Source organism: Erinaceus europaeus, chromosome 22, assembly GCF_950295315.1.
Source record: "Erinaceus europaeus chromosome 22, mEriEur2.1, whole genome shotgun sequence".
NCBI classification, from domain to species: Eukaryota; Metazoa; Chordata; class Mammalia; order Eulipotyphla; family Erinaceidae; genus Erinaceus; species Erinaceus europaeus.
The window spans coordinates 12,975,234-13,047,322 of NC_080183.1; positions in this window are offsets into that span (position 1 = coordinate 12,975,234).

Here is a 72,089-nt window from a genome sequence, read left to right on the forward strand (position 1 = left end):
AGAGGGCTTCACACGTTCCCCTTTCTATGTGAATACCTGCCACTGACCTCCCTTTGCTCCCTGACAGACAGAGCCTGTGATCCAGTCATCGCACTTGACATAGGTGTTGTGTTTTCCTGCTGTTTAAGGTCTTCCTTCAAAGACATCTCATTCTCTCTCTCTTTCTTTCTCTCTCTCCTTCCCATGGCACTAATGAACTCTTACATACCCTTAAGGCCTAGACAATTTATTTACCACCAACTCCAACTCACATTCACCATGAATCCTTTAACATAAACCCCAAGAAGAGTTACATTCATCTGCAGCCCATTAACTGGTATCTGTTCACATTTTATTGCATATATTAGAATTAGTGCATACTACTTCTTAACCTTAGTTATGAATTCTTCAGATAAAATATGGGATAGAATCTTTATTAACTGCCAAATATTTGTATAATAGTATAATAGTTTAGACCTATTGGAGTTCATCAGTAGTGGTTTTCTTTAGCTTTCTTTCCCATAAATCTGAACTAGATGTATATTAGTCCTTTTAAGTGGTCATTATCTTCTGATCTTATCAAAAATATCTCTAATAAATGCAACTCTTATACCAGTATCTCCTTTTCTTAAGCTCTTAAGGCACTGAAGACCTAGAAAGTAACTTTACTCTATTGGGCACCATTGAAAAATATGCAGAGCTCTAGTAAAGCAATTCAATAGACAGAAAAGAAAAATCTCTTTTGGAGTTTTAATAAAGCACTGACTGAGGTTACTGTACAATGACAGATTGTGAGATTGACCTCTCAACTGTCCTCCTAGGAAATAAACACATTACTTACAAAAGCTGGCTTTTAGGGGGGGAAATATATAACAATAGCTGTAACTATGGAAACCTTCAATCTCCCAGTTTTGAATTAAAAAAAAAAATCCCATTTCAAAAGGATTTGTTTCATCATCCCTAACAAAAGGTGCTGCTCAGAAAAAGAGAGAGAGAGAGAGAGAGAGAGAGAGAGAGAGAGAGAAATGACAGCTCGTAAGTTATGAGACTGAGGACTGATGCAGACCTGTCAGTCAACCCCTGCTCCCATCTAGAAGAAACAGGAGTAACAAATCCCTGGGTCCAGGAAGCCACCTCTGGGAATGGCACTTCAGACAGCTAGCCTGTTTTGCACTGGTCTTCTTAAAATACACTTCATCTCACATATTGGAAAAAGTTAACAAATACCAGTAACAAAGATCCCTACTCTCATGTCACTATTTCAGCAGGGAGGAAGGAGAAAGAGCTGCAGTGCTGTGCAAAGTCCTGTTCTGAAACAATCTGCATTCCGAATGGGAGCAGAAAGTTATGGGGGAAGCTATATCTTTTGCAGCCTGTTCCCAAGCTAAATTTGGGAGACAAGGAGAATCGGCATAAATTATAAAGCCTACACCAAACATCTTACGAAGAGTTTTAAACAGAAGCCTTTTTTTTTTTTTTAATGTTCCCAAATCACTATTTGACACCTTGGCTTTTCTGTGTTAACAACATTCTGCTCTGGTCTTTTTAATTACTGAATTTCTCTACATTAGAATCAGATCATAGATATTTTTCTAACATTTAAAAATAGACCAGAAGATTGAGCAGAGGAAATTTCAAAATAGAGCTTTTATATACTTAGTATATTTAGTCTTTTAAACTTTTTTTTCCAGATTTTTCCCTTTTGTCCTGCTTCTTATCTCTCCCATTTTTTCTCTCTCTTCCTATGTATACTAGTAAATGTGTAAAATGTATGCATAATATATATATATATACATATATATCTCCATTTCTAGAAATGTGAAAGCATGACAGGATTTATATTCTCTCTATATATGTTTATATTTATATTCTATATATTCTAGACATGTATATTAAAATGTTTCATCTTTTTCTCTTATTTGACTCTTAGTTTTTATATTAAGAGAACTGATTCTCTTGATATAAAAACAGAGTCAAATTAGAGAAAAAGATGAAACAGATTAAGGAGTAAGGGAAAGCAGAGGGAGAGGAGGAGAAAGAGAGGGCGAAAGGGGAAATATACAAGGCTGACATAATGGTAAATTCTTTTAGAAAATGTGTTATGCATTTTTACTTTAATGAGAGAGATACCATAGCACTGCTCAGCACTAGTCTGTGGTAGTGGCAGGGATCGAACTTGGGACCTCAGAGCTTCCAGCATGGAATTATTTTGCATAAACATGATTCTGTGATAGAGTAGACTCTAGAATAATGAATATGAGTAACACAGATTTTCTGCAGTCATGAAGCATATTCTAGCAGATACTTCAAATGAACTCAGAATGATTTATTTATTCGGTAAAATATATAGATCTTACTCAAGGACAATGGGGCTTATTTATCCCATGATTCCTAGCACCTCCTGGCAAGCCCTGCCTCCCCACCTCCAATGAATAAGGGCATTTAATTTGCAAAGCATTTTCATATAGATACTTTGCAGCTCACACACAGAACTCTCGCCTCTCCTTCTCATCCCCATCTCTTTGCCTTGCTGCGATGTTGTCCTGCTTTTTGGGGGGTATCTTAATTATAAAATTGGAATCAATTTATTACCTACCAGAAGTAAAGCATAAATAACTACAATTCATTTATTAGGAAATGGGTCAATCCTAGGGAGATAGTTCAGCCTGCTGGAGCACCAGTTTGCCTACCTGAATTCCTAGAGGACTCAGCTTCAATTCCTGGCATAAGCCTTTGCCAAAGCAGAGCTGCGGGTGTCTCTCAACCCAGTCGATCATTCCTTAGTTGAAGTTGGATTTGGTTTACACCAGAGCCTCTGTACCTTCTACTGAAGTCTGAGTAAAATCAGACCTTTCTGGGAGTCAGGTGGTAAGCACAGCGGGGGTTAAGTGTACATGGCACCAAGTGTAAGGACTGGAGTAAGGATCCCAGTTCCCACCTGCAGGGGGTCCTTTCACAGGTGGTGAAGTGGGTCTGCAGGTGTTAACTTAGGGAAATAATCAGACCTTTGACAATTTCTGCTATTTCAATAGGGCATATGAAAAAAAAAAAAAGTGGATTTTTAAAGTTCATAAAGAATGTGACTGACATTACTCACAGTGCAAATGGTGACTGAGAAAAATGTTTGTAGGGGCTGGGTGGTGGTGCACCTGGTTGAGCGGCACAAGTCAAAATGCGCAAGGACCCTGGGACAAGCCCCCCAGTCCCCACCTGCAGGGGGAAAACTTTGCAAGTGGTGAAGCAGTGTTGCAGGTCTCTCTCTGTTTCTCTCCATCTCTACCACCCCCTTCCCTCTCAATTTCTGGCTGTCTCTATCCAATAAATATATTTTAAAATTTTTAAGTTAAACAAAAAAAAGAAAGCTGTTTGTAAAAAAAGGTTATGCCAATTTTGTTTTGATTATTAACGTGGCTACAGACAGACTATGACCCACATAGTCAATGACTGCCACCTCTCCAGATTCAAAGGAGGTCTCGAAACTTTACATCAGGCTCAACCTGACGCTGTTGTCTGGCTACGGAAGAAGGGCAAATGCTAGAAGAAGAAGAAGTGCACTGTTAACATTAATGTTGGCCCCTTGTTCTAAGATCTTTTTTTTTTCTGAACAAAATCAGAATTTTTATTTATTTTTAACAAACCTTCTAAGTGTACGGAAATGCCTTTTACCAAAGAGAATCACTTTTCAGCCTTGGTATAGATGATGCTAGCAACATAACCTAGAGCATCAGGTTTGCAAGTCCTGTGCTCAGTACTGAACTATTTGATTCAGATCTTTTTCAAGTAAATTTTGTCATGTTTTTAAATGATAGCTCACACAACCCAACACTGTAATTACCAAATCAACCCTATCCCTGTGGACTCCAGAGGATGTCTCATTATTCAGGTTGTGAATATGAATGTGGGAAGCATATTTCAAAGTTCTCCTGGATGATAAATGGGGAGAATGACTAAAGACTTTCCTGTCATTTAATGCAAACTGATTAGCTCACTGCTGCATCTTCTGCTGGGGACAACAGTGTAGTCAGATAACACACATAACATACCTGTTCTGTAAACTAATAGAGAATCTATCTCTGGGGCTGTCAATTACTGTTCACTTCTGCTAAATTCATTGTAGAAACGATCTCAGTCCAGAGCCTGGATTATTTTCTAAATAAACAGAAATGCTATTCTCAACAGGAACCACTCTGATTGTGATATTTATAGTGTCACTTCTGTGCTATACAGCTCTGGAATTTTAGTAAGGTCACATATAACAAGCAAACAAAGAAAAATATATATGATGCTCTTTTTTTTTCTTCCTTTTTTTTTTTAATTTTTGCCTCCAGGGTTATTGCTAGGACTCTGTGCTGGCACTGCGAATCCACTGCTCCTGGAGGCTATTTTCCCCCACTTCTGTTGCCCTTGTTGTTATTCTTATTGTTACTGTTGTTATGAATGCCATTGTTGTAGGATAGGACAGAGAGAAATGGAGAGAGGAGGGGAAGACAGAGAGGGGGAGAGAAAGATAGACACCTGCAGACCTGCTTCACCGCCTGTAAAGCGACTCTGCTGCAGGTGGGGAGCCGGGGAGTTGAACTGGGATCCTTACGCTGGTCCTTGCGCTTGGTGCCACGTGCGCTTAACCCGCTGCGCTACTGCCCGACTCCCCACACACATATATTTTCAACTACATGGCACAGTAAATGGTTGTTGTCAAATAAGTTAGTTGGATTTTTATAGTCTGCACACAAAAATAATTAACTGATACAATCTCAATGTATGTTCATTGAAAATTTTTAATGATTTTTTTATTCTAATGCTTTATAGCCTCTCCCTCTGGTATTACTAGAGCATTGCTCTGGCTTATGGTGGTTGGGGGATTGAACCTGGGACTTCGGAGCCTCAAGCATAAGAGTCTCTTTGCCTATTCATTATGCTGTCCACCCCCACCTCACTGAAACTTTTTTTTTCCCTCCTCCAGGGTTATTGCTGGGCTCGGTGCCTGCACCATGAATCCACCGCTCCTGGAAGCCATTTTTCCCCCCTTTTGTTGCCCTTGTTATAGCTTCGTTGTGGCTATTATTATTGCCCTTGTTGACGCAATTCGTTGTTGGATAGGACAGAGAGAAATGGAGATAGGAGGGGAAGACAGAGAAGGGGAGAGAAAGACAGACACCTGCAGACCTGCTTTACCGCCTGTGAAGCGACTCCCCTGCAGGTGGGGAGCCGGGGGCTCGAACCGGGATCCTTACGCCGGTCCCTGCGCTTTGCGCCACATGCGCTTAACCCACTGCGCCACCGCCCGACCCCCTCACTGAAACATTTAAAAGATCTCTCAGGTCTGTAAATTTTACTATGGCATGATATATTAATTTTACTACCTGCTAGCCATGTAGATTTAAAATAAGCTACTTGAAAACAGACTTTCATTTTCCTTCTTAAAAAGAGCATCACAATATCTACAGAATTGTTAGGATTATGTGATGAAATGTGTGACTTATTAGAAACTATATGAAATACTTGGTAGCTTATGTAAGCAGTAAAGGAAGAATCTGAGCTTGGCTATTCATGAAAGCCAAATAATGGCAAACCCTGGCAAGGCTCCTTCAATTATTGGCCAGCAGACTGGAGTCCTTGCCAGTTTCTGCCAGTAATCCTGCCCCTTAGTGCGGGCATCTGGAAGTCATTCATTCAACAAATACTTACTGCGTATTGACTGTGTGCCACTTATCGTGCAAGATGCTAGACATATTGTGAGGAGCACAATGGACATATGATCTGTTTTCATGAGATCTATTCTAATGGTGGTAATAGGCAACAAACAAAATGTACAGAATGTACTAGGTGGTGGTGAGAATAATGCAATTAAATTTATTAGAGAGCATGAATGTGTCACTGTGTGTGTGTGGGGGGGGGGTATGTGTGACTCAGTTTTAACTTAACCAAGCAAGTGCAAACTTCCCTGAGGGATTTGCAAAAGGCGTGAAAGGATGGAAGGGTGGGCCCTGCAAATACTGAATGAGGATTGTGTGAGGGCACAGGACACAGAAAAGAGGGGGCAAGGCCAGGCCCAGCGATCTCAGGGTGGTCCCGTTGGCAACAAAATGGGACCAGGTGAAAGATGAGATGAGTTAGGAGATAATGAGGTTGTAAAGGTTGTAGTCATAATGGCGACTCACTGAAAAACACAATGTGACCATGCCTTTAACATCTGACTCAAATTAATCACATTTTCTTTGTTTCACTGCCTAAGATATTGTACGTACTTCTAATTAAGATCTTTGCATATTGTTACTAATTCACTAATTAATCTATTTTACCAGGGATTAGAGGCTTAAGGTAATTATGGTTGTTGGTACATATGCAAAATTTCTGTTTTCTGTAATACACTTTCACTCCTAAGCTAGTTCCTCCTCCACCATCGTGAACCAGAATCTGAAAGTTCTCTCACTTCGGTGCAATAGAGCAAACCCAGTCCAAGTTCTACTTTCTGTTTCCCCTTCTCTTCTTATTTCTCAGTGTCTATTCATCCTTCTCTTTCTGGATTATCTCACTTAACATGATTCCTGCAAGCCCCATGCAAGCAAGCTGACGTGAGAAGGTAAATTCAACATTCTTAACAGCGTTCCGCTGTGTATATACAACTTTCCCAGCGATTCATCTTCTGTTGGACACCTAGGTTGCCTCCAGATTTTGGTTATTAATATGAACATTGGTATATACACACACCTTTTTGGATGGGTGTTTTTGATTCTTTAGGATATATCCCCAGGAAAGGAACTGCCAGGTTATAAGGTAGGTCCATATTACTGTGCAAATGCTTTTCAATTTGCTGTAATCCCATTGGTTTATTTATTTATTTTTTTTATATATTTCTGTTTTCCTTTAAGTGGGACTTGTGTCACTAAAGATGCCTATAAAAATTAGATGGGGAAAAAAAAAGTTCTGACACTATTTCCCTGTAAGTGTTGGATAGTTCCTAGTCTAACAAACACTTCCTTGATTTATTTATAGGTGACTTTTGTGTGACGTGAAATGTAGTGGTTCAGTTTCATTCTTCTGCATGTTTCAACCCAATTTTCCCAACACCATTTGTTGAAGAGACTTTCCTTTCTCCATATTGTATTAATTTTGAAAAATCATCAAATTGAAAAAAATACAGAATTGTTCAACTCTACCATTATTACCACTAATCCCCATTACTTTCCAGGAGATTATTTTTAAGTCTTCCTTTGTACAATATTCATGTCTTTGAATGATTGTCTGAAGCAATGCATGAATAATTTATCAACTTACTAAGTTAACCTTTGACTTGCTGCTATATAAAATGAAGTTCAGTACATATTTTCTGCTCTCATTTCCTCCTCCATGAACATGTAAATCACTATTTTACCCTTTTATAACTTTGTTATAAAGTTAATGCCAATAGTATGCATCTTTGCTTAACCTTCAATGACTGAAGACATTTTCTTTAAAAAAAAAAATTTATATTTATTTATTTATTGGATAGAGATAGCCAGAAATTGAGTGGGAAAAGGGAGATGGAGGGGGAGTAAGACAGAGAAACACCTATAGCCCTGCTTCACCACTCACAGAGCTTTCCTGGGGGCTCAAACCTGGGTCCTTGAGTACCATAACTTGTGCACTAACCATCACCCTGTCCCTGAAATTATTTCTTGATACTCCAATTTGTAAATTTGGATTAATTTAGCTAAATCTTATCATATCCAACTCTCTCCAGCCAATAGCATCTTTTAGATTCAAAACTGTACTATCATCATTTTTGGTCATTATTAAAAAAAAAATCTCTCATGTCAGGCCAAATGATATTGCATCCACTGATTCCAACCTAATCAATGCAACCAGTACCGCCTCAGCATACTTCACTTCAGGTTGTGTCCAGAGACGTCAGGCACAGAATGCCGACCCTTGACCCTCATCACTCCGGTGAGACCTTTCCTTTCATAGGATTCTCTAACTCCATTCCAGGAGGCTCACTTCCTAACAAAGTCTCAAAACCTAGATATAGGTCAGGTCCCATAAGATAGAGCATATATGTTGACATGTATCTATAAATTACGGCAAAATATATACCTGAAAGCAAAAATACACAATAGTCTTTAGCAAGTCAGTATCAAGTTCATAATGAAATAGTGTCCACTTAGACTTAGTTACCCTCCTCACCTACTTCCTATTACAGTTCACTCAGATAAGAAAAAAAAAAAGAAGTTAAAAAAATACAAAGAAAAAAAATTGAAGCTGGTAACATTTACAAGCATTTCTGTGACTATTACTAATTCTGACATTGACAAACCAAACTACTCTATTCCTCACTGACATAGATGACTGCATTGACTTTCATCTAAGGACTGTAAGATAGCAGTTCATAGCTGCAGTTGTGATACTGGAGGCAGACAAATTAAGACTAAGATATTTGCTATCGGAGCCTTTGTAGGAGAGTTTTTCCATCGTGTATTAGAGCTCCCCGTAACACTGACCTTGCAGCGTATGTTAGTGAGGGCGCATAACAGTAATGGATACTGGGTTCCTTATTTCTTGTAACATAGAGGTAAGATATGAAATTAGTCAGACTGCTAGTTGCTATACTGGTTGGAACTTGGTCCTTGGTTGTTTTGCCAACCTTTGAGATTTCTTGGGATATTACATGATAGTTTCACTGCCCAATGCTTTCTATATTTAATAGTAGATTCAAATTCCTGTTTTCCAATTATACCATTTAAAGAAACATTCCAAGACTCACCGTCTCTTTAGAAATTAATCGATGAGGCTTACAGTCAAATATATATATATATATATATATACACACTTTCCCCACATTTGGGAGCTACTCTCTTCCCTGATCCAGCTTTCTAGTTCTTTTTCCAGCCATGACATCATCTCCCCAGACAATAACCTGGGTCCACCTGCATATCAGATGTCAGGCTCAGACAAAAACTAATAAAAGTCATGGGCCCTTTGGAATAGACCTAAAATAGCCCTACTAGCTTTTTCCAAAAAGGAGACCCCAAATCTTCATCTGCAATATTCGTGCCTTTAGTTCATGATTAGTCAACAATCTGTTCGGCTTTATATGTTAACTCTTTTTTTCCAGTCACCAGGTTCCAGATGCTACCATGATGCCAGCTGGACTTCCCTGGGCAGACGACCCCACCAATGTGTCTGGAGCCCTGCTTCCCCAGAGTTCTGCCCTACTAGGGAAAGAGAGAGACAGGCTGGGAGTATGGATTGGCCTGCCAACGCCATATTCAGTGGGGAAGCAATTACAGAAGTCAAACCTTCCACCTTCTGCCACCTTCTGCATCCCATAATGACCCTGGGTCTATACTCCCAGAGGGTTAAAGAATAGGAAAGCTATCAGGGGAGGAGATGGAATACAGAGTTCTGGTGGTGGGAACTGTGTGGAGTTGTACCCCTCTTATCCTATCGTCTTGTCAGTGTTTCCATTTTATAAATAAAAATTAAAAAAAGAAAAGAAATTCACAGCTCTGCAAGTTTTTAGATAATTGGTGTGCTCAGTTACCAAACTTATGAGCAGTTACTAGATTTACTACAGCAAACGTCCTTAAGAGTTGTGATTTGTACATTATTTAAAATAAGGGTAGATCAGGAAGACCTGACGAGTGTTTTATAAAGAAATATTTTCATCGTCATGAATACGGGGCAAAAAACTAAAAGAAAAACAACTTTCTTTTGTGTAATGGTCTTCAACTTTGGGGCCAGAGTGGGTTTAATGTTATCAATTGCCCATCTGTTTGATTACAACCACAGCTACTTTATGTTTAACTAATTAAATTTTAAGTGTCTGAAGTTGCACCATTAGTGTGTAGCTATAGCAATATTTAAACAATTGACTTTGATAACTGAAGCAAAGAAATCTAGTTCCGAACAAATGCTGAGGCCTAGGGTATAAAAGGTCAACTGAAACATAACTCACTTCAGTCATTCCCCCCATCAGAGGCTTAGCTGGGGCATAGTCCATAGTTGACAGCACTGGTAAACGGTGGGAAACCAGAGCTAGACTTCTTTAATGTATTTGTCATTATGGGCAAGATGAAAAGGAGTTGGCAATAGTATTTCAAACTGTCAGGTTACATTGAATCTTCTGCCCAGTATTATTTACCCAGAAGGCTTGAAAACATCACTTCAAAGGAATACGTGTACCCCCCCCCCCATGTTCATAAGCTGTGTTATTCCCAATGGCCAAAATGTAGAAGCAACCTCAATTTCCATAGACAGACGACTGGATAAAGAAGTTACATGAGGCACAAAGCGCAAGGACCGGCCAAAGGATCCCGGTTCGAGTCCCTGGCTCCCCACCTGCAGGAGCGTCACTTCACAGGCGGTGACGCAGGTCTGCAGGTGTCTATCTTTCTCTCCTCTCTCTGTCTCCCCTCCTCTCTCCATTTCTCTCTGTCCTATCCAACAACAATGCCATCAATAACAACAACAATAATAACTACAATAATAAAACAACAAAGGGCAACAAAAATGTGATAAGTAAATAAATTACCCACAATTAATCATAAATAAAAATTTTTTAAAAAAAGAAGTTATGTGACATAGGCCCAATGGAGTACTACTTGGCAATTTACAAAAGATGATAACATGTTCTTTGTAACAAAATGAATACAACTGGAGGTGACAATGTAAGCAAGGAAGTAGAAAAACAACTACTGGATAGTTCCACTAATAGGTGGAAAATGTGGAAGTGAATCATGGGCTTGCAAAAATGAATTAGAACTTCAATAAATAAATCAGCAAGCCTTCTCTAAGGCTTTGGAGGACTATGCTGGTCGTCCCTGAAGGTGTTGAGGCACAGAACTTTGATGGTGGGCCTGATGTGGAACGATCCCCCTTTATCTTGTGAGTTTGTGAATTCTTAATAAAAATCAGTAAGAGCAATCTTCCTGGGAGTTGGGCGGTAGTGCAGCAGGTTACATGCAAGTGGTGTAAAGCGCAAGGACCAGCGTAAGGATCCTGGTTCAAGCCCCAGGCTCCCCACCTGCAGGGGGTCGCTTCACAGGCAGTGAAGCAGGTCTGCAGGTGTCTATCTTTCTCTCCCCCCTCTGTCTTCCCCTCCTCTCTCCGTTTCTCTCTGTTCTAGCCAACAACAAAGACATCAGTAGCAACAACAATAATAACTACAGCAATTTCAAAAAAGGAGAATAAATATTAAAAAAAAATAGTAATCTTCCCAATGTAATTTTTTAACACATACTTGAAATATGTATGCTGTCTTCTCTCACTAATCCTACCTCCTGTTTATTTGCTGTCTATTGTCTATGCAGTGCTTACAAGTTCGGCCATAAACTGCTGACTAACTTTACTTACATTTGTCTCTACTTAATAGCTGTGAAGACTAGAGATACACTCCTTAATCCCTCTATAGCTTCAATCCCTGTACACACTAATGATTTAGGAGGATTAGGTGAGTTTTCATAGGGGAAAGTTCAGAAAAGTTTACCATAACCGTTATCATTACTTTCACTTTCATCTATATAGCGTCCCTATTTAGAAAGGGAGTGTGACCTCAGGAACAAAGAAGTAAGTAGAATATATGAATGCACTGAGGCGACAGTAAGAATCAAAAAATAAGATGAAATGATGACACAGATTCTTTTTTGTTCTTTGCACTCCAGCTCATTGGCTCCTCTGTGAATTCACAGATCAAGGAGGAAGGACAGGTTCTCAACATCCTCCATAATTGTTTCATTTAAATTCTGGTTTTTGATACCTTACCTGATACATTCAATATTATCAGGGTGTTGGTGAGCTGAGACCCACGTTTGGTTAGCAACAGAATGAGGTGCTATGAAAGTGTAGACAGGTTTTATTTTTTATTTTTATTTTATTTTGGGTGAGAGTAGCTTCTAGCATTCTTCAAATTCTACTCAGCTACACTCCAAAAGAAAATCAGCCATGTATCTCTTCATCAGAAGAAAGGACCAAAAGCACATCAGAGTAAGTTCTAAGGGATATTTTGACTGAAGACTTACTTAGAATTCAGGAAGTAAGTGAAAAGCATTTGGATGAATTTTAAGGGATAATTGCTATCAAATAATTTATGGGTGCAGAGTGATACCTAAGGAGAAAATACCACCAATTATAACCGAGTAAATTAAAACCAAATAGTCTGAATGCCTGGCATCATGTTTAAGATTAATTGGATCATAACAGAAAGTGCACATTTATGAAGATCAAGTACTAGGAGAAAAGTCATAAACTTTGAAAACATATCAGTGTCTCTTCATCCCTGCAGATGCTTTTTTATTTATTGTCAATGTAAACAGATGATAATGACATTGCAAAGGCTTTGAAAGGGGAGGCAAGAGAGGGAGGGAGGCAGAGAGGAGGGGAAGGGTAGGAGGAGGAAAGCATTTCCCTGAAGATGGAGAAAAACAAATTGCAAGAAAGAAATCTAGCTTGCATTTACAGAAAGGATATTTTCTGGTCTGAAGCAAAACTAGAATGTTTATTTTCTCTACATTAAGACCAAAAACCTATTCCGAAATTACAGTCACAGGCATGGGACAGCATGAGGAGTCAATGAAAAAAGGTTGTATCATTGCATCGATATATTACCCAGCCATGTTACATTTGCTTGGCTGAGGAGCACAATTTCCTTTGAATTGTGCTATTTAGAATAAAACAACATTGCCTTAATGAGATTTTGCCATAAAATAATGATCTAAGGAACAAATAAAAACACTATTTAGCTCTTGTTTTGAACTCTGGAGTATTTTCTTATTACTTCTCCCATGAATATTGTATTTGACCAGATGGTGAGCCCCATCATTCTTCATCTCACTGAATTATGGAGAAACTATTTTATTCTCAAATAGGGGTTCTGTCAGAGGAGGCACCATATACACACCTTGGCATGTCACTCATGAGTACTTTAAGCATAACTGTACATATATGATTCGCTAAGTGTAGGGTCTTGATGCTATTGACATTTTGATTGGGATAAGTGTTTGTCCCCGGGGGGGTTGTATATATTATGGGATGCTTAGTCATTAGTATAAGTACCCTCTAGCTATGAGATGCCAGAATCACCTTCCTCAGATTACAAATTTTAAAGAATTTCCACATAATATTTAGACATAGAGGAACTAGGGTTAGAGAAATTAAAATCATCCCCAGATGAATAAAAGCTTAAAATTGTGTCTGTGTGTGTGTGTGTGTGTGTGTGTGTGTGTGTGTGTGTGTGTGTGTGTGTGTGTGTGTCAGTGTCTGTGGGAGGAGGAGGAAGAGGAGAAGGAGCAGGAGAAGAGGAAGGGGAAGGGGAATGGGAAGGGGAAGAAGAAGCGGGAGTCAGGCAGTAGCGCAGCAGATTAAGTGCACATCGTGCAAAGCACAAGGACCAGAGTAAGAATCGGGGTTCGAGCCCCCGGCTCCCGACCTGCAGGGGAGTCACTTCACAGGTGCTGAAGCAGGTCTGCAGGTGTCTGTCTTTCTCTCCCTGTCTCTGTCTTCCCATCCTCTCTTAATTTCTCTCTGTCCTATCCAAAAACAAAGACAGCAATAACAACAATAATGATAAACAAGAAGGGAAACAAAAGGGGAAAAAAAGTGGCCTCTGGGAGGAGTGGGTTCTTAGAGCAGGCACTGAGCCCCAGGGATAACCCTGGAGGTGAAAATAAATAAATGAGGCACTTATTCATTAAAACCACAGAGGATGAGGATTTAGTAGCTCTGAAGGTAGGAGAGAATATATAAAGAGAAATAAAACAGCTGTCCTGTACCTTAGGAACACACAGCAGAGTATGAGACTAATGTAATTGATCTCAGCAAATGGCGTCATGTGTGGTCAAGCAGAAGATATCTGAATTTAACTGAGGGAGGTGAACTGGAAATGCAGAGAGTAGCCGTTGTCAGATTGTAACTAACATAAATAGATAAGTAAGTAAGTAGTTTTTTTTTATTTTATTTATTTTTATTTTTATTTTTTTTAGTTTCCTAGGGATGTCCAGGCCTGCCTTACCAACCACTGTAACCTGGGGACACTGCCGTGCCTGAAACATAGAGTAAAGTTGTTAAACATGGTCAGATGCATGAAATCAGGAAAATAATAATTATAATTTATCAAGGTTCTATTCCGTTGTGTCTCTCTGTTTTAGGAACATTTATTCCAGGAAGAATGCATTATTTCAGTTCCATATTCTAGACAACCTCTGTTGCATCCCCTTCCAAGGAAGCTCAAGCTAAGAAAGAAATAGCAAACTCAAACATTCTCAGTGAGCTGAGGCTGGAATAGGGATTTAAAATTTGAGCTGTTATGAGCTTTATACACTCTATTCAAATATATGCAGTGACCACTTTTTATATCTTTACTTAGACCTGGATAGATTTATGCGTTACTCTCTGTGCTTGTCAGGAATCTAATGGGAAAGAGACCCAGCAGAATACCTAGAAAGAGATATAAGAGGAGGCTTATAGAAATTGAATGACACAACTAGGAAGGTTACAAAGTCCCAGGATCGACACTTGTATTTTGCAGACCCAGGAAAGTCAGCTGTGCAGTGCAGATTCCAGCTCAAAGTGAAGGCTTGCTTTGCAAACCAGAAAATCAGATGATGTAAGTCCAAACTGAAGGTCACCTTCAAAGAGCCAGGAGCACACATATCCAGAGATAAGAGGAAATGCATGTCGTAGCTCTAGCCAAAAGGGACAGAGGTACACTTCCCATTTGCTATTTTATCCTAGGAATGTGTTTCATGCATTGGGGCTCTTAGGGAGGGCAATCCAAAACACTTACAAATTCACACCCAGGAATACTGTTCATCAGTTATCAGGAAATCTGAGAACCCAGGCAAGACGACACATCAAATTTACTATAGGGAAGTTTCTGATGGAGGGGATGGGATGCAAAACTGGTGGTGGGAACTGGGTGGAATCGTGCCCCTCTCATCCCACAATCTTGTCGATCATTATTAAATCACTGATTTAAAAAAAAGAAAAAAAGAAAAAGAAGAAATACCTTCCTAGGTAGAACTTGAAGTTAACAGAAATCCCTTTTCTGACATGCCCCAGTACCACAGATGACAAGCAAATAAACTCAAATGCCAGTGAATAGGCCTGGTGGCCCAATCTCTCGGCAATTATGAGAAACTTGGCCACCTGCTAAGCTGTTTAAAGCAAACCAACACATATCTTTGAGTTTCTTCACAGTCCCTTAGGTGATACACAATTTATCCCGCAGAGCAGTGCTCCGTTCTCGTTTATGGTTGGAGCTAGGGGTTGAACCTGGGCGTTCTGAGCCTCAGAATTGAAAGTCATTTGCATTAACCAGTAAGCTGACTCCTAGGCTACCATATACTATATTCTTCAACTGAAAGAATTTAAAGTCACATACTCAAGGCATTCTTATCTAGCCAGCCTTTCCCATGTTGTGCCGGGCTAGCGTCATGGGAGAGAGAAGAGACGAGGAGCTCCTGGTAGAGCAGGAACGCAATGCAATGCCTTTACTGAGCAGAGACAACAACGCCTTTATATCTTCTGAAACAGAAGTGGAAAGTGGGAAAAGGAAATGGCTAGGAAAGGGGGTGGAGGAAAAAAAAGAGCGTGAAGGTAGAAAGCTTCCATAGCAGCTGTTGCAAAGGTTCTAACCAATGGGATTAAACCAATACCCTGCAGGCAGGGTGGGTCTCAGGCAAAACAATGATTATGTAAATAGACCACAGCATCAAGCAATGCAGGGGACCTGGCTTAATGACCAACATCTTTACTATGCACAACTGAAAATAACTGCAGTTGATATTCACGGCAATAAATCTTTACTACAACTAAAAAAAAAAAAAAAAAGAAAAACTATCCTGAGTTCTTAACATTTGTGTAAGTACTCTTCAATTTAAAAATCTCTCTGCATTATCTACTATACCAGTTGCTAAAGTTGTGTGACAGGTCATCACAAAATATGTCACTTATAACAATGACAATGTTTATTTTATTCATTAATCTATAGTCTGGGCAAGCTTTGGCAAGAACAGTTTCCCTCAGCTCCACTTGGCAATCGCTGTGATGCTGAGATTATTTGAAGTCCTGCTTTTTGGCAGTGAGTTCTTAGCTGGGACAATCAGCTGAACAAGTGCATATGGTCTCTCCTGGTGGCCCGAGCTTCCTCACAGAGGACACATTGCGTTCCAAGGGTAAACATGCATTCGAGAAATAACTGCCTCGCATGACCTAGTCTCTGAAGACAGTCACTCTTCTACCACATTCTATTCATTACAAATTATTATTAGGACTAGCCAGTGCTCATGAGAACAGCAAAATTCATCTGCTGATGGAGCAGCTGCAATTTTTTAGAACATCTGGGATGGGAGAGAGAGAGAGAGAGAGAGAGAGAGAGAGAGAGTGTGTGTGTGTGTGTGTGTGTGTGTGTGTGGTGCGTGTGTTAGTTACACAGTCTACTACCAGACGACTACCTCATCCTTGAGGGATACTTTCAGAAAACCAAGTGTAAATTATTTATGTTGATGGAAAAGAGAAAATGGTTATAAATACTTATAATCTCAATGATGTGTGTGTGTGTGTGTGTGTGTGTGTGTATTAGTTACACAATATGCCCAGACGACCACCCCGCCTTTTGAGAAATATCTTCAGAAAACTGAGTGTAAATGATTTATGTTGATGGAAAAGGGAAAATGGTTATAAATACTTATAATCCCAGTGATATGTGTGTGTGTGTGTGTGTGTGTGTGTGTGTGTGTGTATGTGTGTGTAAATACTTCCTCAGTATTAGTACGTGATCCTCATTCCAAATCTGACTTACAAGTAGCAATTTTCCCCACTGGACGGATGCAGAAATAATAGCCGCAGGGATGTACAGTCATTTTCCTAGTGCCTCACAGCCAGAAACACACAGAACTGTCAATCAGTGCAGATAAGACACTTCCACCCTTGGATTCAACATATTACTGTCTTTCTGAGCAGAAGGATAGAAGAAAGATTTTTCTAACTATTCAGTATATCCTGATAATTCTATCTTCTTTCATATATATATATGTATATATTCATTTCACATGTTGGGGACCATCATAAGCTAATTTAATTTCAGTGGGAAAGCACCATTTAAATAACCTATCAAAGAAACCTCATGAGGCAGAAAAATAGCTCATTTAGATAGTGCACTGCTTTATCATGTGCTTGGCCCAGGTTCTAGTCCAGCCTCCACCATACTGAAGGAAACTTCAATGGTATGGTCTCAGTCTTGGTCTCTCTTGCTCTCTCTCTAGTATTAAGAAGGAAGGAAGGAAGGGAGGGAGGGAGGGAGGAAGGAAGGAAGGAAGGGACAGAGAAAGAGAGAGAGAAAGAAAGGGAGTAAGGAAATAGATGTATATATGATACATTTTATATATTTAGACAGAATTTCCATGATTCCTTAGGGAGTATTCAGCCCACAAACTGTGCTTTATCAATACTCAAAATACGAACAAGCAATTAAAACTGTGATGTATGAAACAATATTAAATATGTTTAAAATGTTACCTGAAACAAAAGTTATTTTATTGTAATATTCTTTCTTCATAACTGTCTCCTAAATGTTATTTAACAATACTTATTAAAAGAAGAACCAAGGCAGATTTGATGAAAATGTAGCTATAACGCTTTGCTAACTAAAATGGTCTCGGGCTCTGCTTTAAACACTGCTGATAAGCCTGCCATGTTTGGCCAAGTCTTCTGAGTCTACACTGACCAGCTATAATGTAAAAGCACTTTCTGTTTCAAGCTCCACACAGTTGCTCATCCTTACAGTTTCAAGGAGATGCATTATCAAAACTATTGCAATCTGGATACTCGACATTACACCATTATAACTCCTAGTTAACTCCCAGGTTACCTAGGAAGCAATGTTAACTCCTTGATTTTTCAGCAATGAATCATGGTTTATTTCTAAATATTTATCACACACATTGGACAAAAGAAACCATGTGTAGAAATTTTGAAAACATTCACGACATTCATGGACAGTTTTTGCAAACCGACTTGTGTACATGAGAAGAAAAATAAAACTAAATCGAAGCATGTTGTTGTACACAATCTGATCGTTTCATCTATAATTTATGTCTGCTCTGATTTGGTATTTTAGTAAGGATATGAAATATATTTTTCTTCAGCATGTCCTAAAATTGTTGTGTTAAATGACTAGCATCAGTTACCATATGTTGGTTGTATTTCACAATGATCAGGCCCACTTTAAAATGTCAAAGTGCTGAGTCATTCTTAGAATATACTAGTAATTCACTCAGACAAGCTGGGTTGTAGATAAGACAGGTAATAAGAAACAGCTGGTTCAGCTTTTCTGCCTTTAAGAACTATCATCATAAAAGAGAAAGGTTTACAGATGTAAGTTGATAATATTTTAAAAGGACAAGGTACAACCAAGACCAGACCCAAACTGATGCCTGTTACAGTTGAGGAAAAGTCAGTCCAGATGATGACTTACCCAAAGCCAATCGTCACCATAGGATCTGAGTTGTTGCTTTGCTTTCTGACTCATCTTTCACTGCGACATGTCATCTGTACCAAAATATCTTGCAAGGAAGCTGCCAAATACGATACTTTCTCTCAGATGTGAGGTGAGAGACATGGAGGGGCAGGGAAAGAGACAATGAGGAATGGCGACTGCTTCGCCTGTCATAAACTTTACGTCATGCAGGCGAGGATGCGGAGGTTGAGCCCCGATCTTCAAGCATGGTATCATGTGTGGTGTCCTGGTTGTGTCAACACCTGACCCATAATCTGCCTTGAAAACTATATTATATTTTCTACTTTGGTGGGGGGTGGGTGCTAGGGTCTCATGAATGAGTTACTTCACCACTTCTGGAGAAAGTTTTTCCTTTTGTTTCAGAGACAGAGAAAGAGGGAGAGATGGCATAGTCCCTGGTGCCATGATACTCCCTTTGGTGTACTGGTGTTTGGAGCTCAGATGCAGGGCAGAACACACACTCTACCCAGTGAACTACCCAATGGTCTTCCAAATTTGTATTGATGGAGAAAAATAACAATTAAAAGACACAGACTTATTTTAAATAGAGAAGTGGCTATGTACATAGGGGTAGGATTAATTGCTTTCTGCAGACATTATTCTGAATGCAAGTGCATGCATCACTGAAATATTTAACTTTTGCATTCAGTAATTTCTTATGTAACCACTGACTGATTAATTGATTGATTGATTGATTTGACAGAGTAAAATACAAATCTTTCTTTTTTAATTTCTCTATCTGAAAAATGCTGACCTGAAGTGGTAAAGACCCAGTGATTGCAAATAAATAAATAAATAAATATTCAAATACATAAATATGCATTATGCTCATAACAGAGAGATAGTGATATGAAGAAATAAGAAATAAAGTATGAAATAAGTTTATAATCTCTTAGAATTTAAGGCAAGAGACCACTTTGGGGAGAAATGTTCCTATAACTTAGGATGAATTATTTTTAACTACTATGAACTCATGATTCACCTTCTGCCAAAATTCCAACAAAGTCTTAAGTCATTTGGTCTAACTGTTTATTATGCCCAAGACATGAAAATGCCTGTAATGATCAAACTCCTAACTTTCTGCTAAAAGCAGTCAGGAATCTAGCAGTAAAAGCCTATACAAGAGAACTTAAGTAAAAATAATAAACTAGGATCCATTTAATTATATGCTGTATTGATAACTGTCACTGAGAAACAAAATTGAAAAGGATGATATCTGGATAAGTGTAGATTATGAAAGGGGAACTGTGCTAATGAAAATTTAGCTCATTAGCAATGAGTAATAACATAATTTGAAAACATTTATATGCAACCCAAGAAAAATAAATGTGGAAGCTTGGCTTTCTAAACTGGAAGCACTCTGGCAAAACTTTATTTAGACTGGACAAAAATCTGGTTCCTTTCCAAGCTTTGAAGCTGAATCAACAGAGACAGAATAAAGTGCAGTTGGGGGAGGAATGATTATCTGCAATTTGGATTATTACGTATCCTTTCCTAAAGACCACCGAATAATTTGGGCTTATTTATTTTGTCCCTACTGTATGATTAGTATCTGTAACTGAATAATGTGTTAATGGTACTAAAAGGACTATGAGGTTACTAAAAATAAATAATATGGGTTTAAAAACAAAAATATCAAAAAAATTATATTGGTAAAATAAGAAATTGCCAGTATGCACTTTGATCTTGTTTCGCCAGAAGTATAATACTTTTGTTAATTGATGGGATGAAAATATTTTCTTAAACACACACACACACACACACACACACACACACACACACACAAATGTCTTATAGCCGTGTTGAACACCACCAGCATCAACAGGACAGAGTTGGGCTGTAGGTAGGTTTCTGGGTCTGAAGAATGCTGTTAGGGTATTTTAAATGTGGAGGTCTGAAGGTCTGAGATTGAGCAAAGCTACTGAAGGAAGTATGATGAGGCTTGGACCCCCACCTGTAACAAATGAACATATCTCCCTCAAACAGAGGGGAGAGAGGTGCAAATAAAAGTCAGACCCCCCCTCACCCGTACAGGAAAAACTTATCTTGCTCCTGCCTGCAATGGACATACATCCTCAAGACATCTTCAAGACCACTCTTCCCATGTCACCAGAAATAAGACCGAACACGCCATAAATCCAACTGAGACCTTATATGGCCTCAGCCTGAGCTGAGGCACGGCTCTGGCCTCCAGGTTCTGCGACTCTGCCATGAGCATCACCCCATGAACTGTCAGGGCAAAGCTTCCCTTCGTCTGCTCACCAGTCTTCCTGAATCTCACATTTTGTTTCTCACATTTCTAACAGTTATCACTTGGGTCTGATGGTTGCAAAATAAATCCACCACTCCCTGAAACCTTCCTCCTTCCTCCTTCCTCCCTCCCTCCCTTCCTTTCTCTTTCTTCTTCCTTCCTTCTTTCCTTCCTTCTCCCTCTCTTTTTCTTGGCTTGTATTTCTTTCTTTCTTTCTCTTTAATTTTTTTATTGGGGACTTTATTGGGGTTGGACCAGGGGCCCCATTCATTGCAAAGCACGCATTCTACCCATTGAGATCCATCTGCGGCTGCTGGAACTTACAATGGCTTATGGATATCTACCTAGGTTCTTAAAGATTTCACTCTCTTAGGGTTACAGAGTAATGAATTCCACTACAGCATATCAAATTACCTTATCAAATTTCTATGTTTGCACTGTTCTCTCTTTCTTTAACATGGTGGAAAATTACCCTACCCCAGTCATAGATTTTTACATAAATATGATTTTTTCCTTATGTTTTTTTAATTGTTATTAATTTATTTATAAAATAAAAAATACATCAACAAGACCACTGGCTAAGAGGACAGAAGAATACAGTTCCACACAATTCCCACCACCAGAGTTCCATATCCCATCCCCTCCCTTGAAAGCTTTCCTATTATTTTTAATATTTACTTATTTATTATTGAATAGAGACAGAGAGAAATTGAGAGGGGAGGGAGAGATAAGGAGAGAGACAGAGAGACACCTACAACCCTGCTTCACTACTCCTGAAGCTTTACATCCTGCAGGTGGGGATCAGGGACTTGAACCCGAGTCCTTATGCACTTTAATGTGTGCACTTAAGCAGGTGTACCACAGCCTGGCCACTACAATCTTTCCTATTCTTTATCCCTCTGGGAGTATGGGACCAGTATCATTATGGGGTGCAGAAGGTTGAAGGTCTGGCTTCTGTAATTGCTTCTCCGCTGAACATGGGCAATGGCAAGACAATCCCTAATCCCAGCCTGTCCGGGGAAGTAAGATTGATATCATTGTAGCATCTGCAACTTGGTAGCTGTAAAGCATTAAAATATAAAGCAGATCAAACTGATTCTTTTTCTGATATTATATACACTTGTTGCTATGAGGTACTTATTCCCGGAGAGGAGAAATGTGACAATGACTTAACTTATTTTTCAAGTTCTAGTTCTTCCAATATCATCCGTACAGTTTTGGGCATGCGAGCAGTCTGTAATGAATTCCCACAGACTAGACTCATAAATATAGTATTTCATAATGTTTTAAGGAAACATAGCTCTAAGTGTAATCAACAAATCACCATGTGTTCTGATGCCTGTTTTAAGAAACTACAAAAATAAGTGCAAAAGAATTATCCTCACCCTAGACTTAAATCTGTATGAACACAGTAAGTGAAGAGACTTAGAAAACAATGAAAGAATCACTCTACTAATGTCTCTCTAAAAATAAAATCAATTCAGAAGATACATAAATCAGGAGGTATTTAATTATGAAATGCAATACTTTTCCTTGTTTTTTTTTCATTAATATTATCAAATTTTCATATTTATTTGTGGCATGGCTTAGTTATTAGAATTTTTATACTCATTTGGAAGATGTTGAAATATTTAAAAGCTGTTCAAATGATTAGCCTGTATGAAAGAAAGCTCATATGTCTTAGTTCCTGTACATATTTTGATTGCTAATGATGAATTTAAAAAAAAAACACTTTGACTTCGGAGATTACTGCAGATCCTTCATCATAGGATTCCTGTCACAACAAATCCTGTCCACAACTCATTCAGATCAGTATTGTCATTGAAAGGGTCAATGGGGCTACAGAGGGAAAATGAATAATCTTTAAATATTGGTGAGAGTGAAATGTGTGAAGCATAGTGGAAGCAATATTAAGTGCTATGCTCCACTCTGTGATGGTGGATAATACAGAGCGCTTTCTCTCCACCCACTTCCCATCCCCTGAGCCTGTGAATATGCTCTTCTGTGGCAAAAGGATTTTGCAGATCTGATTAAAGATACGGAGGGATTATTCCGATGAATTCAATGGATGGGTTCATTATGATTAAAGGCCTTTTGTAAGAGAGGTAGGTACAAAGAAAAATAAATAAATAAATAGAAAGGGATGGAGGAATGTCGAAGGAATGCGAGATGCAACAAAAAGACAACAGAAGGTCAGAGAATTATTGGCAGCCTCAATGAGCTTTAAACAGACAGAGTGCATTTCTTCCCTAGAGTTTCCAGTGGAAACTGGAACTACCAAAGACCTTTCAAATAATTTTTGTTTGTTTGTTTCTAAAAGTTTCCAAATTAAAAATAAATAAATGCTGTTTATTAATATTATATATGGTTATTGTTATTATAGCAACAGAACTGGTATTAAACTATGACATAAACTAAAGACAATTATTGGAAGGGGGTCAAGAGCTAGCTTAAATATCCTACATGATGTCTTCTTTTTACCTTTTAGAGAGGAAACTTGAAAACTATGTTGCTACATGTTACATATTCTCACAAAATCTGTCATTCACACTGTGCTGAAAATACGATGTACACTGAATGTTATTAAGTATCTTTCAACACCCAGCCAATTTTATTTTGTAGTAAAGAATCAATCTAATGTAGCTGAAGGTCAGGAACTGCCCTGCAGTAGTTCTCCCAAGATCACAGGTATGGGCTGACCCATATCATATATATCTGTCCATTTTGCTCTAGTGCTGCCTTCTCTTCCGTTCTAAGTCACACCTACACCTATTAACACTTGCAAATTTCCGTCCACTATCCCTTTTCACTCTCTGGGTCCTGCTAGTATTGGAGTCCATAGCCCTCTGGTCATCTTCCCCTAACATTCCCCCCTCTCTGGGGGCATGGAAAAAAATTCTTTATGGGGTGAGAGGATGGAAGTTAATCCCAAATCCCCTAACAATGAGAAAGCTGAGGTACTTTCATATAGTTTACTCTTCCCCTACTATTTATGTCCCCTCCCCCTCTTGTTAGTCTATTATTATTGTTACTGTTATCAGTAGTAGTAGTAGTAGTAGTAGTAGTAGTACCACTACCTCAGGCAAGAGAGTCTCTTTGCATAACCATTAGACTATCTCCTACATTCTCTCTCTTGAAAAAGTTGATCCAGAGGTGTTCCATTGGTAGCGCAATGTCTCAAGTCCCAAGGGTCCTAGGTTCAATCCCAGCATAAGCCATAACTGAATAGCACTCTAGTTAAAATAAGTAAGTCTGTGGAATTAAACAGGCTAAGCTTGATTCTTAATATGCCCTCTTATTACCTATAGTTTCACACAAAATTATTGAATTTCTGAGGCATTAATTAAGCTTCTCTTCCAGATACACAGTTGAGACTTAATTATGGCAATTCATATGAGGCATTTCCATCGCACCCGATTTCATCAGATCCTCAAATGACAACTGGTATCATTTTACCAGCATTATCATGTCTGTCTTTACCAGCTTGTACTAATTGTTTATTGAAGGTGATACAGCAAGCAAAAATATAACAAAACAAAAGCATCTGGGCTAAGACCAAAGACAGAAAATCTCATTATAAAATACCGTTTAAGTGAAAGAGATTTTTAATTTTAGATATCAAGTGGAAATTGATAAGAAGTTTTTTTGTTTTGTTTTTTTAATTTAAGCATCCAAACACTTCCCTTTTTGGGATCAAAACTGTAAACACAGTCCATAAATTTCAGATGTATTATTATTGACAATCTGCATCTGCAGATTATTGAATGTCAAAATAAGAAATTGAGTTCATTTATCATCAGGATGTTTAATGACAGAACTGTCTTTGCTTGATGCCTATTACATTAAAGCTGAATCACTGGGTTCCCCTCTAGCCTTGACTTATGGATGGAATACTTGGCTGCACTCAACGATATCTCAGGACAGGTATATGGACAGTTGGACATCAAGTCGATGTCTCTGATTTTAGGATTTGACCTCTTCAGTTGTTTTTTATCAACATAAGTAAATTCTACTCCTAAAACATGTTCTCTGTGGACGGGGGATTTAATAGTGAGCCAGTCTTTGACAGTCATGCTCAGACCTGTCTTGTTTTGCTATCTCTGGAATAAAAATGCTGGAGTAAAAATGTTCTGAAAGTTTGGCATGAATCCCAACTAGTCCTTCAGTGTCCCTATAATTTTTTTTTTTATAATTCCCCTTTGGCAATTTTTGAAACTTTTTCTGGAATCCCCTTCATGATATTCATACTACCATCTTTTCTGAATTATTTCTTGTCTACTGAAAATAATGTTCCTAATAGCACGTCATACTCTCAAGACAGTTCCCATTTGTGAAGTCCTTGTTCTCTGAGGGGCTTTTGTTTACTCCCAAACAGGAGTGGGTACTTAGTTGTGTCTGTTCTGATGACTGACTCAGGGGTAACTTAAGCACTGTAGTCCCTTTCAGCCTTGAGTGAAGCATTACCTATCTTCATTCAAAGAAGTGGAAGGGAAAGATTCTATCTGATCCCTACTCAACTTTAGTTTCATTTTCGCCAATTTTTTTTCCTGCAGGGGCTCAGTGCCTACCCCAGGGCTCAGTGCCTACTCTATGAATCCATTGCTCCTAGAAGCCTGTTTTCATTTTTATTGGATAGAACAGAGAGACATTGAGAGGGAAGGTTGAGATAGAGGGAACAAGAGAATGATCAGACACCTGTAGACCTGCCATCTTTCATGAAGTGTCCTCCCTGCAGGTGGGGAGCCAGGGGCTCCAACCGGGATGCTTGCAGGAGTTCTTGTGCCTAGTACTATGTGTGTTTAACTTGGTGCACCATTGCCCAGCTCCCTCAGCCAAATCCCCTATACACACACACTGTCGGAACTAAAAGGAACAATATTTTCCAAACAGTTCCATTCTTGTGTGGACCTCTCTATACCACAACATCCTTTAGCAAAAATTTCTCTAGGGGCAGTAAGTAACCAGTTGCCACCAAAACTTCAAGCTCCCAACTGATCCCCAGGAAAGTGAGGTTGGTGTTTGAAATAAATATCCCCTCCACCCCACAAAAATATATAGTAATGTGGAGTAAGTGCCAAAAGTGAGTATGTGTTGGATATAAAACTTTTAGAGCAAACAGTGTTGCTGGAGTTGTAATAATGGTCGACAGAAGAAATATGTATAAACATGCATTATTCAGTTTGACATTTAGTCCTTTGTGAAGTGATTCAGTGCTTCGGAGTCTAAAAATATTGTGTAATTTATTTAATATTTATATAGCAATTTACATTTGTTAAAATCTTTGGGGACATTTATTACCTAGTGATTCATACTTGCCCAGCATACAACCTCCTTCTTACATATTAAGGGGGGACTTTGAAATTGATTGCTTTTTCAGCCTCAATGTGCTGTCACAGAATACATTAGAGTCAGAATAAATAATCAATAGTTCTGTAACTTGTGAAACTCCAAAACAAACTAGTTACAGCCAGAAGTAAACAAGCCAACATTCCTGGGGACAAAATACATCGTTATGTGTTGGGCCATGCCTGTTCCAAGGACAGTGCTTTGTTCTGTAGCTGAGTCTGCCAGCAGAATATAGAGGGTGTGGGGAAAGCAGAACCAATGGTCTCCAGTAATCAGGGATCCGTTTTTATCGATAAGAATATGTCTTCATTTGACCAATTTTATTTCTGGCTGTCCACTTATTTAAGTCCAATGCTTTATCCACTGCACCACCTCCTGGACCACTTCAAACTTTATTTCTATACAAATCTCAAATAAATTTATGAGTCTATTACCTTTAATGTCTCTACCCTGGTATGAACAGTAAAACAGAAAATCACAGCAAGCTATACCCTAAGACCTTTGCCTATCTTTAAAGTATAAGAAGCAACATACTAAACTCCTTTTGAAATGCGTATTATGAAACAAATCAGATCCCATGAATCCAGTGAGAGTTTTCAAGTATAATTATATGTTTTAAGAAAGAAATAAGTATGCATATGCCTTGTGATCCCTAATAGATTATCAAGTAGTAGTTTCAGCGGGAAATGTAATACATTTTAGAGGCAAAATGGGAGAACACAAACAGTGATAAATTCTGGTAGCCCAAGGTAATTATCAGTATGTCTGGCAAATAAGGGGAGAAATGAAGGAAGACCGGCATACTTTACTGAAAGAGCAGTGCAGTGCGTAAAATAAAATAAAGTTCATCAGAATTCAGTCGGAAATTAGTGGGGTGTTTAAGTCAACTTAAATCCTCAGTGTGTGAAATTTAGCTTTGTGTGAAAATCATTCTTGCAATCAGATACAGTCAGAAAGCAAGGGGGCTCTTGGGGAGGAGAGGATAGGAGGAAGGAGAGAAGGCCTTGGGGTCTTGGGGCATGAAAGTGGACAAGTTTCGGGGGGGGGGGGGGCGAGTGACAGTGTTTTGAAGACAACTATCATGTGGAGATGAGGAATTATACAATGCTAACAGCTGTACTGTAAACCAACAAGGGAGAATGATTCCACCCCCACCCCCACCCCCACAAAACGATTTGGAATAAGGAGAAAAAGAAAATAGGGTGTTGGTGTTACATTTTGGAAAGCAGCTAGCGGGCTGGTGGCATCATTAGACCATTTCTAGTCATTCCTAACAGTCGAGGTGCTTCCTATGCTGCATTCTAATCTTTCCGATTTAGCTTTCCAGCCTCACTTATGGAAAGACAGATTAGTCCTCTCTGTAATTTGCTTAATCATTTTAACATTTTAACTGAGTCCATGATATATTGTCAAGACAAAGAAACTCCAGGAAAGAACTGTTTAATACTAGTTATAACAGCACTGGCATTATCAATGAAACATGCAGTTATGATAATGAAAAGAGTCTAACACCTTTTGTTATCAGTACATGTCACCTTCCTCAGGTCTGTTCAGTTATCACTGGGAACACACCACATAATCCTATCACATATTCTTGGCATGTTGTAGGAGCTGGTAGGATATAGGGAAGGGAAAAAATGGAATTTCCGAGCTAAAATGTTAATTGGTATGCTGTATTCTTGGTGAAGCGCAATGCCCTCTTCGAACATAACAAGAATTATTTGGATTATCAGAGCACTCCATAAATACTAGTGATTTGAACAACATGACAAGCATAATTTTAAAAATACATTTGCAGAGTAAAAGTTAATACACAGGATGTTGTTATCAAGGAGGTACAGTCCCACCGTTCCCCAGGAGAGATGTCAGAACACCCCGCCCTTCACCAAACCCAATTGTTATTCTACTCACCACAGAACACTCAAAATCATGTGACTTCCTGAGGGGGGTGTCAGCATCACACCTTTCCAAAGGGAGATCCTGACAGAATTTTGATGGTGAGTCTCACACACACACACACACACACACACACACACACACACACACACACACACACACACCTGTAAGTGACACTATACTCATTTATTTATTTATTTATTTATTTACTTATTTCTACCAGGGTTATCAATTGAATTCAATGTTTGCAAGACAGAACCACCATACAAAGAGGGAGAGACAGAGATGCCTGCAGCTTTGTTTCAATGAACTTGAAGTTTTCCTCCCAACAGGTGGAGACCAGGGATTTCAAGAAATTATATTTCTTGAAGACTAAGAGGAGGGTTAAAAAGGAAGAGAAAGAAAAGGGAGTCAGGTGGCAGTGCAGCGGGTTAAGTGCAGGTGGCACAAAGTGCAAGGATCAACATAAGGGTCCAGGTTCGAGCCCCCGGCTCCCCACCTGCAGGGGAGTCGCTTCCCAGGCGGTGAAGCAGGTCTGCAGGTGTCTGTCTTTCTCTCCCCCTCTCTGTGTTCCCCTCCTCTCTCCATTTCTCTCTGTCCTAGCCAATAACAATGACATCAATAACAGCAGTAATAATAACTGCAATACAACAAGGGAACAGAATAAATTAAGAAGAGAAGAAGGGCAGTAGGAGGGGAGTACGGAGGAAGGAAGAAAAAAGAGTAAAGCAAGGGAAGGGCAGAAGGAGAAGCAGGATAATGGAAGGAAGGAGGAAGGCATCAGTTAAAAGGAAACCCTCTTTCTAAATAAAATATTTTACTGGTATGGTTATAAGTTATCTTTTCTAATTAAGTTTGGAAAATGAAAAAATTAGGAGAGACCAATTAACAAAATCACAGAGTTAGTTTTCTCATATTTGGAGTTTCATTTGCACTTTCTTTAATAAGGGTAATTTCTTGCTGATAAGTCAAATACCCTTGAGTTCTTGATTGTGAGACCAGTATGATTTCTTTTACTTGAACATCTTCCTTTTTTTGTTCACATATTGATGATTTTTTAAAATATTTATTTTCCTTTTTGTTGCCCTTGTTTCTCATTACTGTTGTAGTTATTGTTGTTGTTATTGATGTTGTCATTGATAGGACAGAGAGAAATGGAGAGAGGAGGAGAAGACAAAGAAGGGGAGAAAAAGACAGACACCTGCAGACCTGCTTGACTGCCTGTGAAGCGACTCCCCTGCAGGTGGGGAGCCGGGGGCTCAAACTGGGATCCTTGAGCTGGCCCTTGATCTTTGAGCCATGTGCGCTTAACTCGCTGTGCTACCACCTGACTCCCCACATTGATGTTATTTTATCTAGGATTCCCTATGACTTCATCTGCAACGTATTAACACCAGTTCATCAACTTCTTTCTATCTTTACTCTCTTTATGCCAGTTCAAAGCTTCTGACTCTGTTTTTTTCCCCCTAATATACAAAACCCTGTGGTCTACATAATAGTCAGAGTGAGCTGTATAAAGTGTTAACTGTGATCATGTCTCTTCCCTGCTTCAAAGGAGTTAATTGCATTTACATGATTTATATCTATCCTCCGTGTTGTAGGGCTTTATGATCTATTCATTCTCTTACTATCTTCACTCATTCTGGCCCTTCTGTTGTTGAACAGAAACAATCCACATTGGGTGCAATGTAATTCTTGCCCGTTTTTCTTCATTGGAATACTCTTTCAAGACTTTATAATTCTTTCCAAATATTTATATCTCACTCCAGAAGACCCTCCCCTAATTACATGAGCTATACTTATGCCCTTTCAGACAGCCACTACTCGACTAATCTGCTTAATTAAAGAAATTGTTATTATCCAGAATGGCGACATTTACTTTGTCAGTTATCATTTCTGATTTATCTCCAACATTACAATGTAAACATTAAAAGCATACAACTCATCTGAATTTTTATGTACACTGTTTTTCGTGTGATGCTAGGCAATCACCTAACCTAACAAATGATTTTTATGCTAAATACCTAAAAACTGAGGTGCTTTTATCTAATAGTTGTGGGGCAGAGAGATAGTTCCGGGGGTTCTATCCAAGGTACCATATGGGAAAACCATGTGAGATACTGTTTGACAGGATATGAGAAAATTTTTTAAATATTTTTGTTAGAGAATAGTATTATTGTCTTATTTTCTATTTCTAAAATTGTTTTTAAAATGACCTATCATTTTTCTTGAGATATCGCTAAAATACAAGGAAACATATGAAGGGAAGGAGAAGTAACTATAAGCGAGTGGCCCAGTGGAAGTCAACTTATAGCAAGTCAGGGTTTTCTTTTTTATTTACCTCCAGGGTTATTGCTGGGGCTCGGTGCCCACACTATGAATCCACTGCTCCTGGTGGCCTTCCCCCCACCCCATTTTACTGAACAGGACAGAGAGAATTTGAGAGGGGAGTGGGAGATAGAAAGGAGAGAGATAGACAGACGCCTGCAGACCTGCTGCACAACTTTTGAAGTAACTCCCCCCCCCATAGGTGGGGAACCAGGGTTCATGGATCCTTGCACATGGTGTGCCCTGGCCCGAGCCCTGCAAGTCAGGTATTTCATAACTAATGACTCCTGTCTTGTCCTGGGACCCTGACTCCGTGTTCTAGATCTTTGCTGCATTGAGACATAGATTTCAAAGTGACCAGTTGATTGGTTTCCATTTTCAATTAGTTTGTTAGTTTAAAAAGAAACCATACGGGAGTCAGGCTGTAGTGCAGCGGGTTAAGCGCAGGTGGTGCAAAGCACAAGGACTGGCATAAGGATCCTGGTTCGAACCCCGGCTCCCCACCTGCAGGGGAGTCGCTTCACAGGCGGTGAAGCAGGTCTGCAGGTGTCTATTTTTCTCTCCTCCTCTCTGTCTTCCCCTCCTCTCTCCTTTTCTCTCTGTCCTATCCAACAATGAGAACAACAATAATAACTACAACAATAAAACAACAAGGGCAACAAAAGGGAATAAATAAATAAAATAAATATTAAAAAAAAGAAACCATACTCCATATGGCATATATTTTTGCTCAATTCTTTACTTAAGAAACTTCTGACCACTCTGAATTAGCTAGTTTGGCATCTCATTTGGAAGTACTTCATTTTGTTTACAGACCTTGCATATGTTCCCAAAATTGGCTGAGTTTGACATCAGAGTTTCTATTATTTCTGTGTTTTAGGAAGGGTTAATGAAATTCAAATCCAGTCCACAGATTTAATAAATGCATTCACCTCTGTGTGATACAACATTTATTTTTCTCTATTATTTGTTACTTTCAGAGGAAGTTCAATATAATTATGACTTTCAGAGGTAGCTCATAGGGTCTAATCCTCTGCTCAGATCTCAGGGGCCTTTGAAGAACTAAATTTGTTCCAGCTACACGTCTCTTTAAAAAATGTTGCAATTATACTTGTATTCAGACTTATAAATATTGTAAAAATAAAATGTTTTATTCACTCAATTCCTTCATAATTTCTAATTACCAAATATGAAGGGGGCAAAGTCTTTTTAAAAAGAGGTTCAATGGAGTTGGTGTATTGCACCAAAGTAAAAGACTCTGGGGTAGATGGGTGAGGGGAGAATACAGGTCCTTCAGAGGACCTAGTGGGGGTTGTATTGTTAGATGGAAAACTGAGAAATGTTATGCATGTACAAACTACTGTATTTAATGTCAAATGTAAAACATTAATTCCCCAATAAAGAAATTTTTAAAAAAGAGAGGTTCAAGACACCTAACTGAGTAAACACAATGCTATGAGAAGTTATGTCATCAGTTAGTAGGTAGTCAAATGCTATAATAATTCAACATTATATCTATGATATAAATACATTTTAGGTAGGGATAAATAGCACAGTGATGATGCAAATGAACTCTCATACCTGAGGTTCCAAAGTCCCAGGTTCAATGCACCACTATAAGCCAGAGCTAAGCAGTGCTTTGATAAAATAAATAAAGGCATACATGCATGCATTTTAGTGTGTCTGTCACAAGAATATATTATGTTGGCTTTCCCTAATGTGTTTAGATCTCTGTGTCTAGTTACTAAATACAATATAAAAGCTCATTTGCATACTTTAAGTGAATCAAAACAAACACCTTGATTTTAGGCTTCCAGCCTTCCAAACCGTAACGGATAATTAGCCTGGTATATTTAAACATGTAGGCTACGCAATTATGAAATCATAGCCTCTTTTGTTTATTTGTCTTACTCTAGCCCAACTTTCTATTAGTATTTTTTTTTCAAAATATCAACATTGTGGTCTGGGAGGTGGCATAGTGGATAGAGCATCTGACTCTCAAGCATGAGGTCCTGAGTTCAATACCTGGCAGCACATGTACCAGAGTGATGTCTGGTTCTCTTCTCTCTCTCCTCCTATGTTTCTTCATTAATAAATAAAATCTTTAAAAAATATATATCAGGGGGTCGGGCGGTGGCGCAGTGGGTTAAGCGCATGTGGCGCAAAGCGCAGGGACCGGCGAAAGGATCCCGGTTCGAGCCCCCGGCTCCCCACCTGCAGGGGAGTCGCTTCACAGGCGGTGAAGCAGGTCTGCAGGTGTCTATCTTTCTCCCCTTCTATGTCTTCCCCTCCTCTCTCCTTTTCTCTCTGTCCTATCCAACAACGAATTGCGTCAACAAGGGCAATAATAATAACCACAACGAAGCTACAACAAGGGCAACAAAAGGGGAAAAAAAAATGGCCTCCAGGAGCAGTGGATTCATGGTGCAGGCACCGAGCCCAGCAATAACCCTGGAGGGGGGAAAAAAAATAAAAACAAAACAAAAAGAAAAAAAAATATATATCAACCTTTTATTGATGAAGCTTACTGAATAAATGAATCCTAAGGCATTCAACCTGTTGCTGGTGGCCTATTATTTCACTCAATCATTTAAGGGGAAAAAAAGGGTTAAAGAAGCCATCACTATTTACAAATGAAAAAAGTGACTTTCTTCAAGTCCAGTGTTCACAGTGAATATTCCAGTGATGTCTCCTAGCCTCTTCTAATTCTGTCATCTTAATTAATTGACTAGACATTAAGGAACACTTAAAATCATGAGTTCATATTTGAAAATTCTGCTGAATTTTCTTACCTAATAATTTTCTTACCTAATGAATAATGGTAGCAGTGAGAAATGTTGATAGTTAAATAAATAAATAAGGATAAATAAATAAATAAGGATACCTATGGAGCACCATTTTTTTTATAAAGTCTAATCTTGTCTTAAAGACCATAGGTATCATTTACTGGTAGCACAGAAACTAATGGTGAAAATAATATATGCATTTTTCATAGCTGTTTAAAATCATTTACATGTGAAATGCGCTTGTCTTTTACCTTTTCATTGTTAAATGGAGCAATTGTCATTTGAATAAATCATAGGAGCTATTACAAATATTGTTCTAGTAAAAATTAGAAAGGCATGCAAAAAAGAATGGAAGTTATCCCTTACTCTACTTACATCCAGTTTTAACAAAATTCAGAAGCAGAAGCCACAGTTTTCAACCACCAAACCCAGTATCTCCTGTGTATATTTCTAATAGAAATAATATAATTTGAAAACTAGCCAGTATACCGCCATGTATCAGCTATTTTTTTCACTAATATTTTTATGCAGAACAATCAGTACTTTTTATTTTTAATATTCTGACAGATTCACTTGGTGTCTACACAGGTTCAAATCAGGACGTTTTTTCTTTCCTTCCTTCCTTCCTCCCTTCCTTCCTCCCTTCCTTTCTCCCTCTCTCTCTCTCTCTCTCTCTCTCTCTCTCTCTTTCTTTCCTTCTTTTTATTTTTATGCCTCCGAGGTCATTACTGGGGCTCGGTGCCTGCACTATGAACCCAGTGCTCCCAGAGGCCATCTTTGTTTCCCACTGTCCTTGCTGAGGCTGCTGCTGTTGCCTAGGACAGAAAGAAACTGAGTGAAGAGGGGAAGACAGAGAGGGGGAGAGAGAGACTCCAGTCCGCAGACCTGCTTCACCACTTACCAAGCAACCCCAGTGGCAGGTGGGGAGCCTGGGCTTCAACAGGAATCCTTGTGTGGGTCCCTGCACCTCACACTATGTGCCCTTAACCTGGTGCTCTACCACCGGGCCTCCAGGGACTAAATTTTAATGTAGTTTGTCAATAAAGCAGGAGATTTTAATTTGATTTTACTATCCTATAAAAGTTATTTTCTTTTTTCTTTTTCTTTTTTTTTGTTCCTTGCCTCCAGGGTTGTCGCTGGGGCTCGGTGCCTGCACTACGAATCCATTGTTCCTGGAGGCCATTTTTCCCACCTTGTTGCCCTTGCTGTTCTCATTATCATTATTATTGTTATTACTGTTGTTGTTGGATAGGACAGAGAAGACTGGAGAGAGGAGTGGAAGACAGAGAAGGGAGAGAAAGACAGACACCTGCAGACCTGCTTCACCACTTGTGAGGCGACCTCCCTGCAGTGGGGAGCTGGGGGCTCGAACCGGGATTCTTGCACCAGTCTTTGCACTTTGTGTCATGTGTGCTTAACCTGCTGCACTAATGCATGGCCCCCCCAAAAGTTATTTTCTATGTAATCTTCTAAGTTTATTACCAAGGACTAAATATGTCCCAAGTCATTAAAAATTAATACAGCTGCTTCATTGATTAATTTTTCTGACAGTAGAGGGGGGGGTATTCTTTTCACGTGACATTTAGAGGACAAGTTATAAGTAGAGGCATACAATATTCACTTACAGGACCAGGACAGCAAGGAAAGAATCCAAAACAATAAATAAACATATAAAAAAAAGCTGACAGAGGGAAATTAGTTAAATGCTCATTAAAGTTCCACTAATTTCCATGTGGCTACATTAGCCAATAACTGTTAGTATCTATGTCAACTCATTTGTTATGGTTTTCTTCTTGAATAATTAAACACTAAGCAATGTATTCTGTTACCTTCAACTGATGCAAAAAAAATACTGAATTGAAAATCACTGCGCAAAATGTTATGCATTTCATGTGCAATATTACTGAGATGCTATTCTTCTTTGCTTATGGAGAGCAATTTTAAACAAAGATCTAAAATAATGACTTTAATGAAATAACTTACTTTAACCCGCCATTGCTTTCTTGCCCGCACACTGTGGCTCATAGTAGTTTTAGATTATAAGAAGCAACATACACCATTATTTAAAGTAGAAATTTCATACATAACTGATTCCATATAAATATTATAATAGTTGTATTTAAATCATCAATTACTTGTATCTTTATCTTTCCGGGCCTTGTGATTGTAAGATTCCACTATTCCCAGTAGACTGACTTTCTTTCTTTCTTTCTTTCTTTCTTTCTTTCTTTCTTTCTTTCTTTCTTTCTTTTTCTTTCTCTTTCTTTTTTTCTTTCTTTCTTTCTTTCTTCCTTTCTCTTCCTTCCTTTCTTTCTTTTTCTATTTAATTTAAGACAGAGAGACAAGATACACTAAAGCACTGATCCTCCATTCATGGAACACCCCATGTCATGTCTGGTGCTCCTATGTGGTGCCAGGGCTCCAATAGTAAAGTGTGCACTCTACTGGGTGAGCTCTCTCCTGCCCTTAATAGAATTTGCATTAGTTTTTTGCTTGTGTGTTTGTTTGTTTTGTGTATTTCCTCCAGATTTGGGGCCTCACTCTTGCACACTTTCACTCAAGGTCACTTTCATTCAGAGACAGGAAAGAAGGAGAAAGAGAGATAGAGGAAGGAAAAGAGAGATGGAGAGAGAGAACAGACAGACCACAGTATATAACCTTCTACTAATGCCATAGTACCTTCAATGTAATGCAAGGGCTTGAACATGGATTGAACATGGGCTGAACATGGGCTGAATATGGCAAGAATAAAGCATGAACATGGCCTTACTGGTTAAACTACTTCTCTTAAGTCAACTACTTTTAGTATTTATAGGAGATGAAATGGTATGTTATTTGTCTGCTTTGTATTTCCAACAACAAACACAGTGTGCACTGCATAAAAGGTACCATCTGGAAACCAATCTAAAACACTTGAAAACAAACAAATAAATAGAGATTCCAATGGTGAGATGAATGTCTTAATCAGTGAGTGTGCGGGGAGGAGGCTAAATTTACCCATAAAACTTCTATTGAAGCATGGCACATCTAACAGTCAGGAACAAAAGGCTGGACGTGGAGTTAGCAGCCAGGAGAAAACATCGAAAAGGGATTGAAGATCCACAGCTGGGGAATCCCTTTCATTCAAAGTAACACCTTTTATATCAGAGAATGACCACAAAGTTTTGACTATGTCACAAGTCAGTGTGGTTCTATTATCAAAGACTTCGGGGGGGTGGGGGGGGGCACTGGAAATAGAAATTAGTACAATCAGCCAGAGAATGCTGCCTGGTTCGGCACAGTAAACAGAATTATACAAGGAAAAGAGGCGTTCCTTGATGAGTTTTCACAAAGTGCTTAGCTCTCTGGGGACAGAATTCTTCTAAATGAAAATGTCTTAATTTTGGATGCATTAATAATTGTATGTTACATTTAGGAGACTTTATTGAAAAGAAACGATCTTGAAAGCATTTGAGAATAAACACAGGTGGTCTATGAGCCACTGCTGACATAATGCAGATGCTATGAAATATATACACATGTTACATATGTACACATCTACATATATGAATATGATCACACATACTCTTGCATTGCATTGCATCTCTTCAGCTTAGCATCTACCCAGAGTCCGTTCAAAGATCTAAATGCCAATCTAAATCTGTATTTCTCATCATTTAGCAGAAGGTAGTGACAGAATTCCACTATTAATGCTGAATATTGAGATAAGGTCATTGTAAAATACAGTATCTTTCCTAATTTAGTTTTAAATCATCTAGAAATAATGACCTGAACTTGAAAGTAAGAATGATTGTAAACAAGTAGTTTTCAGAGTGAGTGGAACAATGAATTATCAAGCATGAGATTCTGAGTTCAACTCTGGGGACTACTATGTCAGAGTAATACCTGGGTCCACTACCCTCCCCCCAATATAACTATTTAAAACAGAAGAAGAAAATGGCATTAAGGGAATTGTCTCGTGCTGATTTCTATAGTCACAATATAGCTTCCGATGTCTCAAAACTGTCTATGAGCCAGTCTACTTAAAGTTTTGAGACATTGCTAGTCCAGTGGACTTTTAGCTAGTGAGGAGATGAATAAAGATAGAAATGACGGGGAGTCGGGCTGTAGTGCAGCAGGTTAAGCGCAGGTGGCGCAAAGCACAAGGACCGGCATAAGGATCCCGGTTCGAACCCCGGCTCCCCACCTGCAGGGGAGTCGCTTCACAGGCGGTGAAGCAGGTCTGCAGGTGTCTGTCTTTCTCTCCTCCTCTCTGTCTTCCCCTCCTCTCTCCATTTCTCTCTGTCCTATCCAACAACGACAACAACAATAATAACTACAACAATAAAACAACAAGGGCAACAAAAGGGAATAAATAAATAAAATAAATATTAAAAAAAAATGACCTCAAATGTACTTATAAATGCTGGAATGTGATCTTTCTTTTTTTTTTTCTCTGTTAATATATGAAGCTAAGGGGTCAAGTTTCACACCTTTTTCAGCTGCTTTACGTGACAAGAGTAAGCACCCTAAGTGGAAGTTTAAAATCCAATTTTTGAATAGTTTTAATTATGAAGAATCAGTAGGGTTATCTTATGTAAAAAAAAAAAAAAGAAAGAAAATCCACAGATAATTTTTCTTAAGAAGTAACAGTAAGAGAACACTGATTATCACTGAATATTCAAGTAAGAATGCACAAAAAATCTTTGTGCTTGCTCTTGCTTCCTGGAACTTTATAACACCAGGGATTTAATTTAATTTGCCTAATTCCTCTACCATGCTGATAAGGACAGCTAGAACCTATCTTGTTTATCTCTTTGTCAATTTCACAGTGTTAACCACATACTATGATATAGCTTTAGGTAAATTTAATTGATAAGAGGCAATGTTCTTTAGATATATAATTTGTAGAATTTTTTCCTACTTTGTATACTAGTTACATGATAAATCTATTCTACCACAGTTTATGCCAAAAACATAAAAGTTCTTGAAAGTAACCTGGATCATAAACTATGTGAGCAGGGGCTGGCTGGAGGAGTATCCAGCTGACCCCACACACTACCTTGGGAAGGATCAAGGTTTGAGACACCACACTTGGAACACTTCCTACCTAAGTGATGCAAGTACTGAAGGCTTCCCTCTCTCTCTCTCTCTCTCTCTCTCCCTCTCCCTCTCTCCCCTCCCCCTCCCCTCCCTCTCCCCCTCCCCCTCTCTCCTTCTCCCTCCCCCTCCCCTCCCTCTCCCCCTCCCCCTCTCTCCTTCTCCCTCTCCCTCCCTCCCTCTCCCCCTCCCCCTCCTTCTCCCTCTCCCTCCCTCCCTCTCCCCCTCCCCCTACTCCCTCTCCATCTCTCCCTCTCCCCCTCCCTCCCTCCCTCTCCCTATCTCCTTCTCCTTCTCCTCCTTCCCTCTAAAGGTCTGTCTAGTCAAAACACGAAGGGGAAAAGGCCTGCGCGGCAGATTTCTAGCACCTGAATTGAATGCCAGCAATGACTCTGGTGGCAATTAAAAAAAAATGTAAGCAAACTGTTTTTTTCAGACTTTTTGAGAATCATGGTGGCTACTGAGGAGGGTGTGGTGACTTGTACGCCATGTGTGAGTATGAAACTACAGCCCTGGGTTGGGGAGACAGCATAATGGTAACGCAAAGTTTCATAATGTCTGATCCTTTAAAGTCATGAACCAGAGCTGAGAAATGCTCTGGAACTTCTTAAGGGAAATAATAGTAATAATAATAATAATAATAATAATAGGAGGAGGAGGAAGAAGAAGAAGAAAAGGAGGAGGAGGAGAAGAAAAGAAAGAAACAAGACCCCCGAGGTTCCATATTTTTTGTAATACATTGTTAAATCACTAATAATAAAAATAAATGGGATAATTCAAAAAGATTCTTTTTCTTCAGACACTCATGTCTAACACTATTTATTCAATTATCTCCATTAAAACAACTTCAATGCTCTGGGAAAATAACTATCGTATAATCTCTAAAAAAAAAAAATCCCTTACCCGCCTTATTAAATGTTTGTGTGCATGCATACCTATCCTCTCTGGAGGGGAGGAGAAGCATTTCCTAACAAGTGTCATTCTGAAACTTGATAGTCTATAAAGAATCAGTCTCAAGCCATAGCGACGAGATTGCTTGCTTTTGTCATCACTAGGGTTTCACTACTCAGAGACAACTTTTTACAGACTGGAAGAGAAGCCAGGATCTCTCAGCACTGCAGCTCCCTCCAGTGCAGCCTGGGCCAGGCTCAGATCTGGGCTGTGTGTATGGCAAACAGCTCCATTCCCCAGGGAAGCTATCTTGCCTGTGCACGTTGTTGCATTTTTTATAAAGTAAATTTACTGTCTATTACAAGTTGCAAAAAAGTTAATGGCACTGAAAGTTGTATCTATCATTCTTTGAAGGCACCCGGCATTCGAGATATAAAATTATAGACATCTTTTTTTTTAATTTTTTTAAATATTTATTTTCTTTATTCTCTTTTGTTGCCCTTGTTGTTTTATTGTTGTAGTTATTATTGTTGTTGTCGTTGTTGGATAGGACAGAGAGAAATGGAGAGAGGAGGGGAAGACAGAGCAGAGGAGAGATAGATAGACACCTGCAGACCTGCTTCACCGCCTGTGAAGCGACTCCCCTGCAGGTGGGGAGCCGGGGTTCAAAGCACAAGGACCTTATGCCGGTCCTTGTGCTTTGCGCCACCTGTGCTTAACCCGCTGCGCTACAGCCCGACTCCCAAAATTATAGACATCTTAAGTACTTGAGAGGTAGACGGGTGGTGGCACACCTAGTTGAATGCACGTTACTATGCGTAAGAACCCATGTTCGAGCCCCCGGTAGCCACCTTTGGGGGGGAAGCTTTGCATGTGGTGAAGCAGTGTTGCACATGTTTCTCTGGCTCTCTTCCTCTCTGTCTGCCCCTACCCTCTCAATTTCTGTCTCTATCTGATAAGTAAATAAATATAATACAAAAACAACAACAACAACTAGAGAGGGGGCCTGGCAAAATCACTCACTTGGAAAGTGTGCTGTTTTGCTATGTGAAGAACCCTGGCTTGAGTCTGATCCCTACCACAGTGGAAGAAAGGTCAGTATTGTAGTCTCCCTTTCTGTCTCCCTCTTTTTCTATAATACTATAGAATTAAACTAGAAAGCTTCTAGCACTATTTCTGGACTTAGCATTCTCAGACTGCATGTGCAACATTTAGATTCATCCTCATCTTCCAAGCTGTTCCATGATCCTATCTACTCAAAATCATTTCATTTGAAATTAACTGTGGTGATATGTTATAAAGTCGTTTTAAAGTCTGATACTAGGTACCAATCAAGATAATTATTGAGTTTGATTTATGCAAAGTACAGAATATTGACATTTTGCCTATTTTATAAATTGTCTTACTTATTAAGAACATTTTAATAGGCTAATTCTTTTGTATTGTCATTAGATACTGAACTCAGTATCAACTAGAAAAGAGAAAATCACTATATTTTTCAGCTAGATTCCACAAAAAATTGCATTTTCACTGATAATTAAGCTAAAGGACAAAATGCCTTTTTTTCCAAAAAGAGAAAAGTAGCTAATTCATTCTACACTTAAAGTTTTGGATTACTATGAAATTGAAAAAAATGTCTATTAATTACTAGAATGTCTGCTAAAGGTGAGAGAATTGGATCTTCTCCAGCCTTATCATTTTATGATACAATAAAATCATTTGATTTATCATGACTTCTTTAAAATTCATAATACCTAATTGGTTCTTAGCCACAGAATATCTTCTGATTAGGAAGGCATTATTTTTCATATCATTATTATTATCCAAAGCTATCATTTTCAGTACTATGTTAGACAATATATGCTATTAAGATATATAGAGAGAGTTCTAACGGCCACCCCATAATTTTTATACCTATCCAAATTTTATAGATGAAAAGGCTGGATCTCAAAGAAGTTAGGGAATTTATAGTGAATCCTCCAGGTGCTAACCAGCAGTTAGTTAAACTTTTAACTTACACACATGCCTGGCACCAAACCCCATGTTATTCTAATTACAACTTGCCATATTAATGGAATAATAATACATGAGAATTTTCCCCCAGAAAAGTTATGATAGTATTTTACACTTTCTATGTTATACAGTCCAGTAAGTCTAATACATTTTAATTTTCTTTTCTTTATTTTTGCCACCAATGTTATTTCTGGGGCTTGATATCAGCACTATGAATCTACCACTCCTGGTAGCCATTTTCTTTCTTTCTTTCTTTCTTTCTCTCTCCCTTTCTCTCTCTATGATTTTATTAGGTAGGATAGAGAGAAAATGAGAGAGTATGGGGAGATAGATAGATAGATAGATAGATAGATAGATAGATAGATAGATAAGAGAGAGAGAGCCACCTGCAGAACTGCTTCACGGCTCATGAAGCCTTCCCCCTGTATTCTATTTCCCAATGGTGAGCTTTCTCTTTATTTATATTAGATAGTCATCTCAAGACACAGACTTTACTAATTGTCGATCTCTTCTTCATCATTAGGGGACACTGTTACAGAGACGCTAGAGCTGAGACACAGTAAGGAAAAGTGCTTGCTTTCTTCAAGCAGTACGTTATTCTGTCTAAATCAAATACTTGACCGTCTCCCATTCTATCTCTTCGAAGCTGCTAGCTATCCTGTTTCCTCAGCTTAAGTGTGATAAGAAACAGACCCAGAGGTTGTGAACTTTTCTGAGATGAAAGATGTTGTATGACTAAAATATTCTGTGATTAATGTACATTCATTTTGCTTTTGATAGCACTCAGTGTTGATTCAAGTTTTGGGGGTAATTAAAAACCTGGCTCAGTGAGTTACTGGCAAACGCTAGAAGAAGAAGTGAGTTACTGCGATGTGTAGTTTGCACTGCTCTGATCTCTGGAATACATTATGACTATATGGTTTAAGGAGCTGGCTTAAAGTACATGACTTCAGCTTTTTTGCTGTCTCTTATTCCAAAGTTCAGCTAATAAAGAACACACAGCTTGAGCTTAGGCCTTTTCCAGTTAGAAACTCCTTAGAAACACATTAAGAAAAAATAAATGAGGAGGCAGCTCCATGAGTTATCAAAGAAGAGTAAGGGCATAGGTGCAGGACAAAATATTGACTAAGTAGGAACCAGAAAATAGCAATAGAGCAGGTGAGGATAGGCATTTTTGATTGCTAAGAAGCTAGGAACTCTATTTTTTGGTATGTTCCTTGGAGCCAGTGATTTTAGTGATTTTTGCTTAAGTTTGATAGTTAACATGGAGGGAGGATAAAAATGATTGTCTAGGAAGATGTAGTCAGAGCTGAGAATAGGGCTAGAAAGCTGAATTGGGGCAGTGAGTAGCTCCCAAACTCGAAGAAAATAATACATAATGCAGTTAACTGTTCACCTCATCAGTCTGATTCAGGGTCCATGTATATTCATATTTAGTGCAGAAACCTATATAACCTCTGTGTCCCTGTCATTCTGAGCTCGCAGTCCATGGTCACAGGTGGGAACATTCTAGGCTGCACTCATTTCAGGACCAGTTTTCCTTAAGTGGGTCGGCCCAGGTTCCCTTGGAGATTGGGGCAGTCCCTCCCATTGCTGCTTTATATTGAGGGCAAGGTCCTGGAGAGGCTCTTAAAACAGCATTGTTTCTTTACTCTTTTTTTTTTTCTTAATGTTTCTAACAATTCAAAAGTATTGTTGATCAATATGTTTTTTTTTCTCCCTTCAGTTTTAAATAATGATTTTACTGGGTATTAAGTTACATGTTAGCAGTTCGACTCTTCCCTTACCTTAAATATCCCACTATGTGCTCTTTTGCCTTTCTTTCTTTATTTTCATACATAGTTTATATACCTTCATTTTTATACCAATAACTCTATGGTTTTTTTTGTTTGTTTTAATGTCTGCTTTTAAGATTTATTCTTTGAGGCCAGACTAGGGTGTCCTTACCATACCATAGAGGAGGCCGCATGTTCAAGACCCAGTGCCAAATGGGAATACCGTATTTCTTACCAAAGAAAGCATCATCATTTTCATTGTGAAAGAAAGCCCTTCCAGAAAGACTGGTTGTAGCTGTAGCTTTCTGTTTCTTTTTCCTTTAACTTGGACTCTGGCAAGTGAAAATGAAAATAAATAAGATGCCAGATTATTGAATATCGTGTGGGGAAGGCTGCAGCTCATCGGTTAAATTAAGACAACTTATTTCATATGCCTGGTGTGAACCAGTATCATTCACAAGTACAGAAAAACCTGAAAATAGAATTGTGGAAGGAATGTGGCCTGTGGTTCTGTAAGGGAGGTAGTCTTTATTTCTTCCTTCACCTTGAAGTCAATCAGTCCAAGGTCTGCTATTTTCTAACTACAGGGAAGGTATTAGAAATATGATTCAAAATGATTTTGTTGGATGTCTGACAGAACAGTTCCTACTGAGAAGTCAGGCAGAATAAAAAGAAATATAGTTTCAGACACATCATATTAGTGGAAAAGAAATGGATAATAAAGATGTGAATTATTATCGGCAACATGAACAAACTTGAAACCTGAGTTGCTGAGAATTAAAAGCCTCTGGAAACTTTGTGGTGATGACAATCTGGGCTAAGAGCTAAGAAGGTCACATGGTAATCAGATTCTCATGATTTTTCTCACCACTACTGACTTAGTAAATGCTAGTAATCTCCCAAGAGAAGCTGTTCTTGGAACTATTCCAAAATAAAGAAGTTAGAATAGCTATCCAAGATCATGCTTATTTATGCGAAGCTTTGGAACCCTTTGTGGTTCACCCATCCTATGGTATTATTACTAAACTTTGCTCGTGCTGAGAAGTTCCCCAGCACTAAGAGTCTCACACTTTATTTTTAACCTCGGAGTCTTAAATCAAATCTAGGCGTTAGTGTATTTCTGGCACCTTAAACAGAGAAACTGTGCTACCCAAACTCCGCAACACTCTTGGGAAGGACTCAAGCTTAAAATGTGAGGATTTATATTCATATCAATGAGTATCAACAAAACTGTGAAATGATCTTGGATTAAAGTTTTACTTAACATAAACAACCAAGTGGTGTAAAAATAAGATCACAGCACCACATAATACCATCTATAAGCTCTAACACTGAAGGTAAACTTTTACATCCGGGCATGGTAAGTAGTTCATATTATATGCCTTTTATTTCGAGTAATTACAGTGAAAACCAACTCACCTTGCTTTAGCTCTTTCACCTCTTTCTTCGTTTTCTCTAGCTCATCCTCTGTCTGACTCATTCTGTGTTCTGCTTCTGTTAGTCTGCTTTCCCTTGCCTCAGCTTCTTTCTTCATTACAGCTATTTCAGCTTTCAGTTCTCTAATTGCCTCAAGATAATCAGTATTTTCCTTGGGGGTCTCAACTGTTGTTTCCCTAATACTGCCATTCCTTTCCTCCAAAGTTGTTTTCATTTCTGTGATTAATAAGTTTATTATTGCTTGCATACTTTTCTTATCTATGGTTACTTCTGACTGATTTGTGGTTTCTTCTGGGCTCTTGTCTTCATTCATTGGGGTAGCAGTTTTATTTGTTTTTATCTACCCATTTTTTTGATTTATGTGTTTCTTTTTTTTTATGCTCTGTTGTTCCTCAGTTGTTGTGTCTTGAGTACAAGTAACACTGTACTAAATACCTTTATGACAACTGCACTCACCAACCTCAGGAATTACAGTAGCAACTGAAGCAAGTATTGAAGCAGTTTAATCACTACCAGTTAGCCAAACTATTTCTCCAGTCCATGAATAAATAGTAACCAAATCCCAGTGAAGAAGAAAGAGAAAAGAAAGAAAGGATAGCAAGAATAGACAGTTATGCAAATCTACTATCCACTGTATATTCTAGGGGTAACAAGAGGGGAAAGGGAACTGGAGCAGAGATACACACATAGAGAGTCCACTCTGAGTCAGATTTCTTCCCCAAAATAATTCACAAATTCAGAAAGGCAAAGAAGGAAGAAGGGTGTGACAAGATTAAAAAAAGAGGCAAGAGAGAGAAAAGGGAAAAGATAAGAAAAAGAGCTATAATTAAAGAGCAGTGAAAGGAAATTCCCAAATGTGTATCAGTGAATTCAAAAAAGCACACTGTTTTGTGGTGTGGGGGCTGGGGGCTGTGACTTTGGAATCTGTAGGATTAAGGAAGAAAGGATGACAAGAAAGAGAAAAAGAAAGAAAAAAAAAGAAAGAGAGAGAGAGAAAAAAAAGAAAAAGATAAGAAAAAGAACAGTCATAAAAGGGCAGTGAAAGGAAAGGTTTTTTTTTTTAATTATTTAATTAGCTATACGGGGTGAGGTGGGGGGGGGGGGGTTGGCTACTTAGAAAGAAAAAAGGCCAGAGGTTTCAGAAGGGTATAGACTTAGAATTAGTGATACTCCCTGGTGGGACAGGAATTTGGTAAAGACAAGGAGCTCCTAGCAGGGGATCCTGCTAGGAGCTGGTCCCCAGGGACTGGTTATGGGGGGTGGGGGTGGGGAAGGAGGTATGCTTAGAAATTAAAAGGAAGAAAAAAAAAATTTTCCCCTTTTTTCCTACTCTAATTCTTAACCCAAATTAAGTTATAGTCACTTCCTTGGTGTCACCGCTAGGACCCCTTATTGGCTGGCCTACTAAAGGCAGAAAATCCTACCATTTCCAGGAGATGTGGTCAGAGCTCAGCCACTAGCAGCTTCTCAGTCCGCCATCTTCTGGGAACCCCTCACTTTGTTTTAGAAACCCACCTATTGAACTGGGGTTCTTTAAAAAAAAAAAAGGGAATTGGGTGGTAGCGCACGTGGCGCAAAGCGCAAGGACCTGCATTAGGATCCAGGTTCAAGCCCCCGCTCCCCACCTGCAGGGGAGTCTCTTCACAAGCAGTGAGGCAGGTCTGTGGGTGCCTTTCTCTCCCCCTCTCTGTCTTCCCCTCCTCTCTCCATTTCTCTCTGTCCTGTCCAACAACGACAACATCAGTAACAACCACAATGATAACTACAACAATAAAACAACAAGGGCAACAAAAGGGAATAAATAAATTTTAAAAATCATTTTAATAAATGATTCCATAGTCATTGCAATTATTTTCTTCATAATTCATTTAGTTTTAATATTACATTCTAGCAAATGAGCTAGTTTTAGGCCGAGTTATAAGAGTTGTAAATAAAAGCACTGACGTTTATTCATTAGTTATAGGATGGGATAGCTTACCAATATTTTCTTTCCTATTATAGAGACAAATCCTTGTGAGTGTCTTTTGTTTCTCCTCTAGGAGACCACAGTAGCCTCCCCAGTAATTCTATATTCTTAGTGGTGTTCTTCATCATTTTTTCACAGACTAATTTTTAATCAGCCTTGAGCCTTTACCTTCTGGGGAAATATCCAATTCTATTACCTACTCAGTGAATTGTTGTGCAGTTGCTATTGCAGGAGTAATCCTACTCCATGACTATTTGTAATATTTTGGTAACTTGTGTCAGAACTGTATACATCAGACCTTTAGTTCGTGAGTGACTAAGTGAGCTTACGTTGTGTGTGGTTTGATGTAGGTGCATAAATACGGCCGACTCAGCTAAAACGCTCAGTCTGTCCAGTGCAATTCCTAGTTATAACTTGAATGAGTGACCTTGTTATCAATTGTATAAAATGCCTCAATTTGTCAGTAAATTTAAAATCAAGTGTTGGGGCGAGGTACTGGTGTACGTGGTGGAGAGCACATGTTAGCATGTTTGAGGTAACAAGTCCCCACCTGCAGGACAGAAGCTTCGCAAATGGTGAAGCAATGCTGCAGGAGTCCCTCACTTGGTCTCCTTCTTCCTTTTTCTCTCTTTGTCTCTGCGTCTAAAAAGAAAATGAGGGGGGGGAAGAAAAAAGACAAAGAGAAAGAAGGAAGGAAGGAAGGGAGGGAGGGAGGGAGGGAGGAAGGAAGGGAGGCCAGGCAGTGGCACACCTAGTTAAGCTCTCACACTACATTGCGCAAGGACCCAGGTTCAAGCCCTGGTCCCCACCTCCAAGGGGGAAGCTTCATGAGTTTTGAAGCAGGTCTGCAGGTGTCTCTCTGTCTCTCTCGCTCTCTATCTCCCCCTTACCTCTCAATTTCTCTCTGTCTCTATCCAATAATTAATTAATTAATTAATTAAAAGGAAAGAAAGAAAGGAAGAAAGGACAGGAAAGAAAATAGTCATTGTAGTCACTGAGGGTGGTGGAGTCACTATGTAGGCACCATGCCTTACCCATTACCTTGGCAGCATAATTAATCTGTTAATTAAACAAAATCATCAGGTACTTATTTTTCGTATTTTAATATTGTAAAGCACTCAGACGTATGTCTTTAAAAGTTCACTCTCGTATTCTTTTTACACATGAAAACATCACTAGTGCCATAAGTTCACACTCATATCATTTTCTTCTTAACACATTTCATATCTCAGACTTACTACTGAGACAGAAATACATTATAAAAAATATTTCCCATCCAAATCAAATGTGTCAAACATCCCATTGTGGCTTAATGTACTATCTTGTTTTGAATGCCATCAATTGCTCAAAATTGTGCCAGGTTACATATCATGATTTTTAATATGAGGCTATTATTCCCAATGGAGAAAAGCCTGAGTTTGAAGACTGAAAAAAATACTCCTGTTAAAAAGTGACCATGGACTTTTTAAATAGATATCTGTACATGTATTTAGGAAATTTATAAGAAGAGTTATTGGGGAGGGTGGGGGAACTTTAAAATGGCTACTCAGGGGATGATGAAAAGAGAGAAGCATCATTTGGAATTTTGTTTCCTAACATTTTTTTTTAACGTGTTTTGTTTTCTAAGTAAAATCTTATATTTGCCTTTGGTTTGCAACATGCTTTTAATTTGTATGCGCTATGACTTTACTTTGTAGAATAGAGAATTGTGTCACTTTTAGGCTACTAGTTTTACTCTGTTAAAAAAGTAGTTGATCCAATTACTTTCAAATATATAGGATCAGAAATAACATCACACTTTCTCTAAATACATTTTTGAGACAGAAAGCCTATTTCATGTCAGTATAATTCTTAGCTCACTCATAAATTGATGAATCTTTCTTCCCATTGTCTTTTTTTTTTTTTTTGTCTCCAGGGTTGTTGCTGGGGCTCAGTGCCTGCACCATGAACCCACTGCTCCTGGAAGCCTTTTTATTTTTTTCCCCACCTTTTGTTGCCCTTGTTGTTTTATGGTTGTTGTGGTTATTATTATTGTTGTTGTTATTGATGTCACTGTTAGGACAGAGAGAAATGGAAAGAGGACAGGAAAACAGAAGGGGAGAGAAAGATAGACACCTGCTGATCTGCTTCATTGATTGAGAAGCCACTCCCCTGCAGGTGGGGAGCCGGGGCTCGAACCAGGATCCTTATTCCGGTCCTTGCATTTCGTGACACGTGCGCTTAACCTGCTGCACTACCACCTGACCGCCCCTTCCCCTGTTTTTGAAAGAAGGTTGAGATAATTATTTCTTCTATGAATCTTTGATAATATCAACATATGAAACCATCTGGGTTGAAGTTTTCTGTATGGAAACATTTAAATTAAAACTTTGACTACCTCAACTGATACATCACTCTATTCAGACATCATGCTTCTTTTGAGGTTACTAGGTCCTTTCTTTGCTGCATAGTATCAGTTTTGTTCTTCTTCATCCACCATGGTGGGCAGAGAAAATTTCTTCCACTTGTAAAATATTATTTGAGTGTTTCTTGAACTCATTAACCTTTTTAATGAATGTGTATTTGCAAACAGAACTTGATTTCCAAGGATATATTCTTTAATTTCATTCTCTTTTATAGCAAAGTGTTACTGATTCAACAGATCAGCTCATTATCTTGAATTTCTCAAGGGATATTAATTAGGGTTTTTTAAGTACCCTCTGCTTGCTTGCTTATCTATTGTCTCTGTGCCTGGTTATCCTGTCTGTTAATCCTCTTCACTATAATGCTGGTTTTCTGAAATATTTATCTACTCTAGAAATGAGAAACTGGCTTATTGTGAGAAAACACTTTTGCTGTCATCAGTATTTTAAATTCCCAATTTTGGGCTACACATGTGAATATGAAGATTTCTATTCTATCAATATATTCCAATATATAACCAATATATTCTCAAAAAGAGAATGTTTAATTCCACCCCATAAAAGTGAAGATACATGGTCTTTTATTGCTAAAGTCATCATCAGAAAATACCTAGAGCATGGTTAGTTTTGTCTTAACATAATTTAAACTGATATTACTTAAAACTTTAAAATTGAATACTATACAAAGGAATTAAGCTTTTGACATAACTGTCTACTCTGGGACATCAAAGTCCCCACCTCTGACAAATGACACAAGACACTGTGTGGGTTACATGCTCGCAGGAAATCACCAGGAATGAACATGCCACCATTAAAGCAAATACGTGCAATTCAACCCAACAGGTTTCCTGCATTTGCAACCTTTCTACTACTATGAGTCTAGCATCCAAATGACCGTGAAACTCTAAGTTTTACAGATTACCCTCTTGATGAATGCTTATGTGACTAATAACCATTATTGTCCATTTACCATTTACACTTGTCAGGCATAGATCACCTACTTACAGAGTGAATCTTGGGCTAGTGGCTGTGTCTTATACTTCACTGGTAACTTTCAAGCACTATTCTTGACAAGCCTTCAGCTTAATCTACATAATTACATAATAATTCAAACTATACCCATCATGTTCTTCTTGTCTTTAATAAGATTTCACAAATAAAGTAAACATATCCTCTACCATTCATCAATTTCAATCTCACATTAATTTGTTAAGGAGGCATCTAGAAATTGAGTTATTATTTAATGTTGCAGAAATTAAAAAAAGAAATCATATTAGATGATTCATCTGTTAACAGGGTTGCAAAAAGCAATCAAGTCCCTTATAATGTCATAAGATGGATTTTATTGAAATACTACAAGTTCCAATAAGAAATATCACTTCCCATTCTGTAAAAAAATAAAATTTGTTAAAAACAAATATCTTCATAAGTTTCAACTGATAACACTATTGGCTTACTATCTTTTACACAAGTTATTGCTTTGTCGTTGTGACCTAAATGTTACTTTTCAACATTTCCTACTCTTAGTCATAATTTAAGTAGTAGAAATAATTTAAATATTATTATAATTTAAGTAGTACTGATTGTATCTTAGATGAATTTTCTCAGTTTAAATATAATTATGCTGCTACCATTGATTAGGCTATTAATATTTGACCTTCTAATTAAAATAAATATATTCCCAATACTCAATAACAGCATAAACATTTAATTGTTCTGGGGATTATAGAAATCACACACACACACACACACACACACACACACACACACACACATATATATATATATATCCATGACTGGAATACCACAGCTTCATGCTAACTTTTCAGATAGAGAGAGACAGTAAGACAGGGAGAAAGGGATAGTTACCACAACACCAAAGATGTCCCCAGTGCAATGGGGGCTGAACTCCAAACTAGGCCTTGCATGTGGCAAAGTAGGTACGCTATCCAGGAGTGAATTAGTGAATGTGATATTTCGATCTTTCCCTTTAAATCCAGTACAAAAACATTTTTTTTAATTTTTCATACTTGGCACTCCACAAAGTCTTTTGTTTAATTTTAATTTTATGTATTTATTAGATAAAGACAGAGAAATTAAGGGGGGAGAAAGAAAGGGAGGGACAGACACCTGCAGCCCTGCTTCACCACTCATGAAGCTTTCCCCCTGCAAAGCTTGGGTGGGAAACCTGGGGACTTGAACCTGGGTCCTTGCGCACTGTAATATGTGTGCTTAACCAGGTGTGCCGCTGCCTTGCCCCCCAAAACATTTCAATAGCACTATGTCTCCTGCCCAGTAATGAGTTCCTAAAATGTCTACAATATTTACTATTAGAACATGATTGAGACTTGGGCATGCTCCCTCATAGACTGGCTCTCTTAAATGTTCACGTGAATGAAACATCACATAAGCCCATTCAGAAACAGTGCTTCTTTCTTAATGTGTCAGAGAAAATCAACCTCACGCCCCATTCATTATGCTTATAGCGTCCTGCCTAAAATCTGTTGTTTGCATAGTCACTGACCAACTCTGGCAAAAGGATATTAGTTTGTCTTTTAAAGAACACATCATCAGTGCCCACCTGCAGGAAGAAAAAACCTTACAACCAGCTATTCCTGGATAGACAACCCCACCAACGTGTCCTAGAGCTCCACTTCCCCAGAAACCTGCCCCACTAGGGAAAGAGAGAGGCAGGCTGGGAGTATGGACCAACCTGTCAACTCCCATATTCAGCAGAGAAGCAATTCCAGAAGCCAGACCTTCCACCTTCTGCATCCCACAATGACCCTGGGTCCATGCTCCCAGAGGGATAAAGAATGGGAAAGCTGTCAGGGGAAGGGGTGGGATACAGAGTTCTGGTGGTGGGAATAGTGTGGAGTTGTACCCCTCTTATCCTATGGTTTTGTCAATGTTTCCTTTTTATAAATACAACATTAAAAGAAAAGAAAAGAAAAAACTCACAAATGTTGAAGCAGTGCTACAGTCTCTCTCATATAAATAAAGTCAAAGAAAAGAAAAATAAAGAAATATATCATCATCAGTGACCAGGGAGATGGTCCAGTGAAGGACTTGAAAGTACAAAGACAGAATTCTATCCTGAGTTCTAGCTCAAGTTCAATACCCAGCATGATGTATGCCAGAATGATCTGGTTTTCAGCTCAAAAATAAACAGGATAAAACGTTCTAAAGGTCAATTTATCACATGCACCCAACTGTTAAGTTTTCTTATTGAATTTGGAGTGTGATGTTATCCTCTACTGTGTTGAGATATGCTATTCAGAATATATCATCAAACATTTAGATGTATTTATTTAAAGTCATATGCACCAGTAGTTCAGATTATCACACTGGGTATTCAATGCTCTGATATACTCAACAACATAAACTAAGCTAGGCTGGTAGCAATTATGTTAAGCACAATGTGAATATTTCCTCTGATTACATCATCCTTTCATGTTCACTTTAAGAAATCATATCTAAATTACTAAAATTGAAAACTGCTTAAAAATTTAATGTTATGGAATTGGTGTATTGCACCAAAGTAAAAGACTCTGGGGTGGGTGGGTGGGAGAACACAGGCCCTTCAGAGGACCTAGTGGGGGTTGTATTGTTATATGGAAAACTGGGAAATGTCATGCATGTACAGACTATTGTATTTACTGTCGAATGTAAAACATTAATTCCCCAATAAAGAAATTTTAAAAAATTAATTCAATTTTATCCTTAAAAAAACTTTTCAGGGGAGCCAGGTGGTGGCAAGTAGGTTAAGTGCACATGGTGGAGAGCACAGGAATCGCATCAGGATCCCAGTTCGAGCCCTCAGCTCCCCACCTACAGGGGGTTCCCTTCACAGGTGATGAAGCAGGTCTGCAGGTGTCTATCTTTCTCTCCCCTCTGTCTTCCCATAATCTCTTGATTTTTCTCTGTCCTATCCAACAACAATAACAACAATGATGATAAACAACAAGGGCAACAAAAAGAGAAAAAAATTAAAAAATAAAGTTAAAAGAAAAACTTTTCAGAAACCAGAAACATCAGTAATGGGGTCCAGAAATGAAGATGAAAAGACAGATATAAGTTTTGGCAGCAAAAGATATACTTTTGAGTATCCACTCAGCTGAGATGATTTTTTTAGTCATATTTTTTATATTATTGTTATTATTATTATTATTATTTTGCCTCCAGGGTTATTGCTGGGGCTCGGTGCCTGCACTATGAATCTACTGTTTCTAGAGGCCAATTTTGTCCATTTTGTGGACCTGTTGTTGTTGCTGATGTTACTGTTGCCATTGCTGTTGTTGGATTAGACAGAGAGAAATGGAGAGAGGAGGGGAAGACAGAGAGAGGAGAGAAAGATAAACACCTGCAGACCTGCTTCACCACCTGTGAAGCAACCCCCCTGCAAGTGGGGAGCCAGGGGTTCGAACCGAGATCCTTACACCGGTCCTTGCGCTTTGCGCCACCTTCGCTTAACCTACTGTGCTACTACTGTCTGACCCTCTGCCCTTAGTCATAAATTTAATTGTATGCTTCGCTGTTTTGTTTTTTTTTTTACCGATTTTATTTTTATCCATTTATTGCCATGTCTTAGTCACCTCATTCTACCATGACAAAATACCATGCATTTGGTGGCTTAGAAGACAAATTATTTTCTTTCAGTTATAGGATTTGGAAATGGGTGACCCAGTTATTAGCATGTTGGGTTCAAGTAAGTTTCCATCATGCTTTGCAGGTGCCATCTTCTCCCTGTATATCTATTGTGTCCTTCCTGTATGCAGAAGGGAGGATATTCTTGCTGATGAAACAATAGATGAAAAGATAGATATAAGTTTTGGCAGCAAAACATATACTTTTGAGTATCCACTAGCCAATGAACTCAGCTGAGATGATTGTTCTAGTCATATTTTTTATATTATTGTTATTATTATTATTTACTGATTTTTTTTCTGCTGATTTTTTCTTCTTCCAAGGGCACAAGTGCAACCTGGACACCTCCACTCTCATTTAAGTCTAATTATCTCACAACGGTTCCATTTCTACAAGCCATCACCCTACAAGGGAAGGATCCAACATATGTATTTTGGGAGAACAGAAATATTGCCCGTAGCGGAACATAAATATCCTTGAGAAATTAGTCACCAGACAAAAACAGGACTGTGACTGCTAAAATTTGTAAAGTTTACAGTGGATATTTTATTTAAAAACAGCTTTGTGTTTATTTTCCATGTTATTGTTATTATCTCCGCCAACCAATTTATGCACACAGATACTATTTTAAGGTGTGACTATTATTCCAAAGTGCATTTTATAAGAAAGTTAGCTTATTATACAAATATGCCTAACCAGAAGGCACATTTCCTGATTGTAGTAGCCCATGAAATAGATATAATTAGACCAAAGAGAATCACTCCTGCAAGTAAGCAGTAAAACCTAGTGCTTACAAATCATAAGAAGAGCAACGGTTTATACTTTTCCCAAATCAAATAAAATACTCCCTTCACAGCATTTACAATACACTGGGGCCTGAGGTTTAGTAGTAGATAGAATACACCAAAGAAAATGGGCCGCAGAAGATTAAAAAGCATAATCAATAGTAAATCCCAAGCCTGTAAAGTCATCCATTTTGAGTATTCCTGTCTAATCCCAGAAGATTAGACTTATTAAAGATAATATTTTTGAACCTGACATACTTTCTACCTAAAAGTTTCATGGTGAATGTCACTATTATGTATTGAACGCATTACTAATACTATGTCCAAAATTCCTCTTTCTATGCTTATGAATATATATATATATATATATGTATATATATATATATATATATATATATATATATATATATATATATATATATATATATATATATTATACAAAGAACTGGCCACTATTCAGTCATTTTAAGAGGTCAATTACTCAGGCCATGGCTGCGGTACAATAACTCACATCTGGAGTTCACTTAGCAAAGATTTCTTTTCAGTACCTCAAGCTCTTGATCAGAATTTTGCAGGCACTGTTTCTTATTCTTTCTCCAGGTTTAGAGGTGTGAATTATTTATACATAGATTTAAGTTTTACCTTGCAGAATGAGCTTTTTTTTAATTGGGTATTCTCAGTAATTTGTGAAGAATGTATACAGCTAGTCACAACAATTAAGATCTTCTGTCTTGCATGTCTTTAGTTCTCTGTCCACTCAATACAGACTGTCTCTATCTACCAGGATTAAAATCTAGATTATAGTTTATATTACATGCATGGCAAGTTTATGAAGACATTAAGCTCTGAGAAAATCTTGCAGTGGTTTTGTAGAGGAGCTCTGTATGACAAACACACACACACACACACACACACACACACACACGTTTCTGCGATTTCCCCATAGCTATACCTGTAATATAAACTCATACAAATTAGCAAGAATCACTCAATAGGTTCATGTTCACAAAGATACGAGAAGAGAAAATCCAGTCTCTAAGGTGTTTTTTTTTAAAAAAAAAAAAAACTAATTTTAATTGCCTCAAACAATGGACACTTTACTATACCCTTTGGGGAAGTGATTTCATAGTTTCTGTTTCCCGAAAAGATTTACCAGTATTGGGAACTTCATTATTTTCCTATGAGGAGTGAGTTATAATTGTATTACCTTTGTTTAGTAATTGCACAAATACCCACAGAATATGGGCTACTTATAAAGCTTTATCACAATTCCATCGCTTGTAAGGAGGAACACAAAGCCAGTCTGAGAATTTCCATTTAAATTTATCTTCTGCGTTTCCTTCCAGAGTTATAGCTTTCCCTCAGATTTTTGCCATGGTGAATGAAAATAATTCTAGCAAATTATCTAATTATCTTTATAGAAAACATAGTAGTTTTCCTTTGCTGATCTGATTTTATAGAGTACAATGTTATGTTCCATAGCATCAAATATAAGTTTGGTATACCAAGACATCGTTTCAACTCCCAGATCAGAATCTTGAAATACAAATTAAGCTTTCACTACACTGAGCTTTACACTTGTTTTCCTTTCTTAGCAGAAGAGAAAGAAGGACAAAAATAGTGAGGAATAATTTTAAGGATTGACTAGAAAAGGGGCCGGATGATGATGGTGCACCAGGTTGAGTACATTGTGTTACAATGTTAAAGGACCCAGGTTCAAGCCCCCAGTCCCCACCTCCAGGAGGAAAGTTTCACTACTGGTGAAAGCAGTGCTACAGGTGTCTCTCTATTTCTCTTCTTCTCTATCCTCCCTTCCCTTGCGATATCTAGCTGTCTCTATCCAATAAATAAAGACAATGATTTTTTTAAAAATAATATTGACTAGAAATGTGTTAAAGAACTCTGGTATGGTATTTGTGACTATGTCATCATTACCTAAAGGCATTACTTATCCATTATTTTAATTTTAACATTCTGATTTATGCCAGACAAGGTAATAATCCTAAACCTTGTGTCTGTCATATTGGTTTATATTACTTTCACTATTTTTTTATTTTATCAGAAGCTTTCTCCAGAAAGCTGTGTCATGTGAACACCCACCTCCAATGATTAAAATGGCTAAATTCTCGATTTCTCTTTGTCCTATTCAACAACAACAGCAGCAAAAATAATAATATGTTAATATTGTTATTTTATATTAATAATAATAACAACAACAATGATGAACAACAAGGGCAACAAAATGGAAAAGATGGCCTCCAGGAGCAGTGGATTTGTAGTACAAGCACTGGCAGAATCCCAGTGACAACCCTGGAGGCAAAAAAAAAAATTCAAAAAAAGTACACACACACACACACACACACACACACATATTTACCAAAAAAATTCTCTGAGAAACAGTGAGCTAGTTAAGTCTTTGCAATTGCCACATATTTCCCAGATATAGCAATTAATATAAATATAATTGAATGAGAGCCTTAGTTGAAAATTCAAAATTCTTTAAGATGGATATTGATCTTTAAGACTTGTATCATTCATGGTGCAAAGAAATATTCAGCAGTTAAGAAAAATCTGTATATATCACAACAAGTACATCAAAAGAAAGATGTTAGACAAGAGAGAGGTATGAAGGCCACTGTCTCTGAGTGAAATTCTGCTCCCTGAATCACAATGTGTGAGGGATTGAAAACATTATTCTTGGGAAACGTTCACTAATATCTCATAAGGCACTCATCAGTGTAAAGCACGAATGTACTCAATCTACCTTTAAGCTAAAAACAGCATGTAGACAGTCATAGAATAAAAGCCAGATGAAGAAAAGGAGGAGGAGAAGGAGGAGGAAGAGGAGAAGAAAGAGGAGGTGGAGAGGGGGGAAGGAAGGGGAGGAGGATGAAGAGAAAAACAATGAGTCAAAGAGCTCCTATCTGGGTGGAAGAAATGGCTCTGAGGGTAAGACAGCTGCTTCATTACCAGGAAGCCCAGGTTCAAGGCCCAGTATACCATGTGAGGACAGCTACCAAAGCATTCGAGTAAATCATGATGCTATAGAACATAACTCTCTCTCTCTCTCTCTCTCTCTCTCTCTCCTCCCTCTCCTCTCCCCCCTCTTCCTTCTTCCCTTTTCCCTCTCCCCTCTCTCCTCTTTCTCCCCTCTACTCTCCCCCCTCTCTCCCCCTCCCCTCTTTCCTCTCCCCTCCCTCTCCACTCTGCCCCTTGCCCCCTCCCTCTATCTGAATGAACATGTGAGTGTACAGCAATGAAATAACTCATGCAGGTGAACATTGAAGCTATGCCATAAAATAAAAAATTACAATTTTTGTTTGCTTATTTGATTGCTTTAACTCACTTCAGATGAGGATTAAATTTGGGAGTATGCCTTAAAGCTTCATAAAGAACTTAATTTTCTGTGTGAAATAGCAAAATAAAGGAAGCTATCAAATTTCATCTCAAGAAAAGCAATGGTAATAAAAGCTGCTAACTACAATCACGGTTAATTTAAGCTAGCCCAAAAGGGGAAAACAAACAAACAAACAAACAAAAACCTCAGACTTTTGTTCCAATTAAAAATAAAATATATGGTCATTGGTCAGCAAAAGGGCTCATCTGAGCTTTTAACATGCAACTAGTAGCTACTTCAAGTCCAGCCTCTGACATGCTAGGGGAAACATGGATGTAGTATCTTTCCTTTTCTTTCTATCTCCATATCAGGAAAAGTTGACCAAGAGTATGACATCCCTGTGACCAACATAAATCAATAATTAATAAATAAATATATTTTTAAAAATTTTATATTCATTTTTCCTTTTCTTGCCATTGTTTTTTTATTGTTGTAGTTATTAATGTTGTTGTTACTGATGTCGTCTTGTTAGGTAGGACAGAAAGAAATGGAGAGAGGAGGGGAAGACAGAGAGGGGGAGAGAAAGACAGACACCTGCAGACCTACTTCACCACCTGTAAAGAATGAAGAACTTCCAAATAGCAATTTCCAAATAAGGAGAGCAAAAATTGTAGTATAGTGTGTGGTTTTAATTAAATGCTTTATTGTGTCCCAATATATCACTTCTTAATTAGAGTCCCATACTCCATTAAAACTATTATATAAAATTTGTGTAAGTGGTTTGCTAGGACAAAGGGTTAACATAAAGGCAATACATTATAAAAAGAAAAGTGAAAAAGGAGAGACAGCATAAAGGTGAGAATTAAAGAATAAAAAACAAACATTTATTTTCAAGTAATAGAAACTCCACCTACGTGTATTAACGTCAAAGGGAAAATTACTGAATGAATCTAGGAGGTAGCTGTGAAGTGTAACATTATACAGAAGTTTAAATAGTACTTTTTTTCTAAAAACTATCGTTATGTTTAAAGCCTCATCATATTAACTACCAAAGTTCCAGAACTGCCAAGATAACTCCCACAGCCCACTTCCTCCATTCCCTCTGCTAATTATCTTATTTTCTGTAACATCTAACACAGTATCTTAAAAAGAGAAAAGAAAAGAAAAGTGGACTTTTTGCTGTAGCCTCTACTGGAGACTGGATTCCTACAGACACAATACAAGCGCTTCCTTTTATGGTATGGATGCAAGCAGCAAGTCTATTTGTACATATTAACTGAACAACCCCAGCAAAGTGGAACATTAATTTTGAAATTACTCCCAACATAATCATGAGAATTGGCTGTCATTGCTTTGGCTTTTACTGTCTTTTTTTTTTTTACTTTTTTTAATTTAAATTTTATCCATTAATTATTGGATAGTGATAGAAATTGAGAGTGGAGGGAGAGATAAAGGAGGCAAGAGACAGAGAGATACCAGCAGCCCTGTAGCCCTGTTATCATTCCACCAAACACCCCGTAGGGTTGGGAGAATACATTGTTCAGATTTGACAGTCTGGCTTATATGTGCAAACTGCTTATCCTGTTTCAATTGAATGGACTTCAATTAAGAGGAAGGTACGAGCAAGTCTGCATCCCAATATATTTTAAGAATGCATATCTCAGTTATTTCTATTTGCCACGTTAATATAAAGTGCTGAGCATGCTGGACATTCTTTCACAAAACCAGCAGTATTTTCATGTTCTTCTTTTGAGGCACTAGTGGCTCATTAACTGCAGGAAAACACATTAGTATTTAGTAGCAATTTAATAGAAACCATTCCTGGATGACCACTATAAAAGCCAAAGTGATTAAATAGTGAAATGCTAATTGTCTCTGAATGTCCTCCATCTCAGGGAAAGATAAAAGTGAGAGAGGGAGATGCAGGCAATTAGAGGGGAAAGGATGGTGAGTGTGGCAGGTATGGTGACACCTGCTCTGAGTTAGGGTGTTTATCTGGAAAAGCTGTGAATAGGACTGGATGGCATTACTATATGTGGAACCAAGTGAGACAACGTGAACTAAAACCATGAGAGGCACAGGTTGAAAGACAGTAAAAGGATAGCCCACAGAACCACAGAAATCGTCAGAACACAGCATGCATTTTTCAGTATAAATGACCACATTAGAACTGCCTTCCTCAGAACCACAGTTCTCCATAGTTCATATAAAGAGAAATGGAAAACAATAAATTATGATGATGTTGATAATAACAATACTAATAGATGCACCTGATCAAATAGGTCGGAAAAGTCTATGTGGAATGGAGTTAAAATGAGGTGTCTTTATTCAAGGCCACGTTTAACCAGGTTTTGAGTATTTGTTGTGTATGCTTCCTTGGCTGCCATCCCAAAGACTCCTGGAGCAGCTGGTGCTGGCATTTGGCTGGACTAAGGTCAGGTAGCAGTAAATATTGGGACAAGGTGAGATGAGTCCCTCTCTGAGTTAAGCTAGATGTTATGTGCTAAATGCATTTTTCTTCTGACAGATCTAAGCATGAGCAGTCAGGATAGTGAATTAGACACAGACACAAGCCAGGCTTTCTCCTAGCGAGTCAGGGAGAGGTTTGGCACAGATATGGAGAGACTCGGAACACCTCTGATGATATTCTGCTGTGTCACCCTGGGTCACTCTTCTTGGCTCTGCTTTTCTTCTAGTTTTATGATGGGCTGACCTGTTTTGAGGTGGTTTAGTTCACCAACTACAGTTTAGGAACCTGCCTAAACTATACAGCATGTAGCTTTATTTAGTCTAATTGGAGGGTGTAAGTAACAAAGAATTGTAACTAAGTTGCATGAGATGCAGACTGGACAATAAAACCTAGAAAGCTGACTCCAATTCTATATCCAGCTTTGAAGCCAATCCCCCCAGAAGGATAGGCTGTCTGGTGAAGCTGTATGGGGTGAGCTGCTTATAGAGATTCTTCTGCAAAGAGCAGTTGATAGGCTAACAACAAATCTATGAACAAAAGGAAGGTCAATAGTTTAGGATTTACAACCCCCAGGCCAGTTGCTGCTGGTCTTGTGCTCTTGAGATAACAAAGAGTATCTAAACCCAATTACAGATTCTTTTTCTAGAAGCAGTTCTGAGGTTCCAAGGTCCAGGAGACAGGAAAACTTGAAGGCCTTCAGCTCAACACTAATTGTCTCAAATCCAGCTCATGTCTGTCTGCCTCTTTCTTGCTTGCTTGCTTTCTTGCTTTCTCTCTCTCTCTCTCTCTCTCTCTCTCTCTCTCTCTCTCTCCTTTTCTTTTCCTTCCTTCCTTTCTTTCTTTCTTTCTTAATTGCCACCAGGGTTATAACTGGGCCTTGGTGCCACCACTATAAACCCACTGCTCCTGAAGGCCTTTTTCTCAATTTTTTTCCCTTTCTTGTTTTATTTGACAGGCTAGAGAGAAATTGAGAAGAAGGGGAGATAGAGAGGAAGAGAGAAAGAATGATGCTTCACCACTTGTGAAGCATCTGCCCTGCAGGTGGGGATGAGGGGCTTGAACCTGGGTCCTACTGCATGGTAATATGTGTGTTTGACTGGGTACACCACTGCCAAGCCAGGCCCTCAGCTCCTGGCTTTCTATTCATCCCCCAAATCCAACCCCACATTTGAGCTGACACCCTGTGGAGGGTGGGATGTTTATAACAATAAGAAAGAAATTCGGCTTTTGTGACATCAATCAGAAGAGCTCATTTTCAGGTCCAATTGTGTTTTCTTTTTTTTTTTTTTCTTACCTTATTGATATCAATGTTTTCAATATTTCTTTCACATGGAATATGTGTCTTTCTATGTTCATCTCTATATCCCACTTCCCTCTTGATTGATCTCTGCCTTTACCCGTTAAAAATAAAATAATAAAATAATATAACTTATGCCTAGACTGAGTATCAACTATCTTTGCTTTGCAACCCAAGCTGTCACAAGAAGCTTGCCTTTTTTAAGATTCACTACCCAGAAGGAAGCAGGAGATTTGTGTCCAAGGACAGAAATCAATACACCAACTGAGCAAATGAAATTTACAGTTTTCCTCAGGATTCCAGGTGGGATTTAAGGACATAGAATCCTGCCCCTGCCCCAGATTTTATAAACCACATTCTTCTGTATTGTTCCTCCCCATTTGAAAGCAATAAAAAGGGCCCTTATAATCCTTTACTTTCAGAACTTCAGCAGATTTCAAGAGGTAAATACTTATTTTCAAGTGTCCTTGCCAGTAATTTGCAAATATCTATTTCCAAGATTAAGTAAGGAAAATGGGTGGTAGGGGATTAGATATTGAAATTCTTGAAGGAAGAGAGATTATTTGCAAATGAGGAGGGGTGGCAGTTTCAGGACTGACAGATCCTTTTTACCACGCAGAACAATCTAGGTGCCAGGCTCAGAGGGCAACAATCTAGGCTTTTGGGTTCTTGGCTTTCTCATAGATTTGCTCTGTCCCAGAATACAAATCCCTGAATTTGAAAGGATTGGCATATACATGTGTTAGCAATAAGCACATAAAATAACCATCTTTCTAAATGGTTTACTCTTACTTCTGGGGACTTTCCCAAACTCTTAACCAGAATGAGAAGGCAAATCAAATAGTGATAGAAAATTGATGTTTCTAAAATTTCAACAGGGTACTTCTTAAGGTGAATGTGATTTTGTTTCTTTGCTTGCTTGCTTGCCTCTGGATACATCTGGTTATGCCTTGAGACTTCTTTATTTATTTTAAATTGTGGCAAGTGGTAGAAAGATATTTCTTTTTTTTAAAAATATTTATTCCCTTTTGTTGCCCTTGTTGTTTTATTGTTGTAGTTATTATTGTCGCTATTGCTGATGTCGTTGTTGTTGGATAAGTCAGAGAGAAATGGAGAGAGGAGAGAAAGACAGACACCTGCAGACCTGCTTCACTGCTTGTGAAGTGACGCCCCTGCAGGTGGGGAGCCGGGGGCTTGAACCGGGATCCTTCAGCTGGACCTTGTGCTTCACGCCACGTGCACTTAACCCACTACGCTACCGCCCAGCTCCCAGAAAGGTATTTCTACTAGCACCTAGCAACTAGAGGGCAAAGATGATTGTGAGCCATTCTACAATGCACAGGACAGTCATCACAACAATAACAAAACTACTACTCCAGAAAGTTATACTGCTGAAATTGAGGTATTCTGTTACTCTAAAAGCAAAAGGCATCAAGACAGACTAAATTTAATTTTAATAGGGGGGAAAGTTAATATTAAAAGAGCATCGAATTTCTTCCATGCACTAGACAGTAGATATCAGGAGATCAGTGGGCAATGAGAAACCATGCCCATGTGTTGACAACTGCACCCTAACTAAGCTACTAAACTCCCAATAAAAGTATTTTAAAAAGAAACCTCAGAAGTGGCCTCCACACATTCTCCTTTGATTGGTGCAGGTATTTGATTTTGGAGAGAGCAATGTATTAAATGACTCATTTTTTCCCCTAACACATGCCGTTATGATAATGAACCTCTTTGTTTGCTCATAGAAAGAATGAATACAATAACAACAACAAAAATGTTTGTAGAGACAGGAAAATTCACATGGTTAATTGAACATTTAACTTTGTTCACTTCCTATTAAAGAAATAGAGCCACCGGGCAGGGGTAGATAGCATAGTGGTTATGCAAAGAGACTCTCATGCCTGAGACTCCTAAGTCCCAGGTTCAATCCCCACACCACCATAAGCCAGAGCTGAGCAGTGCTTTGTTGTTTCTCTGTGTCTTTCTCTCTCTGCATCTCTCTCAAAAATAAATAAAATACTTTAAAAAAAAGAAATAGAGCCACTGTAATGTGCAAAATAAAGTAGGGAAAAAAAAAAAAAAGGTTGCTGAGAGCAGTACATTTGCCCCGTAGGCACTGATCCCTAGTGATAACACTGGTGTCAACAACAATAACAAAAATTAAATAATGTATTGTTACATGGAAAATTGGGAAATGTTATGCATGTACAAACTATTGTATTTACTGTCTAATGTAAAACATTAATTCCTCAATAAAGAAATAAAAAAATTAAATGAAGAAAGCAAATCATACATGCAGAATAATGTGACTTGACAGAAATGTTTAAATGAACAACCTGAGGATGGTTTTGATATCTGATGTACTCCCTTTTAAGATCTTAGAGCCAGGGGGCTGGGTGGTGGTGCACCTGGTTAAGTGCACATGTTATAATACCAAGCACCTAGGTTTGAGTCCTCGGTCCCCACCTGCACTGGGAAAGCTTTTTGAGAGGTAGAGCAGAGCTGCAGGTGTCTCTCAGACTTTCTTCTTCTCTGTCACCCCTTCCCTTTCAACTTCTGGCTGTCACTATCCTATCAATACATAAAGATAATAAAAAATAGATCTTGACACGAAGAAAAGGTCTGCAGGTGTGTCTCTTTCTCTCCCCCTCTCTGTCTTCCCCATCTCTCCAGATGTCTCTCTATCCTACCCAACAACAACGACAGCAATAACAACAACGATAACAAGGACAATAAAAGGGGGGAGATAGCCTCCAGGAGCAGTAGATTTGTAGTGCAGTCACCGAGCCCCAGCAATAACCCTGGAGGCTGAAGTTAATACATTAATAAATTAATAAAATGAGTAAGTAAAGACAACTAACAAACGGCTCCATTCATATGTAGAATCCAGATACCTGCTGCACATTAATTGGAGAAAAAGAAAAAAGAAAAGCAAACAAGAAAACTGTTTCTAAGGCTTGAACATTTCTTATTTTTATTTATTTTTTATATTTTTGCCTCCAGGGTTATTGCTAGGGCTCAGTGCCTGCACCATGAATCCACTGCTCCTGGAGACCATTTTTCTCCCCTTTTGTTGCCCTTGTTGTTGTAGCCTTGTCATGGTTAATATTGTTGTTGTCCTTCATTGTTGGATAGGACAGAGAGAAATGGAGAGAAGAGGGGAAGACAGAGAGGGTGAGAGAAAGACAGACACCCGCAGACCTGCTTTACCACCTGTGAAGTGACTCCCCTTCAGGTGGGGAGCCAGGGGCTCAATTCGGGATCCTTATGCAGGTCCTTGGGCTTTGTGCCACGTGCGCTTAACCCGCAGCGCTACCACCCGACCCCCCATTTCTTATTTTTAATATATGTTTCACTTATATGTAAAAGGTCTTTCTCAGTCTTGCTCCAAGGCTATAATAGTGAGAGAATGATTAAACAATCTGCCTTTCCTTTGCCCTTGGAAATTTCCCTGATAAAAACATCATTTCTAAAGAAAATAATGCAATGATAATATGAAGGGAAAAAAAAAGGCAACCTGAACTGGATGCCAAAGGGAAGGGTAGGATATTTAATAAATTACCTTGCATGTGAAAGATGCCTAGAGGTAGAATTAAGTGTGTTTCTTATAGCCTGGCAATGGATGTTTAAGCCAACACAGAGTTATATATTTTATATACTGAGAGGCAAGCTCGGCCCTTGAGAACCATCAGCTACTGAATTAAATTTAATCGCCTATGTTCATTTATTATGGATTCCCAAATGGCTTTCCTCCATGGTTTTCGGCAGCTGTCTTAAGTTTCTCTTCAGATATTTCTTAACTCTTTTAACTTTGTGGCTATTTTTTTTTTCTCTCTGGTCTTATTCTTTTTTTTTTTAACTTAAATTCACTTTTCTTTTTTCCTGAGGAAGTGATCACAAGTATTTCAAAAACTAGAATATACAGACACTTGGGAGACATACTCTCTAATTCTTTGTTTTACTTTCCTGAGTAGATTCTACAATCTCTTGGCTTTAATGAATGCTACTTAATGAGGAATATAAGTAGTAATAATATGGAGTGAGGCCTGGAGAATTTAGGGTGTTCAGCTGTATTTTACTGTGACTTTAGTTTAACTGAACTTGAGGGCACAGGGCACAGTTTCCCTGTCACCTTTTTGCTAACCAGTCCACTTCCCATACCCTGACTCCTTCCCCTTACACAAGACAGTCACTGTCTTACTGCTCTCCTACAGACTCCAGCAAATGAGCTGCGCTGCTTTCAAGTCATTCAAATAACTGCCTTTCATTTTCTCCCACCTTAATGGAGTCGGACAGTTTGTACTGTCTTATCTATCCTTTGCTCTCCTACTCTGCCTTCTGCAGAGCTTGAAAAACAAAATGTGTTTTGTCTCAACATGCACGATGATCATATAATAAATTATTCATTTGATTAAAAAATCTTTAGTCCTGTTGCACTCCCTGATACACAGTAAATCAGGCACAGTTAGTACTTTCCCAAAATTTAAATATTTAAGTGCAGTGGCAAAATGTATGTTGGTTAGTGTCATATTATTGTCACGTCTCTATTAAATTAATGTCTGTTAGTATTCAGGTCTGGTTATCACAATACAACGAAGTTTATGTCATCTATTCTTGCTTCATGTGACTGTTTTTCTTTCTTTACTTTTCTTTCTTTTTTTTTTTTTTAAATTTACCAGAACACTGATCAGTTCTGGTTTATGGTGGTGCGGGGGGGATTGAACCTGGGACTTTGTGTCTGTTTTTCAATGGCCTTTTAATCTCTAGACAGATGGATGGATGAATGAGTGGATGGATGGATGGATGGATGGATGGATGGATGGATGGATGGATGGATGGGTGGATGGTAAGTGGATAGGTGGGTGGGTGGATGGATGATTGAGTGGGTGGGTGGACGGATAGATGGATGGATAAATGCATGTAGAGACAGATAGGCAGACACAAAGTGACAGGTAAGAAGAGATAAGAGAGGAGGAGATAAAACCAATCACCTGCAGGACTTGTGAAGCTTCCACCCAGCACTGGATACGTGGAGCTTTGTCCTGGGCCCCTCACAGGGTAATCTTTGTAATCTTTGTGCTCACAGGAGTGTGCTGCCTCAGCTCCTACTGGCGGCCTTAGAGCTCGCGAACATGTGCTGCTCCCTGTCAGTGACACCCATTTCCTTATCTACCGCAGACAGCGTAGTATCAGTACATAGAACACTGCCTGTGGAATGTTGATAGTCAGGCTTCCAGTGCTTGGAGTGTGCAAACTGCACCTACTTGCAACTCTTCATCTACAATCTTGCACTGGATTCCTTTCCTCTTCATTTTATAGCATAGACAAGAATTTTAATGAATACTTCTACTGATATATTTACCTTGGATATATGTCTACATTATAGGTCTGTTTATTATTATTATTATTATTGCCTCCAGGGTTACTGCTGGGGCTCGGTGCCTGCACTATGAATCCACTGCTCCTGAAGGCCAATTTTCCATTTTGTTGCCTTTGTTGACACCCATGTTGTTGTCATTTTTATAGCTGTTATTGTTGTTGTTGTTGCCGTATAGGATGGAGAGAAATGGAGAGAGGAGGGGAAGACAGAGAGGGAGAGAGAAGATAGACACCTGCAGACCTGCTTCACCATTTGTGAAACGACCCCCCTACAGGTGGGGAGCGGGTTCGAACCAGGATCCTAATGCCAGTCCTCGAGTGGGTCCTTGCACTTTGTGCCATGTGCGCTTAGCCCGCTGCGCTACTACCCGGCCCCCAGGTCTGCTATTTTATGTTTTGTCTTGCTACTGCTAACTAACTGCTTCCATTTCTTTTTTAAAAAAATATTGTATTTACTTATTAGATAGATACGTAAAGAAATGAATAGAGGAGGGGGAGAGGGACAGAGAAAGAGACACCTGCAGCACGACTTTACTACTCATGAAACCATCCCCCTGCCGGTGGGGCCAGGGGCTTGAACCTAGGTCCTTGTGTATTGTACCATGTGTGCTGTACTGTGTGTTCCACCATCTGGTTCTCAGTGGCTTCCACCTCTATAGAAAGATGTACTGATAAAAATACTTTCCAGAAAGTCGAGGTGTGATTTTTAGGGATAATACACATTTACTCAGATAACATGTCATCATTATCTGCTATCTCCGACTTTCTGTTTGTGGCCTCATGAACTGTAAAGGCCCCATTACATATAAGAATCTAATTCTATTTTATAACCCTATTCAATAATCCTTAATGTTAAATTCTAGGAGAGAAAACTGGAACTCACATGAGAATACTGAACTCATTAATAGAAAAAAATGAGTTATATTTACCCAACCATTCCAAGTGATATTTTTGATGCATTTTTATTATTTTAAAAAATTTTTAGATATATATATTTAATTTTAATATTTATTTATTCCCTTTGTTGTTGCCCTTGTTGTTTTATTTTTGTAGTTACCATTGTTGTTATTGATGTCATCATTGTTGGATAGGACAGAGAGAAATGGAGAGAGGAGGGGAAGATAGAGAGGGGGAGAGAAAGATAGACACCTGCAGACCTGCTTCACCGCCTGTAAAGTGACTCCCCTGCAGGTGGGGAGCCAGGGTTCGAACCAGGATCCTTACGCCGGTCCTTGCGCTTTGCGCCACGTGCGCTTAACCCACTGTGCTACCGCCCGACTCCCGTGATGCATTTTTATTAAATTTTATCCCCAAAGGATGAAATTCAATAAGTAAATTATTATTATTTTTTTTATGGTGTGATTCTGCTTCTAAGGCCGAATTCAACAAACTCAGCCTCTAAACCCGCATCTCATTATTAAAAGGGGAAAAAACAAATGATACCTCAAATTTTATCTATTTTTCTAAGAACCTTCAAGCTACAAATTAAGGGTAAGTTATTGGAGTGCTTAGAAACCAAATTGAAATTTGGAAAATAGAACTCACATAATGATTTCTCCATCCAGTTTATTTATTCTGAATCCAATAACCATTAATACACTTTAAACTCCAGGGAAGTGAAGGAACCAATGTGGAGTTACTTTATTATCTCATTTATAGGGACTATGTGACTTGAGAAAGAACTGTGATTACAGGGAAAAAGTTGCTTGTTCCTACCTTGTGCACTGCATAATGCTTTTATTCAGATGACCCCTTAACCGTCTCTAGTATGAAAATACTACAAACACATGACTCCGAAAATTATATTAAACATTCTAAGGCCTTTTACTTTTCTCCATGAAAGACATCATCCAAATTGTCACCAGAAAAACCTCTTAATAAAGAGAAACTCTCATGAGAGAAAATTAGATGGTTAACAATACTATTATTTGTGTTGCTATGATCTCGTTCATTGTATTCATGGAATACAGTGACTCTTGGCTTGAAACTTTGTGTTAGAAGCATACTTTGTGAAGACAGAGCTTTTTATATATTTCAGCCACATCGTCCTACAGATGCGTCTCTTCCAGTTGATGCTATGTGCACATGACTTTTCATTGGCCAATCAGGATACTCTAGTGCCCTGAGAAGTAATGAATAAAGTGCCAGGTGTTAGGAGACCTTGTTTATACTTCCCTCTCTGTCTCACACTAAGTGATCAATATTCTTAGCATTCCTTTGTCTCAGTTCCCTCCTCTGATATGAGGAGGCAACGGCTAAACTAGAATCTACTTGTGTACAGTTGAAAATAGTCCATCTGGGGGGCCCAGAGAGTAGTGCAAAGGGTTAAGTGCACAAGGCAAAAAACACAAGGACCGTGTAAGGATCCCTGTTCGAGCCCCTGGCTTCCCAACTGCAGGGGGGTCGCTTCACAGGTGGTGAATCAGGTCTGCAGGTGCCTATCTTTGTCTCCCCCTCTCTGTCTTCCCCTCCTCTCTCCATTTCTGTGTCCTATCCAGCAACAACAGCAATGGCAACAATAAATAAATTAAATCAAATAAATAACAACATGGGCAACAAAAAATGGGAAAAATGGCTTCCAGGAGCAGTGGATTAGTAGCACAGGCACTGAGCCCCAGTGATAACCCTGGGGGAAAAAATAGACCATCTGTGAACAAATGCAGTAGATTCGAAGTTCAAGAGCCATACCATTTGACAAACATGTAGCTGACTGTAAAATGAATATGCCAGATTTTAAAAGATGAAGTGTATTATTCCAGAGGATTCAGTTTTGGTTTGCCCTTAAATGTGAGGACTAGAGAGGCCTGGGTATGGAGCAGTAGCAGTTGCATTCTGCTCACCCCGTCAACTACCAAAAGCAGCAGTCATCGCCTGAAGGTCCAACAGTCTACAACCAGGACTCACCAAGCCACAGGTGAATGAATACAAACACGTGCGGCTTGTGGACAGAAAGAGACTGAAGGAGAGATCCCTGGGACCAAAAGACCTTACTCAAGAGCACTAGTGCCCTTGCGGGAGTTTGCAAGCTTAGACCACTTCCAAGTCTGAGGTTTAGCAGCAAAAAAAAACTGTTGGTTGAACTTGGTTGAACGCACATGTTATAATGCACAAGGACCCAGGTTCGAGCCCCCAGTTCCCACCTGCAGGGGAAAAGCTTTACAAGTGATGGAGCAGGGCTGCAGGTGTCTCTATCTCTCACCCTCTCTATCTCTCCCTTCCCTCTTGGTTTATCACTGTCTCTATCCAATAAATAAATAAAGATAATACAGAAAAAAAATTTTAAAGGTGAAATGGGGGCTGGGTGGTGGCGCACTGGGTTAAACACAGGATACGAGGCATAAGGACCCACATAAGGAACCCAGGTCAAGTCCCAGGCTCCCGATATCTCTATATCCTATCAAATAAAGGGTGTGTGGGGTGGGGGGGGGAGGTAAGAAAAAAAATTGGCTGCCAGGAGTAGATTCATCATGTATGCACTAACCTGCAGCAATAAACATGGTGGCAATAAAAAAAAGTTAAGTTCAGCTGTGTAACACCTATAACAACATAAATAAAAGCATGTCTCTGGCCAGGCAAAACATCAATACCTCACCTGGAATGCTACCTGCATTTCATACATGTGCCACAAGTCTGAGCCCAAACGTCATCACACGGAGAGTTGTGGTGTCCTGGTGTCTTTCCCTCTCTATATATGCCTCTCTCTATCTGAAAAAGTTGAACTGGAGGGGGACTGGGAGGCACTGAAAACAACAAAGTAAGGAAATGTAACTGACAATAGCAATTTGTCAAGCTCACTGAAATATTTGTCAAGTTCACTGAATTATAATGCTATAAACTAGATAATGCAACTTTCTATCAGGAACTTGATAATAATCAGTACATTCCAGAATGGTTATGAATATATATTTCCCCCAAAAGACAGATTTTAAGATCTTACCAATCTGGCTCTGCCTTAGCAATTATAAAACAAACACTTATTCTGCTTTGATATTAGCTTAAGGTTCTTCCACTGTTTTCTTAAGTTATAACACATGCATTACACTGACATTCCCTGTACTGCTGGATTATTATTATTATTATTTTTGCCTCCATGGTTATTGCTAGGACTCAGTGCCAGCACTGTGAATCCACTGTTCCTGGAGGCTATTTTCCCCCATTTTTGTTGCTCTTATTATTATTATTGTTACTGTTGTTATTAATTCCATTATTGTTGGATAGGACAGAGAGAAATGGAGAGAGGAGGGGAAGACAGAAGGGGAGAGAAAGACAGACACCTGCAGACCTGCTTCACTGCCTGTGAAGCAACTCCCCTGCAGGTGGGGAGCCGGGGGCTCAAACCAGGATCCTTATGCCTGTCCTTGCACTGTGTGCCACCTGCGCTTAACCTGCTGCGCTACAGCCTGACTCCCCCGCTTGATTGATTTTTACCAAGTACACAGATGTAGATGAACGCAGATAACTGCTATCCACACTAAGTTATAAAATACTATCAACAGTTCCACCACTTATCTCATGTCCACCCACAGGGCAGTCATACCTTTATTTCTTTGAATCAGTCCCTGGCCTCTGTAATCATGTGTATGAATGTAGCAAGGCGGAACCCAATAATGTGCCATTATTGAAAACTTAGGACAGGAGTGATTGGATCCCTTAATGACCACAAGAAACAACTTTCAGAAAAGTAAGACTGCGATCTGAGATTAAATAAATTCAATTCTTTTAAACACTCCACAGGACCAACAATGGTTCCTTGAAGAAGATAAGTGTCAAAAAGAAGATAATACATTATTTAGTTCAGACTTTGGCTAGATACACAGGGAACTTAGTATTAAGTTACACGGTCAAAGAAACCTCAGATACTTGTATGTTATGAAGACATGTTCAACATTTTTTTTTTTGGAATTGTGAATCATGCCAACAAATACTACTCATGAAAACATTTATTCTGGAGAAATGGCTTTAGGCGTGATATCTTGTAAAATGCTAAGTGAAGGACAAGAAACAATATTGTGTGGAAAGTTTGAATGTACCTTCAGCATAGATAAAGTAACTGAAGGGGGCAGTGTCTTTCTTTAAGAAAAAATATACATAACTTTCAAAGATGTTGACTGACAAAACTGTAAATTTAAATAGAATGCTTACTAATGTTAAACTTCTCACCGACACATTTATCACTATTACAAATTGTTGGTTGGTCATTACGCCAGGTCCCTGCATTGCTTGATGCTGTGGTCTATTCTTTTTTTTGAGCGGGAGCGCAATGCGATGCCTTTACTGATCAGAGAAAACGCCTTTATATCTTTGAAATGGAAGTGGCAGGTCGGAAAAGGAAATGGCTAGGGGAGGGGGTGGAGAAAAGAAAAGAGCGTGAAGGTAGAAAGCTTCCATAGCAGCTGTTGCGAAGGTTCTAACCAATGGGATAAACCAGTGCCCTGCAGGCAGGGCGGGTCTCAGGCAAAACAACGATGATGTCAATAGACCACAGCATCAAGCAGTGCAGGGGACCTGGAGTAATGACCAACAACA